At 44.0% G+C, this 71644-nt stretch overlaps 1 protein-coding gene and 1 long non-coding RNA gene across 2 annotated transcripts; one reads left to right on the top strand and one right to left on the bottom strand.

The window, feature by feature from the left end:
• Positions 1–13693: 13693 nt before the first annotated feature.
• Positions 13694–28464, bottom strand: LOC103104356 (uncharacterized). The gene is made up of 2 exons (XM_007495513.3): positions 15696–28464; positions 13694–13877 (listed from the first exon to the last, which is right to left on the bottom strand). The coding sequence occupies exon 1, from the start codon at positions 28447–28449 to the stop codon at positions 15718–15720; it is 12732 nt and encodes a 4243-aa protein (XP_007495575.3). The 5' UTR covers positions 28450–28464; the 3' UTR covers positions 13694–13877; positions 15696–15717.
• On the top strand, positions 28271–33577 carry LOC130455147 (uncharacterized). Its single transcript, XR_008913076.1, has 2 exons — positions 28271–28349; positions 30463–33577. It is a non-coding gene; the product is annotated as an uncharacterized LOC130455147 (long non-coding RNA).
• The last annotated feature ends 38067 nt before the right edge of the window (positions 33578–71644 follow it).

Below are 71644 nucleotides of genomic sequence, written 5' to 3'. Positions count from 1 at the left end.
TGCTTGGGCTGCGTCCCCTAAATTTTGAAAGGATGTCTCATCATTGTCATTTTCTTCAATGAAATTATTGTTTTTATGATTTGTTCTTTAACCAGTTTTGGAGAATCATATTATTTATTTTCCAATTAACTTTTGATTTGCCTCCCCATATATCCTTACTAATTATTATTTTTATTGCATTATGATCTAAAAAGGTTGCATTTATTATTTCTGCTCTTTTGCACTTGTTTGACATGTTTTTATGCCCTTGTACATCTTTGTGAATGTACCATGTGCTGCTGAAAAGGTGTATTCCTTTTTGTCCCTATTTATTTTTCTCCACCTATCTATTAACTCTAATTTTTCTAAGAGCTCATTCACATCTATTACCTCTTTGATATTTATTTTTTGGTTTGATTTATATAGATTTGATAGAAGAAGGTTCAGGTCTCCCACTAGTATAGTTTTACTATCTATTTCCTCCTTCAACTGCACTAGTTTCTCCTTTAGAAATTTGGATGCTATACCATTTGGTGCTTACATGTCGAGTACTGATATTTCTTCATTGTCTATACTGCCTTTTATCAGGTTGTAATTACCTTCCCTATCTCTTTTAATCAGATATATATTTTACTTTGGCTTTGTTAGATATCATGATTGCAACTCCTCCTTCTTTTTATTAGTTGAAGCCCAATAGATTTTGCACCAACCTTTAACCATTACCCTGTTGGTGTCTATCTGCCTCATGTGTGTTTCTTGTAGATGACATATGGTAGGATTTTGGTTTCTAATCCACACTATTTACTTTTATTTATGGGTGAGTTCATCCCATTCACTTCCAAAGTTATGACTACTACCTGTGTATTCCCCAACATTTTGTTATCCTCTCCTAGTTCTGCCCTTTCTTCTTTCACTATATCCTTTTTTTGCTTTTAATCAGTCCCCCTAATCCCCTCCCTTATTATGCTTCTCTTTCTGCACCCTCTCTTTTTGTTCCCTTCTCATTATATATTTTAGGGTCTGTTAAGTTCCCTCCCCCATATCTTTCACTCCCTTTTTGTATTCCCCCTGAACTACTTCCTCCCTGATTTTCCCTTCTCACCTTCCCTATAGGGTAAGATAGAATTTGATACCCCAATGGATCTAGATGCTTTTCCCTCTCAGAACTCATTTCAATGAGAGTAAAGTTTAAGTATCATCTATTAACACTCTCTTCTTCTCCTTCTTATAATAGTATTCTTCCCCTCCCCCTTCCCATGTGCCTCTTTGTGTGATATAGATTATCCTATTTATCTTATTCCTTCAAGTTTCTCTTGGTGTCATCGTCTCCCCCCTTTTTTCTTTTTTTGTATATCATCTTATACCACTTATTACCCCAATCTCTAACTGTGAATGATTCTTCTAATTACTATCTTAGAGAATATAATTTTTGAGAGTTACAAATAACATTTTTCATATATTAATATGAGCAATTTGATCTTATTGAAGTCCTTAAAGAAGAAAATTTAAATAAAAAGACATTTTCCCCCTTTACCCTCTCTTTCTTATATACCTTTTCATGTTTCTCTTGATCTTTGCATTTGGATATCAAACTCTCCACGAAGTTCTGGTCTTTTCTTTACAAATACTTGTAAATCTTCTATTTTGTGGAATGCCCAAACTTTCCCTTGGAAGTATATAGTCCATTTTGATGGGTAGGTGATCCTTGGTTGAAGACCCAATTCTCTTGCATTTCTGAATATTATATTCCAAGCCTTGTGGTTCTCTAGTGTGGAAGCTGCCAGATCTTATGTGATCCTGATTGGTGCTCCTTGATATCTGAATTGTCTCTTTTTTGGTTTCGTGTAAAAATTTTGCCTTAGCTTGGAAGCTCTTAAATTTGGCAGTTAAAATCCTGGGTGTTGTCTTATGAGGACTTAGTGTAGAGGGTATTCTATGAACTCTTTCAATGTCTGTTTTGTCCTCTTGTTCAAGAACATCAGGGCAGTTTTCTTGGATAATTTCTTGTAGTATGATGAGATTTCTATTTATTTCTGGGTTTTTAGGTAGACCAATGAATCTCAACTTGTCTCTCTAGACCTGTTTTCATGGTCCGTCATCTTGTCTGTGAGATATTTCATATTTCCTTCTATTTTGTCAGTCTTTTGACTTTACTTTATTAATTCTTGCTGTTTTGGCAAGATCATTGGTTTCCAGTTGCCCAATTCTAGTCTTTAAGGACTAGTTTTCTACTATAATTTTTTTTCTTCTATAAACTTTTGATTTTCCTTTTTTGGTTTGGTCTATCCTGTTTTTCATGGCTTCCAGCTATTTAATTTTGGTCTCTAATTTATTTATCATTTCATTTGATTTTTGGACTGCTTTCTCCAATTGGGAGTTCCTGTCTTTTAAACTGTTATTTTCTTTTTGAACTCTTTCCTATTTTTCTTGCCAATATTCTTCCATCTTTTTGATAAGCTCTGATTTAAATTCTTCAAGAGCTTGTGGTCAATTTCCTTTATTTTTGGAAGGTTTGGATGCATTTATTTGTAGTCTGGATTTTTCCTCCATAAAAATTATCCAGGGTCAAATTCTCTTTTTTCTTCTTGGTGTTGGGAAGTTGATTTTTTGCCATCACTATGCTGGTTTTTTCTTCCCTTTCCAGTCAGAAGTCTGAGTGAGGAGGGCAGGCTCTCTGTGTATGGAGCTAAGGAGTGAGGTTTTTGCCTGAGGCCACCTCTCAGACTTCTAGTGTTTGCAGCTCTTCTCTGCTCTATCTCCATGCCTGAGGACTGAGCTCTTCCACCTGTTGGAGTCTCATGTCTAGCTGCTCTCAGGGTTAGGCCTTTGGCAGTCTTAGTCAGCTGCCAAGGACCTAGAGGTGCCCCTGGCTCACTCACTGATTGTAGTGCACACTGGCTCCAAATCTAGGGCACTGGCTCTGTAGGTGAGGTGGGGGAGGGTAGATCAGCTCATGTTTTGGTAGAAGCTATTTCACCCCCTTATAGTGTGGAAATGCCTAAATCCCACATACCTTCAATGCTGCACCCTACTGTGGAGTTCCTTTGTTCATATGAATTTGGCTTTTTTGTCCTTTTGAGGTAGTCTATATTCATAGGCGCTGCGTCTAAGTTGCTGCCATGTTTACCTAGAAGTCCCAGCTTTGAATACTAAACAGAGGATTTGATATTTATTTGTAGTGGAAGTAATGAAAAGCCACTGCATTTTGTTGAATGAATGAATGTGTGTGTGTATGTGTGAGAGAGAGAGACAGACAGACAGACAGTCATATCTCTAATTTAGGAAGATTAATTTGATAGTTGAGTGGAGAATGGATTAGAATGAAACATGGAGACCAAGCAGCAGGCATGAAGTGATAAGAGCCTACCCTAGGATAGTGGCAGTGACAGGTCTTGGAAGGGGTGAGAGATGGTAAGGAGTTGAGGATGACATCTAGGCTTTGAGCCTGGGTGATTGGAAGGTTGGTGGTACCTACCCTTGACAGTAATAAAGAAGTTCAGAAGGGGAATGTTTTGGGGAAAAGATAAGAGGCTCATTTTTAGATATTGATTTCCAGATATCTAGAAATTATTCTGTTTCAGAAGTGTATTAGTAGGCTTAGAGATGGGAGATCCTAGATTCAAATCTGGCCTCAGATACTTCCTAGCTATGAGACCCTGAGTAAGTCACTGAATGCCCATTGCCTAGCCCTTACTCTTTTGCCTTGGAACCAATACATAGTATTGCTATAGTATTGATTCCAAGATGGAAGGTAAGGATTAAAAAATAAAGTTTATTGGGCAGTCAGAGAAAAGAGTAGAGATCAGCAGAAGTTAGGACTGAAAATCATTGGCACAGAGGTGATCATTGAAATCATGGGAGCTAATGAGATCACCAAGTGAATTGCAGAGAAGGAGAAGAGAAAGGGGGCCCAGGGCAGAGCCTTATGGAACACCCACCATTAGCAGGTATGATTTGGATAAGGATCCAGTAAAGCATCATGAGGAATATCAGTCAGACACTTTGGAGAAGAACCAATATGTCATGCCATGTCATATCATGGAAACCTGGAGAAAAGAATATAGGAAATGATCTACAGGGTCAGCAGCAAAAGAGAAGTCAAGAAGGATGAGGACTAAAAAGAGGTTCTTAGAGTTAGCAATTAAGAGATCATTGATAACATTGAAGACAGGAACTTTGGTTGTATGATGAGGTCAGAGGCCTGATGATAGAGAGTTTAAAAAAAAGTGAAAAGGAAGCAGAATCATCAATTATACATGGCTTTATTAAAGAGTTCAACTGCTAAAGAGAGGAGAGATAGGCATGAAAGCTAATAGAGGTAAATAGATCAAGTGAGAGATTGAGGATTGGAAAAATATGAGGATAGTTGTGGACAATAAGGGAGCAGCCAGTAGACAAGGGGCGATTAAAGATAAGTGAAAAGAGAGGGATGATGAAATATCTGCTAGAGAATATTGGATGAAAGAGAATCATTGTACATGGAAAGAAGTTTGTCTGTGTAAGGAGAAGGGCCACCTCTTCATGTGAGACAAGTGAATAAAAAGGCAATAGCAGAAGTTATCTGGGTGATGAGAGATGAAGGAAGGAGAAGGGGCTCTCAGCAAACAACCTCAATTTTTTTCCAGGAAAATATAAGGAAAAGTTCTTAAATGCTTTAAAAAGGTATTTAACAAATGTTTATTGATTGTTGAATAGACTACTTCTGTAGAAGGATATGTAAGAAGAAACAAAATCCCTCCAATCAATCCATTTACAATATTCTCTAATTGACTCCTTTCCCATGAAATTAGTTATTTAGATTTAGAGACAGAAGGGACCATGGTGTTCATCTAGTCCAGCTCCCTCATTTTACAAATAAGAACCTTGAGAAGGAGAGGAATGAATAACTGTGATCAAGATCCCAAGGTAATAAGAATAGCAAAGTTAGACAGAATTTGAACTCACATCTTCAGATCCCAAACCTCTCTCCATAAGACCATATGGCTTTGTTCCTCTTTAACTGTAAATGTTTCCTTTAAACCAGAGGACATTTTATATATCTTCATCATATTACCTTGTTCAAAAGAGGCAGACCAGCTTGTCGACAATAGATAATATCTACATTGTAGTAATTTGAATGTTTCCAGGACATGAAATATAGCTAGTTGTGTTCATTGAATTGATGACCAGAAAGATGAAAAAACAACACATACTTATACCTACAACACGTACTTATATTTTATTGGTCATAATATTTCCAACGGCCTCCTTTCAAGGGAATTGCTCTCTAAGTGTCCTCTTGGCACTAGTTCACAGTAAAGTCAATTCAATATGTGTGGAAAGCTTCAACATTGTTTTTAATCCCTGCAGTTGAGCGTGAGGACACTAGACACATTTTTTGAGTTATGGCTCTTAATTTTTAAAGAATTCCTTTATTATGTTCAACCCGACATAAATCTGACCCTTTCGAGTGGAAAGAAATGAATGAGTTTTCATGATGTAACAATGCTATACATTAATATGAACAGGAGCCCTCATCTCTCATCTCTTTTATAACCGCCTATAAAAACTCTTCAGAGTTAGAGAATTTGGGGAACTCCTCCACATTTCACAAGGGTGGGAGAAGGAGCTCCGCCCTGTTTCCTAGAGAGAAGGCTGCTTGGGTCAAGAACAAGAGCTTACTATGGAGAATGAGATCATCTGACCATCACTGTGGCAGTTTGTGTGTGTGTGTGTGTGTGTGTGTGTGTGCACGTGCAAACCTCAACAACATTTCAAAAAGAGGGCGTGTTAGTGGAATGATATACCAGATAGAGCATAACTAAAATTTATGTATAAAATAAGAAGATAGAAATGTACCAAGTGATAGTCTTATCAATAATGCCAGAGAACTTAAATACTTGGTGCTCCCATGCAGGGGCTTCATCCCCAAATCCTTCAATGTGCCTGCACTGCTACTGAAAGCAACCTTACCCAGTTGTGCTTCAGACTTCAGTGAGTCAATCAATAAGCCAGTTAATTAACAAGTCAATGTGCCAGGCATTGGGACAGGAGCAAGGGAAACACAGAAAAAAAAGAGAAAAATAATCAGATGGGAACAAAACAGCAGCCACTCACAAGGAGTGTTTAATGGGGAGGTGACATCCAAAAAATATATATAGAACGTAAATTAGAGATAATCTCAGAGGGCAATCACTAGTACTAAGGGATTGTTTCTTGAGGTTTCATTTAAAATTTTCATTTCAAAGTCCAGAGCTGAAAAAACAAAGGAATTACTCTGGTTAGGCTCAATGGAGTCTGTTTGTTTTCTAAAGATAGGAAGGGCCAGCCATAGCACTGCTAGGTTTGTACCCCAAAGAGATAATAAGGAAAAAGACCTGTACAAGAATATTCATAGCTGAGCTCTTTGTGGTGGCCAAAAATTGGAAAAATGAGGGGATGCCCTTCAACTGGAGAATGGCTGGACAAATTGTGGTATCTGTTGGTGATGGAATACTATTGTGCTCAAAGGAATAGTAAAGTGGAGGAATTCCATGGAGACTGGAACAACCTCCAGGAAGTGATGCAGAGTGAGAGGAGCAGAACCAGGAGAACATTGTACACAGAGACATTGAACACTGTGGTACAATCGAATGTAATGGACTTCTCTATTAGCAGCAATGCAGTGATCCAGAACTATTGGGAGGGACATAGGAGAAAGAACACCATCCACATCCAGAGGAAGAACTGTGGGAGTAGAAACACAGAAGAAAAACAAGTGCTTGATTACATGAGTTGAGGGGGATATGACTGGGGATGTAGACTCTACAGGATCACCCTACTGCAAATGTTAATAATATGGAAATGGGTCTTGATCAATGACACATGTTAAATCCAGTGGAATTGTGTGTCAGATACGGGAAGGGGGTAGGGGGAGGGGAGGGAAAGAACATGACTATTGTAACCTTGGAAAAATATTCAAAATCATCTAATTAGATAAAATAAAAAAAATGAAGATAGGAAGGTCCAGTTGACAAAATCTTGCAGAGAATTAATGCCACAGCTGCACTGCAGCAAAAGAATGAGATGTTAACCAAAGCCAAGGTGACTACCTTCATTTCTTCTAAAACAATCGATATTTTCCTTACATTAGGCGAGTCTGCTCAAAAAGGGAAGACACAGATAAGGAATCAATATTCACAAGTCTAAAACAACCTGCTGTTCAAACATCAAGACCCATCATTGGAGGAAGCCCATCAATTAAATATTGTTCCTTTTCTGAGTCTTCATTACTGGAGATTCTTAACTTGGGCTTCTTGAGTAGATTTCAGAGGGTCTGTGAACTTACGTGGAAAAAAATCTTTTTCACTAACTGCTCACTATTCATTTGAAATCAAAAGTGATTGTACAGCAACCTGGGAAATAGCTTAGCTTGGACAAGGAAATGTAAATTCAGAGTCCCTTGATAACGCTTTGGAATCAAACCTTTAGGACATTCTTGTGCCTCCAAGAGGTTCCATTTTTATAAAATAGAGGAGCGTGGATAGTGAAGGCAGATGTTCAAAGGTTTTATATACATTGTTTTTATGGAAGGAAAAGAAAAAACTTAGGAGGCCTCCTACTACTCATAAGAAATGACCCAACGACCAGATTAACCAATTGTCCAAATAGGTATCACCCTTGAAAGTGGGGAATAAAGTGTATGACTCAATTGAGCATTAAGGGCACTCTGGCAAGGTTTTTGGAAAGATGGGGGCTTTCATCTGTGACTTCAAGGAATCCAGGGCAGTTGGAGCTAAGCTGGCCTTGGTGGAGGGTTCGTTTGAACCTCACCCCAACCCCTCTAGGGGAAGCAGAAGTGAATTTGCCTTGCCACAGGAAGGAACAGGAAAGCAACTAGAGAAAGGGAGCAGATGAGAAAAATCATGTGGAAGCCAAGACAGAACAGGATGGGTGTAGGCGAGAGAAGGGGGCTGCACACACAGTTACGGCCAGTCCTTTCTCACTGGAGTTTTCTTTGGACAGGGACCCAACACCCTAACACAAGGTGCCTAAGGATTCACAGCTATGTAGGGGAAGTAGGATGGGCAAAAAAAAATGTGGAGGAAAACCAGTGACAAACACCTGGGAACATAAGAAACCCAGAAAAGGGAAGAGGCCAGGGACAGAGCCTAAATTCATCCTTAACTGATAGTGAATGAGTGACTGTAAACGCGTGGCACATTCACACAAGCAGCCAGTTCCAACCCTCAAGGGGAATAAGTGGGGAACAACACAGAGATGGTGGTGCTGCCAGGCAGAAGCAATTGGTGCTGAATGTTACTGGCATAATCCAGAATAGGCTGAGAGGGGCCTGGGAGAATACATGGATGACCCCCTTAAAGAAGCACTGGCTGGGTTGATTGGATCACAGAACCAAAACCAGAGACTCATTGTGGCTGCCTAGAGCGGGTAGGAAGGAGAGGATGAAGGGAAAGCTCGACTGGAATCTAGCAGGCAGAGTGGCACTGGTGAGAAGGTGAGGACCCCAGATCCCACAGCCCAAGCTTCAAAAATAAAAGGGTGGCCCCCACCTCACTGTAGTCTTTCATCTGTCGCTCTTCTGACCTTCGGAGCTAAGCACCTGGAAAAGGCTGTCTGTACCAAGTGCCTCCTTTCTCCTTCCTCCTTTCCTGACCCCTTTCCATCTGGCTCCTGAACTCCCTATTCCCAAGGTGCCAGTGCTCTCTTGGGTGCCAGATGGAAGTCCTTTCGCCAGGCAGTCTCTATTCTCCCTGGCTACTCTGCAGCCTTTGAACCTTGATTACTCTCCCCAATAATCTCGTCCCTCCTGCTTTTCCTCCGGACCTGTCAGACAACTCTTACCAGTCACCTTGGCTGCATCTTCATCCAGCTCATGCCCTATAACCCCGAGTGGCCCTCAGGGACCTGTTCTGTTCTGTTCTCTCTCCGTACTGTCTCCCTTGGTGACCCCATCGGCTCTGGAGGTTTTAATGACCATGTCTGTCTATGTTGATGATTCTCACATCTACCTGTTCTTCTCTACTCTCTGCTCACCTCCAATCGCTCATCTCCAACTGCCTTTCATCAGACTGGATCTCCAGCAGACATCTCCAACGCAACAGGTCCAAAACAGAACTCATCTTCTTCCCCCTTCCTACCTTCTCTATTGCTGTTAAGGGCAACATCATCTTCTTGGAACCCTAGGCTTACAACCCACGAGTCAACCCAATGTGTGTCAAGCCTGGCAGTTTCACTTTTCCAACATTTCCCCAAGATGCCCCTGCTCTCCAACTGTGGTGAAGTCCCCCATTACCTCATACCTTATGAAATAGTTGCTGGGGGCAGGGGGGAGTGAGGTTGTCTCTTTGCCTCAAATCTCTCTTCACACAAGTCTATTCTCCATTCAGACACTAAAGTCATTTCCCTACTATGCAGGTCTGATCATGCCACCCCCTTACTCAATAAACTTCAGTGGCTCCCTGTAGCGTCTCCATCTAATACCTCTGTTTTGTGTCCAAAGCCCTTTATAATTTAATCCATTGGTCTCCTAGTCTTCCTTACTTCCTGCCATGTGTTTGACCCTGTGACATGGTCTCCAGGCTGTTCCAGCTCTTGTTTGGGGGCCTTTTCTGTGACTGTCTTCTATTCCTCCTTACTTCCACCTGCTGACTTTTATTTCTCAACAAGAGATTTTGATGCTGACAGGGATTTTGTGAGGCTCAAATTAGATAATGAATATAAAGCATTTTCTAAACTGTAAAATGCTATATAAATGTTTGCTATTGTTATCATCCTCCTCCAGTCAGATGACAGTTCATTCCCTGAGCCTTCTATGACACTCCTTATTTTTTATTTTATTTAATCAAGTAATTTAGAATATTTTCCCACAGTTGCATGATTCATGTTCTTTCCCTCTCCTCCTCCCATAGCCAACAAGGAATTCCACTGGGTTTTACACGTGTCATTGATCAAGACCCATTTCCATATTATTGACATTTGCACTAGGATGATCTATATCCTCAATCATATCCCCATTGACCCATGTGATCAAGGAAATGTCTTTCTTCTGTGCTTCTACTCCCACAGTTCTTTCTCTGAACGGGAATAGTGTTCTTTCTCATAAGTCCCTCTGGATTGTTCTGAGTCATTGCATTGTTGCTAGTAGAGAAGTCCGTTACATTTGATTGTGCCATAATATGTCAGTCTCATGTACAATGTTCTCCTGGCTCTGCTCCTCTCACTACATCACGTCCTGGAGGTTGTTCCAGTCTCCATGGAATTCCTCCACTTTATTATTCCTTTTAGCACAATAGTATTCCATCACCAACATACGCCACAGTTGGTTCAGCCATTCTCCAATGGAAGGGCATCCCCTCATTTTCCAATTTTTGGCCACCACAAAGAGAGCAGCTATGAATATTCTTGTACAAGTCTTTTTCCTTATCATCTCTTTGGTGTACAAACCCAGCAGTGCTATGGCTGGATCAAAGGGTAGACATTCTTTTATCATCCTTTGGGCATAGTTCCAGATTGCCCTCCAGAATGGTTGGATCCATTCACAACTCCCCCCGCAGTGCATTCGTGTCCCGACTTTGCCACATCCCCTCCAGCATTCATTACTTTCCTTTGCTGTATAACACTCCTGAGCTCTTGCAATATTTGGAGAGCAGAGTTCCACAGGAGTGCTGGTTAACGTTCAGCAGAAGCATTCTTAGGGGAGGTGTGGGAGAAAAATGGATGCATTATACTTCTAAGTCGAATCTGCATTACTGTGAGGTTAGATAATAAACCAAATAATGAAGCAAGCCCTAAACAGTGAGGATTACTGATTCCTGAGGTATAAATGCTGATACTGAAGAGGCTATTAGAGCTGGCTCCAGCACATTCATGGTGCTGGAGAAGAACAGGCAAGAATCACAGGAGAGCAAGGACTTGGAGGGGGAGATGGAAGGCGAGCACTGTATAGGAAGGGAAAAGGTAGGATGTATTTATGTCTGGGGCAAGAGATAAGAGTTTATAATGGATCTCACCAGGGGGTGGGGGGTGGCATTTGCAAATGAGAAGATTCCTCTTTTCTAATAAAGGGGAACAAAAGCTGAACAACAGAGTCAGTTCTCATCAATTGAGGAATGGCCAGATTGTCATACACAACAGGTGTAAAGCATCAGGTCTTGACGACAAAAAGGCAGCCTGTCAGTTCTGATGGGCCAGAGCCAATCGTTCTTTGATGTGAGCTATTTAAGTATAGCTCCATCAGGCTCCTGTCTTTGCATGGGCACAGTTTCTCTCACTTTTCTCCTTGAGAGTGAGGCACGCAGCTTTCCTGTCCAATGCACCACACTCACTTTCTCTTCCAGGGGATATAGTTTTTCCCCCCCTCCAAGCCTCCCTTTCTCCTACCTGGAAAAATGGTGACCACCAGTGAAGAGGAAATAAAAATGGTTGCACTTTATGTTCTTCTAGTTCACAATTTTTAGTGACTTGTGATTTTATTTCTAGAGGCATCTTGATTCTGGATTGGCTTCAAACAAGCTCATCATTCTCACTTTAAAAGCCCTTCAAACCTGGCCCCCAATTCTATTTCCAGCCACACTGATCCCATACTGTTCTCCTCAGCCAAATGGACTTTTCACTGTAAAGCACACAGGACACTCAATTCTGACCTTAATACTTTTGCACTGGCTCCCCTCTGCCTCTTCAAATCCTTCTCCTGGCTCAATATTCATTTCTATTGCCAACGTGAATTCTGGAAGCTCCAAGTTTGCCTGTTTCCCTTAGAAACTCACTTTAAGGGAAGTCCCAAAGTGACTTTGTCTTAGACTGAAAAAGGGATCTCCAAGCATCATTAAGTGTCCTGAATAGGAGTAATAGAAATGCCCAAATCCTCAATCACCCTGTTTTGCCTATGAAGTTGCCCCCATTGTATCAGAGATCCATTCCTGGGAAGACCAACACCTGGCAGGAACCATCCTTTTTATACTTTCTACAAGTTAGGCCACTTCCTGATACCCCAGCCTCTAGCTACAGCCTCTTTCCCAAGCTTGTTTATAAACTGTCAGTGTACGGTTCCTGCACTTAATTCCCCAAAAGATATGCAAGTTCCCAAGTTCTCTTGTTCTTTGGAGAATCTTCTATTGTGGTGATCCTCTCAGAGACAGTGTTCCCAGAGTCCCAGAGTTTTGACCCTGGAGTATTTAATGCTTGACTCTGCCGGGCAGTCGATTATTAAAGACTTGTCTCTTTCTTGATTAAAGATTTGGTTTTATGACTACGTTAGTGATTCTGTGTTTTTCCAAGTCACCTCTAGCATGGCTTTCTACCCTGAATCCTTGATTTCTTCCACTTCCTGTGCTTTCCCTCTCAAAACTCTATTTAAACTATGTTGTATTTCTTCTCTACAGATTGTCTCCATTGGAATGTGAAAAAAGATGGTTTCATTTCTATTATTTATCTCTCTAGGGCATCTGGCACACAGTAGGCACTTAGGGATTGCTGTTTGATAATTGTATTTATGCCCCATAGGTAGTAGTATTCCTTCTCGCCAAATGATAGCACTTTCTCCACATTTCCAGTTCCCTCTTAATAATACTCATTGTAAAGAATATCTACCCTTTGACCCAGCCATAGCACTGCTGGGTCTGTACCCCAAAGAGATAATGGACACAAAGACTTGTACAAAAATATTCATAGCTGCACTCTTTGTGGTGGCCCAAAACTGGAAAACGAGGGGATGCCCATCAATTGGGGAATGGCTGAACAAATTGTAGTATATGTTGGTGATGGAATACTATTGTGCTCAAAGGAATAATAAAGTGGAGGAATTCCATGGAGACTGGAACAACCTCCAGGAAGTGATGCAGAGTGAAAGGAGCAGAACCAGGAGAACATTGTACACAGAGACTGACACATTGTGGTATAATCGAACGTAATGGACTTCTCCATTGGTGGTGGTGTAATGTCCCTGAACAACTTGCAGGGATCCAGGAGAAAAAAACACCATTCATAAGCAAAGGATAAACTATGGGAGTGGAAACACCGAGAAAAAGCAACTGCCTGAATACAGCGGTTGAGGGGACATGACAGAGGAGAGACTCTAAATGAACACTCTAATGCAAATACTATCAACAAAGCAATGGGTTCAAATCAAGGAAACATCTAATGCCCAGTGGACTTACGCGTCGGCTATGGGGGGTGGGGGGGAGGAAAAGAAAATGATCTATGTCTTTAACGAATAATGCTTGGAAATGATCAAATAAAATATATTAAAAAAAATAATACTCATTGTATCTTTAGGGTGTTTTTTTGTTTCTTTTTAAGAACACGTTCCAGAGTATCTGAGAGTTCCTCAGGTCCTATATAACTGAAGCTCTGCTCCTAGACCACTTGAACAGACTGTCAACATGGAATCTAGGAATCCCAAACTTGTGGCCTGGTGGGATCTGAAGAACCCCAAGTTTCAGGACTAGCCCATAAGTTGGAAACCCCAAAGCTTGTTCCCTGAGGGTCCCCCACTCAGTCTGAAACTGCTAGACTGGTATTTCCTTCAGGGTGGATTCTCATGGGAAAAGGGAACAAGGATAAGCTTTGGGGTCTCCAACCTATGGGCTAGTCCTGAAACTTGGGGTTCATCAGATCCCACCAGGCCACAAGTTTGGGATTCCTGGATTCCATGTTGACAAGGCCATATCCTCCCATTTTCATTACATCTCCCTGGAAGTTTTATATTCACTTACATTCATACAAAAGGAACACGTTGGGTTCAAAAATATTTATTGAAGTAATCACTGAGAAGATTGACCCACTTCAAATCATGTGGACAGAAGAGGAAAAAGAATCCACATCCTTGAGATTACATCGTCTTTCAATTGCCAGTGAGGAAGAGAGAAAATCTTCTGGAGGTAGCTAACGGGGAGCAGGCACAATGGAGTTGTTAAGACCTTGTGGGGGGAGAAAGGAGAAACTTTAGAATTTGTTTTCTTAAAGCACAACAAAAAAAGAAAAGTCACTTTTTCAACCAGAAACTTCTGGAAAACCTAGTATTTAGATAGCCTATTAAAGGGGGAAATCTTTGCAGTCCATTACAAATAATATCCCATTTAAGCCTCCTGACAACTCTGGAAGGTAAATGCTACTATCACCTCACAAAAAGGGGGAAACTGAGGAAGGCAGAGCTTAGCGGCCGTGCCCAGGGTCACATGATGGGACAGTTGCTGAAGCCTCAGTTTCCTCCTATGGGAAATGGGAAGTGGCTGAGATGCCTCCTGCCCTCCATCAGCTGCAGCTTTCTGGGCTCTCTGGGAGGGACCAGCCGCTGAGCCCCCTCCCAACCACTGGGAGATGGACAAGGAGCGATGAGATCTGGAGATATGAGGAGGCTAGAGGGGCACACCGCACTGGGCTGCTTTTTGGTGGCTCCGTGAGTGTGGCATCACTTCCGAAGGAAGCGCCCTTGTCACCGAGACTCCCCTCCTGCCGCCTTCAGGGAGGCGGGCGCAGAGGAGCTGCCCCGGACGCCGACCCAACGGGGAGCACCTGTGGCCCTCTAGGCTCCCCTCCCACTGACCACCAGAATCAGCTTGGGCTGCTGGGCCTGGAGGACTGCTGCTCACGTGACCATAAGGAGGCCTTCCCCCCGTGACGTCACTCAGGCCTTTCTCCCCCTCCACTGGCTCCTCTGACTTGCTGCATCCTTACCTCGTCATGCATCTGTTCCCTCCCCCTCTCCTGTGCTCTCTTCCCCCTTCCAGAAGCTTGTTGTTCAGCTTTCCCGCTCCTAAGCTGTCCTTTTGCCCAGTTTTCAAAATGAAACAATAATGGGTGGAAACCCAAGCGCCAGACAGAACCGGCTTCAAATTCAACCTCAGACACCAGGCAACTTGCTTCGCCTGTCTGCCTCAGTTTCCTCAGCTTTAAAATGGGGCTAAGAGCACCTACTTTTCCTCAGGTTGTTGTGAGGATAGAACGTGGTAGTATTTGGGGGGCTCTGCACACAGTCAAGTGCAATATAGCTATTAACTCTAAATATTCACGTTTTATGACAGTGGGCTGTATTGTAGGGATTGCTCTGCTCTAGCGCACCTCTCTGGGGATACCCCAGAGGGCGGGGGCGGGGCTGTTCCCCTCCCCCTCTCCAGAGCCTGAGGACGTTCCTCACCTCCCCCTGCCCCCTGGCTGGTGTGGCAGGCACTCCATCTCTAAATGATTTGCCATCACTGTTCTATCATCTTTCTACGTCTAAAGTTTTTGCCCAGAAAAATCTTCTTGGTCAAATTTCTCTACTAAAGCAGATACGTGCGGAGTAACATTATGGGGAGACGGGGAGAAGACTAGGTCTGAGATTTCCTTTTGCTAAGGAAACTATCAAAGCAGTCTGGGCCCTGCCCTTCCAACAGCTTTAGAGGAAGGAAACTATCCGTAAAGCAAGTGCGTGTCAGAGTTGGATCTTGAACCCAGGGCTACTCTCTCCACTAAGCCGTGCTCCTCACTGCACCTTGAGATTTGCAAACACATTTTACCTAGTTCATCTCATTTTATTCTCACATCACACCGTTTATTTGCCTTCATCTGATACGTGAACGTATACCCAAATGTATTAAGTGACTGCCTGTGCTCACACAACTCGTGCAGAGGCAGGATTTGTACCCAGGCCTCCCCTGATTATAGTTAGCCCCTTGCCACCCCCTACACCAGTGGGTCCCTTTGTGTTTGCTGGGCAAACTTCAGAGGCGTCATACTAACTCACTGTACCGTATTACCTTATTTCTTTAGCTGGTGATGTTATTCTATACTGCCTTCAGAGTCATCTTCCTCTAGGTTGGTGACATTGATTTCAGTTGTGGCATCTTCTCTAGGGTCTGTGGGGCTTCCTGCATTGGGATTTCCAGGGAAGGAATCTGTGCCATTGGTCACAGATTCAGCTGGCCCACCGACTAGTAGAGTGAAGAAGGCTTTCATAGTGTTCTTATCTTCCCAAGTATTCTTGGCTTCTGATCCAACAGAAACAGAGTGATCTCTGGATTTAGAAGCACCAAGAACAAGGGCAATGGCATTCAATTCATCTTCAGGATTTCCCTCGATCCAAAGCTCATTATTATCATCAACACTATCTTCTGCGGGGTTAGTAACTCCTATGGTGATGTCTTCCTCCTCAGAGTTAGTCAAGTCAGCCACACTGAGTGTGTCTATCTCTTCCAAGATGTCATCATTTTGTATAAAGCCATTTACGTTAGCCATGACATTGGGGTCATCTTCCTCTGAAAGGATGCTTCCGTCAAACTCAATAATTTTCTCTCCTTCAAGGCCATCCACAATAAAATCAGAGACTTCCTTTGTTGAGTCTATGGCATCCTCATCTTCATCCTCATCATTCATCTCAAAAGCATTGTGGGAACTGGTGCGAATGCCCTCCGATACGTCGGGGATGTCTTCCTGTTCAGTGAGAGGAATGCCATCAGCAGAGAGCTTAGCGGGGCTAGTCGTGGTGGTGATCCCTTCTGCCGCATGGGTAGACGTTTCAATACCATATAGCCCGTTGACAAAGTCCGATGTAGGTATTTCCTTCAGAAGAGTGAGTTTGTCTGCCATAGAGCTGATGAAGTAGCCGAAAGTGGTCATGAGGTTGACAGCAGTGGTAATGAAATCACTCTCTGAACTTGAGTCTTCCGTTGTTGTAACATGGCCTGCTTCGGAAGTAATAGCTATTCGTATTTTAGGGGTCGTGTTATTGGCTGTGGAGGAAATGGTTGTGTCTGTCGTGTTTCTAGCAATGTCTGTTGTGGGAGTTGGGGAATAGACTTTCGGAGGTGAAAAATCTTCAGCTCCCAGCGCAGCAACACTCGTCACAGGGAGCTTTTTGGCAAGGGAAGGGCTTCCAGGTGAAGGAGCAATGATTTCGAACGACATCTCAGTGTTGCTGTCCTCTTGAGTGATAGATGGGTCACGTTCAGCATCTGTGGAATCAGCACTGGGGACAGTAGACTCTCTGGAAGCATCCAATGGGTGATCATGAAGGTGACTTGTCGTTTTAGTCATTGACTCTTCCAGGAGGCCAAAATGATCCATGGGAGCAGAATGATTGGTCACTGCATTTAAAAAATGGGATTTTGTCATTTGCAGATCAGCCAAAGAGCTGTCTTTTGCCAGGAGGGAATCTTGAGCTTTTACAGTAGTGATTTCATCTCCAAGAATGGTGATTGTGTTCATAGACAGTGTGGTATCCTTAGCAGTCCCCTTTCCAGGGATGGGAAAGCCATCTCCAGATCTGTTGCTTAAAGAAGTAAGCGTCGGCACTTTGGCCATCATTGGGCCAGTCTGCTCCATAGAAGGCATGTCACCTGGTAAATCTGAGTAAAACTGAGTTTTAGAGGCTTGATTTCCAAAGGAAATTATGTCTGCTCCAGGAACAGAAAAGGAGGTTGTAATGGGTAGGCTCTTCTGTGGACTGGCTGGCTGAGAAATCAATTTGGATAGGTCAGCAGTGATTTTACTTCCCTCAGAGGTAGAATCGGTGTCTTCTGTCTTGGGAAAAATAGAGTAGTCCTGAGAGGCTAATTTGTTGCCCTCTAGGATATTGCTACTTGTTATATAGGGTGGAAAATCGATGGTATATAGAGGATTTTCTTCTTCCTGAAGAACACTGTCCCCTTCTGTCGTGGCATCCTCTTCATCTCTTTGAAATACTACTTCTTGCTCATCAGATGCAATCTCCCCTAAAGGATTATCAGTGTCATAGCTAGTGGCTCTAATCATGAAGTCATTGTCTTCCCTCAAATTAATGGTAGCAGCTGCAGAGATAGCTCTCTTAAGAGCTGGGTACTTTTCACCAGAGGAGGCTGACTCAGTGGCTGGGGCTGCTTTTACTGCAGCAAGCACATCAGGGGCAGTATAGGCAGGGTTCCTGGACAAGAGAATAGAGTCAGCGGGAGGAAGTATAGATTCCAGCTGGAAGGCCTGAAGTTCATTTTGAGCATGTTTGACATTCCATTCTGGGGTAGGAACTTCAAGAACAGCTAGAAGCTTTTTAGAAACAGCAGGCCCTGATGCCTCTAACACAGTTCTATTGGCATCATCCAGTGAGATTTCCTCCAAAGGGAGATTTTCGTGGGTCCTACCAGCAATGGCATCTGTTAGTAAAGTGGGATCACCTAGGGACACAGGAGCGGTGGAGGCATCTTCAGATGTAATGTGTCCCGTGTAAAGGGTAGAGGCTGAAAACATAGATGTAGTGGTTTCTTTTTCAGATATGATGGCGTCCAATATATCTGCGTTTGTGACTGGATCGATGACTTCAATTTTATAGGAAATGTCCGCCCCTTTAGGGTTAATGAAGGAGGATGTCAGAGTAACATCATTTTCCAAATTGGCCTTTTCTGCCGCCCCATTTTCCTCCTTTTCTTCTGATGTGGCATTAGTTGCAGTGATTATAGAGTCTGCTCTGGGCCCAACAGTATTATAAGTAGACAATCCGGTGTCTCTTGGGATGGATGTTTCCTGGTTTTCAGGGGAGGCGATATTCTCCGACAGCCTAGTGCTCTCAGTCCTGAGGCTGCTTGGATCGGTTGTGGCGAAGGTGGAATCCCAATCGGAAGCAATGTATTTATCACCCTTGAGGGTGTCTGCTGTTGTCTCTGAGTGAGGCATGTTAGACTCAAAGGAAGTCATCTTAACTCCAGCCCTGCTACCCTTTTCAACAGTTGGGACTTCCTGAGTTGTTTTAGTTCCATTAGTGATGACATCATTCATAGTGATGGTCTCCATAGGAACTTGGACTTTGTCAACTAGAAGATTCTTAGCATAAAATTCATCCTCGGCATTTTTCTCCTTGAAGGTAATGGGATTACTGCAAGCTATGGGTTCAAGTCCATTTTTGTCCTTCAGGCAAGAATTCACAACTCTGTTAAGGTCAGATACATTTGCTTCAAGAATATAATTCTCCTCAGAATTAGATTTATCCCTTCCTCTGAGGCCGGTATCGTTTGAAAGGTTTTCTTCTGCCTGAATTACATTGTCTTCCGACACTATAGGACTGGCCTTGTTAGTAAAGCGGGTTATTTCATGTTCACCGTTTGTGTCGTCCTCTATAGAAGTTTCCTTTTGTTCAACTGCTGTCTCTGTTGCCTCTGAGGGTATAACTAAGTCATCCAGCACGGCCTCATTTCTTCCCTGTAGAGAAGCTGTGGCACTGTTGGCCTTGGCATCAAGAGTCAAGCTGGGATTTTCGTGAGTCAGTAAGGGCTTGTTGCCTAGGGACATGGTGACATCTGCTCTAGGAATGGGAGAATCACCATCTTGAACAGGAAGGGCACCAGTGGAAGTGATGTCCTCTGCAGCAGCCGTGTTTGCTGCGGTGACCACATCAGTTACCATTTCCATGTTTGTATCCATGGGCATCCTGTCAGCTTCAGGGGACATGAGCAGAGCTGAGGGAAGACTGCCAGCCTGGGAAGTGGATGTTCCCTTTCTATCAGGTTTGAAGTTATTTTTGACATATTGAGCTTCAGCTACCGTGACCTTGGGGTTTCTTTCTGGAGTAAACACATCAGTTGCGATATTCTTCATGTCAAAAACATCTTTATTTTTGATGGGGGCAGGTTCCCCAGCAGAGCCAAAGTTGTCCATTGTGAAAACCCTACTCTCTTCCATAGGGAACCCAGTGTTTGGGTCTAGAACCATTGCAAAATCAGTTCTTTTCTCACTTGGGTTAGATGTCTCTAGCAAAAAGGTGGTGGCATCATCTACAACTTTATTGACTTGCTCCACAGTGGTCGTTTTTTGAAAATCTGAAGACATTTTCTTACTTCCAGGGCTGGAATAAGCCATTGTCCCAGGAGCCACAGATTTCAATATGGCGGTATGAATCTCAGAGTCAGGTGGTTCATACTCAAGAGTAATGGTTTGGCTGCTTTCTGTGGAGTTTGTTTGTGTAGGATTGGCAGGAATTATTTTAGATGAGAAGTACAGACTGTCAGCCTTGTTGTAGGATGCATAAGTCCCCAGTTCAGATGGCACATTTGTGACTATAGGCATTTTTATAATGGGGCTTGCAGGGGCAATGGTGTAACCCTCAGTGACATAGGCAGAGGCATTGTTGTCCTGGACAAGGGTCATCAGATCCTTATTGGACGTATTTTCTTCTGCCAGAGAGACAACATCTCCCTCTGCTGAGCTATCTTTCTCTACAAAGAGAATTTCATTATACTCCTTAGAGGCAGATTCCTCTTTGGCAAGCTGATAACTAGAAGGATTGGTCCCATAGATGTATGGGAATTGTCTGGCAGAAGAGTGGGTAGAAATGGCAGGCCCTGATGCCTCTAACAAAGTTCTATTGGCATCATCCAATAAGGTTTTCTTCAAAGGGAGAGTTTCTTCGGTACTACCAACAATGGAATCAGAGTTAAGGATTAAAGGAACATCTGTTAGCAAAGCGGTATCACCTATGGACGCAAGAGTGGAATCTGCCCCGGAAACAGGGGAGTCATTTTCAGGGTTAATGTATCTAGCATGAAGATCAGTGGTCTTGGATACAGTTGGTGTGCTTCTCTTTGTAGGCAGAAAGTCCCTTGTAGCTGTCACTCTAATTGAAGGTTCAGTGTTTGCACCCTCATTGGAGCCAGCAGCTTCAAGAGTGGTGAAGAAAGTGACAGGAGCAGGAGCTGCTTCTTGCATCTTGTTTCTCTCAGTCCCAGAAACTTCACTGAAATCTTCTCCACGGGAAATTTGGACATCAAAAGAGTCTCTCTCTTTTAAGGCAAAAGTTTCTTTTCTGGTAGAAGCCAATACAGGGTCCCTGCTGGTTGCCATGAGGGTCTTGGCTCTCTTTGGAGCGTTGTGATCATCCTCCAGGGCATTTCTTTTCCTCTCTGGGTAAGAAATATCAGGAAGAAGGAAGGCAGTATCAGAGTCAGCCAGACCATCCTTTTCTAAAATCACAGTTTCTTCAAACTCAGAAGCAGCTGTTTCAGGTAGAGAGTTTGTTCCCTCAGCCCAGGAATATCCCTGTTGAGCCAGAAATCCATTTGGTTGAGGTGCAAAGTTTGAGTCTTCTTCAGAATCAATCAGATAATCTTGAGGTGCAAGATTGTCACTTTGGAGGATGGCATCACGTGAGAGAGAGGGGTTAATATCCACTACCTCTAGGGTGCTTTCATCACCTTCCACCCTGGGATGATGAGTTAGTTTAGGTTCAAATCTTGTGTCTTCCTCTCTAAGCAGTTCATATTTGGGCCCAAAGGCCTGAACTCTAGTGTCAGTATTTGGAAAGGTGATGGTGACTGCTTCAGTGGAGGCGGTTGGGCTATTGGGGTTGTTGGTAGAAGATGGATTTGCAGCTGTTATCTTCCTCCTTTTGGGGGGTATTCTAATGACATCACCTACTGAGGCCTCTTTTGCATGGTGAACTGTGTGAAGTTTATCTGATATCAGGGGGGGTAGATGAATATTTGATGGTTGACTACCATATCTTGTGGGCAGAGAAGGGTTCCCTTCAGAAATGGCCTGGTTGTCTCCGGCTTCAGTATATTCAGTGTTAAGAGAAAAGGCCCTGGCTGCATCGGGGACAGTGCCTACTCTTGTCCAGTCTGTGAGAATTTCTGTACCATCTTCCACAGAGGAAATGCTCTCAGCTGCTGGAATTCTGGTGGAAGTCACTGAAAGCATGTTGTTTTGGGGGTTGGCTATTTCCGTAACTGCTGTTCCATGCTCTTCTGCTTGGCTTTTGATACTAGTAGCAATGGCTGTGTTGGAGGCTCCTAACGTATGAGCCATAGATCTTGTGGCACCCTTGGAAGAGGCAGGTGTTTCATGCCTGGGCGTGGTGCTGATGACCCTGGGACTATCCATGGTAAAAGGGTCTGTGCCTCCCCAGGGAAGGACATAGCCAGTGTCGGGGTCATGATTCTTTATGTCTTCCGAGTCCCTGCTGACAGGTAGGAAGGGTCCCTCTTCAGCGTCTCCGCGTTTTGCCCTCACATAAGCCATTTCTCTGTCACCAGGGATTGCTTTCATCAGGGTTCTGGTGGTCCCGGTTTTAGAATTCGCCTTGTCAGTTGGGTTCTTAGGGTCGTTCGAGTCAATGTCAGCCCCTTCTCTCTTGAGGGCGGTGGCAGCACTCTCTCTCTCCACTGCCATTTTTATATCAGCAGGAATAAGAAGAGAATTTGTGGCACTCGTCTGAGTTCTAGTGACGTGATTGCCTGACACAAAGGCATTACCATATGGAGGGTTTCCTTCAGTTGGAATCGCAGTCTCTTCCTCTGCTATCCTGGCTACACCTGGGTGAGAAGACTCTTCTGTAGGCATGGTTTCATGGACTACCCGTTCAGAGTTGTCTCTTGGGCCATAGATGCTAGCTGGAACCTCTTTCACAGGCATAGAGATAGCAGACACTGTCGCAGGCGGAGAATGTTCAGAATTGGTGGGAGAGAACCCAAAAGTTGGGGAATCAGCTATAAAAAATATAGACTCTGGTGAGCGGGCCCAGTGGTTCTTCTGATATTCAAAGATCTGCCCTCTGGGGTCAGCAGTTTCATTTATGGTCTCAGCGTTTTCCACCGCAAGTTCCGATGCCTCAGATGCTACTAACATTGAAACTTCAGGCAGGGAGTCTTCTGTAAAGATGGCTGGGACATCTGGCAATGGAGAGAGAGTTTCAGATACCAGGAGAGGGGTATCTCCTGTGGACAGAGCAGTGTCTCCTCCATGAATGATAAAATCACCTTCAGCATTACTGTCTTTATCAGGGAAGATGGTGCCATCAACCACAGAGGATGTGGCTTTGGTGTCTTGTGTGATGGCACCTGTTGCCATGGGCTCAGTTGGGACTTTTTCTCTCTCATAGGGAAGGCCATCGATGACAGAGTTGGCAAAGGGAGTCATAGGATCTGTCCCAAACTGAGAGGGTGTCAGTTCAGGCCCAGCACTTCTGGCTTCATCTACTTGAGTTCTGGGCTCAACTGCTGTAGTTGCAGCAGCTGCTTGCAGTTCGGCAGAATTGGAAATAGCTGCTGTGTCTTCGTTCTTAGCTCGGAGCAACTTGTCTTTCCTGTCGGAGTCAGTGCTATTAATAACGTATGGCTTTGTATCTGTCATATTGAGCAGAGCATCTGGAACAGAAGAGTAACTTTTCACTCTTCGATTAGGAATTTCTGGAAGGAAGTGCACATCATTGGCAGCTTTAGCTACCATTTCTAGAGATGGAGTAAAACTTGGAGTTCCAGAAAAGACAGAATGCTCCGTGGTTCTAGGATTCACTTTCTTCCAGTTGGCAGGATCTTCTGGGAGATTTGTTTTGTCAGCTTCAGTGCCAGAATCATGTTCTCCAACAAAAATGGTTTGGTGGTTTTCACTAATGCCTGCATCACTTGGAATAGTAATAATCCTAGATGGAGAATTGGTAGCATGAGCTTCAAATCCACTTGGACTATATGTGAGTGCAGTCATGTCTGCAAGGGACAGGGTGTCATCTCCTTTGGGGGCCATCCAGGAACCTTCAGAAACAGAGCCATGGTCCTTAAGGATACTGTTGTCACGGAGTGACGTCATCCAGTCTACATCCTTTGTCACAGATATTGGCGATAGAGTAACATCATCTGCCTCTGCTATTGTGTGCTCTTTTATAGGAAGAAAGTCTTTTGATACAGTTGTCTTATCTTTCTCTACAGAAGGTTCCATCTTATACTCATTGACATCACCTATGTTTCTGATATCAGTTTTAGAGGTGGTAGTAGCAGATGTAGGGAGATTTCCGTCCAAGAGTGTGGTTGTGTCATCAGATAAAAGATTAGAGGTGCCATTCTCCACTGTGCTATCTCCTGGCATCATAATATTAGCTGGACTGGGGGCACCATGGCTGACTTGAAACTTACCCAAGGCAGAGTCAGCTGGTAGAAGGGTTTGTGCTTCAGCAGTGTGCCATTCGGGAGTAATAAGAGGACTATTAACCGGCACGATACTGATTGTCTCTGGCCATGCTGATTTTATAAGAAAAGGACCTTGAGCTTTCCCAGGCACAGAATGATACTTAAGGATCCTTGGTGCATTAGTGGTCATCAGTATGTCCTTGTCTCCCATGGAAGGAGAAGTGTTGAAACTTAAGCTGGCAGGGCCATCTTTGGGCTTGATGTTCTCAGTTGAAAGAATGGGCATCTCAGCCTCCATGGGAATGTCTACTTTTATAAATGGCACAGCAGATGTTTTAATCGAGCTTGGTATAAACTCGGTGGCATCATCAATGAAACCAACAGGGACAGGGTCAGTGGCAGAAGTCACTGGGTGAGTGCCCTTCTGTGAATTGGTTATTTCCCCCACAGTGCTAGTGTCTTCATCTTCTTGAGATTTAAAATGAGCTGCTTGGGTTGTAAGGTAAAGTTTATTATTAGAAAAGGATGGAGTACCCCTTGTAACCGAAATTGCTTCATCTTCAAGGCTGGTGGGATTTATAGCAGAGTCAATGCTATTGGGTATTAAGGGTAGTACATATACTGGGGAGAAGGAAGAGACAAAATTAGGACCAGTATCCTTGAAGACACTTCTTTTTCCCCCTAGATAAGAAATTTCAGGTTGAAAGGAAGTAGTATCAGCAACATCTACATTATCTTGTCCAAGAGTAATAATTTCTTTTAAAACAGGAGCAATTGTTTCAGGTAAAGATGTGGCATCATGTACAGAATAACCTACATGATCCTCAACTGCATTTAGGTTAGGTGGGTTTGCAAAGATGTCTGGGATGGGGCTGCTGCCATCTGCTTTAGGAAAAATGGGGTAATCCCGAGCAACCAAATCGTCAGAGACATCACTTGAAAGAGAACTACGTAAAATTGTGTCATCATTAGTGATGTACTCTTTTCCCTGGGGAAGATTAGCTCTCTCATTTTTAGTAGCTCTGTTTATATAGGGAACCACCTCATGTTTAAAGGTTTCACCATTTTTAGAATTTTCAGATTCCTTTCTAGTGTTATCGGTAACCGTGGCATGGTTTTTTCTAGAAGCAAGTGGAGCAGCTATTCTTTTGTTTGGCTCAAAGATAGGGTTTTTTTCATCATTCGTAAATTCAGACACATCCACCTGAGTGGAGCGGTCTTTATTCACAATGAAAGTTGTGTCAGGTTCATCATTGATGGGCTCAATTATTGACATGGTGGGAGCAACTGGAAAAGGAACAGTTTCTAATGGAAGCACATTGGGATCATTTTCAGTGCCTTGCCATTCTTGGATAGCAGCACCTTTGATCATTGCTGAGTTTTTAGCTGGAGGCTCTGAGAGTTGGCCAGTGCCATGAGGGAGGGGGTCTTCTTTTTCATGCAACATCTGAGATTTAGCAGAAAAAGCTTCAGGCTTAAGGATCAGAGAATTAGCTGTTAATAACATGGGCTGAGCAATGTCTTTATCCCCCACAGTATCACTGATGTAATTCATTGCAAGAGTTAGACCCTCAGTCTCTTTGGGAGGAGCATTCTCTGCCCGTAAAATATCAGGCTTTATGACTGAGTTCATTGCAACATCCGTAATCATAGACAAAGACTTTTGGGGCCAGAAGGGGGTGCTGATGACAGCAGCATTAATATTGTCATCAAGGTGGATAGTTTCCTGTTTTGAGGCTGGATCAAAACTTGTGTTTTCGAGAAGAGTAGAATCCTCTCGTCTAAGTCCTGACATGGAATTTAAAGTTGCCATTTTTTGGTCCTTGAAGATTATTTCCTCAGTTCCATCAGTGGTGACACCAGCCACGTTTCTAATAGCCATTGGCTTCAAGTCCATCATGCTGGATGTTAAAGGTACATTGAGATCACTAGCAGCCATTTCATACAGCAAAGGTGTGGGATCCACCTTAGTATCTAAATCCTGAGTTAAAGATGAATGCGAGCCCTCAGTGGTTGTAGCTATGCCTCCTAAAGGGGAAAAGGTGGTGCCATACTGTTTTGGGAAAACATAAAAGCCCCCGGGGTCAGAATGATCGGAATTAAGGGCCTCCGTATTGGATCCAAAGCTGAAAGTGTTTGGGATGACTTTTGGTCCAATGGCCTTTCCAGAACCGTGGTAGTACTCTTCATTTGGCTTCAAATTGTTCTCAGGAGCTGCGTCTTCTGTTGAGGCTTCCGTCTGATGGCGGGTTCTGCCACTGCCCGTGGATCTTGATGTCATCTCGGTGGAGGTGGGATTGTCTCTGAACAGGACTACAGGGCTCTTAATTTCGGATCCAGGTGTTTCTTTCACAAAGGGAACGCTGTCATCACTGACTGTCGAATATGCTTTTCCTGAAGGCGTAACAGACACGTCAGACATGGAGGGTGAAATCTGAGCTGTGGAGGTAGCTACATCAGGATCAGACTGAGTTGGGTTTGGTGCATGTTTTGTCCTGTCGACTAGGGGCTCAGCACTGTTGACTTGAGCCATAAAAGAGTTAGCTTTTGCAGCTATACGGTCATTGTCGTCCAAAACAAGGGTTATTAGCTTGGTATCATTTGGGATGTTTTCTTCTGCCAGAGTAATTTTGTCAGCCTTCATTACTGGGCCTGCTTTGGTCACACCATCGTCAGGGGCAGGGTCTCTCTCTGCAAAAGTCTTCCGCATCTTCAGGAGAGCATCGTCTGTGGGTTCAGTGTCTCCTGTAGGGGTAATGGTAGAACTTCTGGGGGTAACTCTACCAGAAGGGATCCATTGTCCTTTACCTATCGTGGCGTCATCTTCCATGGTGCTAATAGCATGAGATCCTTTCATGTTAGCTTCTTCTGCGGACGTAGCAATGGGATTGTTTAATGGAGGGTCTGCAGTGCCCACCCTGGAGACCAGGACATCTGGTGTGAGCACATTTGTCAAGCTTGGAGTTCTCATTGCAGGGATGATGGTTTGTATTTCAGGAAGAATGCTATCATTCTCAAAAGCTGTGTCATCTCCCCAACGTTGGACCTTGTGGACCATGACATTTTCCTCAGGAGCCTGGACATTTCCCCTCAGAACTGTACGGGCAACTCCTGTTGCAATAGCTTTCTTTTCAGGAAAAATTATTTCAGACTTAGACTTAGTGGGAATAGTTTGCTGAATGGGGGGCCCAGAATCCTTTGGAGGTCCGAGACCATTTCTTTCAGAAGTAACCCTATCTCCCGTGGACAGGACATTTTCAGCTGCTTTGGCAAAAGCTAAATGCTCCGTATGGCTCGCGACAGGGATACTGAATTTTCTTACAGGCATTCTAGAAAAAAATGTCATAGCATCATCGCCTATGGGGTAAGTGGCAGCATCTTCCGCGTCGGCACTCCTTGTTAGAACAGCAACATCTCCAGGGATTTCCCTCAGTGTAGAGAAAGGAATGGCATCCTGCATAGGCATGGCAACGTCACTGACACCAATCGGGGCTTCAGTCCCGGGGAGCATTCCTTCGGCAAAGATCCCGGTGTCCTCCTCGGCTGTACCATCTGCCCTTGGGACCGCAGGCTCATCTGCAGCTACGAGATAGGCTTCCTCCCACTCGGGGCCATCAAGCACAATAACATCGCCTTCCTCCAGGAGTTCCAGGGCCTGCATGAAAGCTGTGCCGTCTTCCTCCAGGAGGTCTGCGCCGTCCATTACTATCTCAGCTTCTCCCTCGCCGGAAGCAGGGCTGGCTAAAACCATGCTGGCTCCGTCTCTTTCTTCCTCGGAAGGGCCAGTGTCCGGGAAGTCGCTGCCATCTGCCAGAGCAGAGTCTTCGGACGAGTCATTCTCCGGGTCCTCGGGGTCTGGGAAATCAGCGGCAACCCGCTGGGCCGCGGCACCGGCTTTCTCCTCCCAGGGAGCAGCATCGGCCGCTGCCCTGCTCCCTCCTGCACCAGCGACCTCGGTTCCCCCGAGTACGGCGAAGTCGCCTGCGCCCTCTTCGTGGCGCTTCGGTCCAGGAGCTTCGTTGTCGGCATTCCCTGGAAAGGAGCCAGGCGTGCCGGGACCAGGCTCCGTAACCGACTCTGCAGGGTCTGGGATGGATGGGGGATGGCCCCGTGGAGGCGGGTGTCCGGGCCTCCGGGAGGCGTCTGTGCCGCCCCTGGCTAGGAGATCTTGGCCCCTGGACGGAGGGCTCGGGCCCCGGGCGTCTTTGTCAGGAGGCTCGTGACCGGATGCCGAGGGAAGAGCTAGTGGCCTTATGGTAGCTTCGGCAGCACCGCTTGGGGCAGCGGCTTGCTCCTGGTTCCTTTCAGCTGCGGCGGGCCTCGGCCGCCCTGAGAGAATCCGGAAGGATGAGGAAGAGTTTTCAGCACCCGGCACGAACCAAGACCGGCTGGGTCCTTCCGGCGCAGGCAGGGAGCGGCCAGTTGTTCTGGAGGTTGGAAAGGGGAGACCCATTGCCCGAGAGTCCGCCGGAGAGCCGAATGCCGCCCTGGAGCGTGGCCCCGAGTCGCTCGCATAGGAAGCTCGGGCAGAGGGCTGTCTTCTGCCGGAGACCGGTAAGGAGGAGCGAGTTCTGAGTAACCGAAAAAGCCTGGGGCTTACCCTGGACACGGGCAGGGAGCTTCCCACCCGGCCGTCCTCCCGGGGCTGGGCCATCCCCGACACAAGTGAGGAAGCGTTTTGTGGGCCCTCAGTCCGGGGAGAGTCGTGAGAGCTTCCCTCGCCGGGGCCAGATGGCCCTCCTGGAGACAAAGAGCCCCTAGAGGCAACCCAGAGAGGGAAGCTGTGGGTTGGCCCCGCAGAAAACCGAGCCCGTCTCCTCGCCCCCTTGAAGGGGCGCCAGTCGCGGGCTGCCGCCCCAGCGACCGAAGAGCTCCCATGGCTGGCCTGGCTACGTGAAGTCAGCTTGGCTGGTGAAGGCGACGCAGGCGAGTCGGAAGGCAGAAACTCCCCTGGCTCGCGGGCCGTGTCCTCACTTACGCTGCACTGTAGGGAGGGAAGGGGAGTGCTTTCGTGATGGGCCCCCGAGAAGCCCCCGAGCAACCTGGCGGCAGCCACAGAGGCCAGGCTCGCTCTTGTAGCGTGGCAGAGTGCGCCCCGAAAGCCTCCACGCGAAATGTCAGTGAGAAAGCCGGGGGAAAGCGGACCCGGCAACACTGAATTCATAGCAAAGGTGTGGATCTCAAATCTGGATCCGGCTGGTGTCCGCACACGCACACACGTGCACACGCACAATGCACACATGCACACACGCATGCACACGCACGACGCACACATGCACACACATGCACACGCAGAATGCACACGTGCACGCACATACACAACACACGCACGCAACACACGCACACACGCGCACACGCACAATGCACACACGTGCACACGCACGCACACGCACGCACAATGCACACACATGCATGCACATGCACAACGCACACATACACACATGCACACGCAGAATGCACACGCAACACATGCACACACGTGCATACATGCACACACATACACAACACATGTGCATGCGCACACACAATGCACACGCACACACGCACGCACACACATTCACAAAGGCTTTTTTTGGTGAATTGCACAATTCTCTTGGAACCTCTCACTTGCAAACCAAATAAACAGTGAAGGTGCCCTCCCCTCTCCTTTTTGTGCTCCTTTGCCATAAAGCTCGGTGATATTTAGTCTCATGCCAGAGATCCACTTAAAGGAAGCTAAAGGCCAGAAGAGAGCAGCCCAGGCTCACAGGGATACCCTCTAGTGTGGAGTTGTGCACACACGTTGGCCTGGAGATTCTGCTCCCTGATCTCTGCCCCGCGAGATCACGGTTAAACTGTCCCCCCACACATCCAAACGTTCATAGCAGAATTGTGTGTGCTAGCAAGAGTTGCCCGGGAATGGCCCAGCCAATTGCGGTGCCCGGATGTTCTGGGAGTGCGTACGGGGGCCAACACAGAGACGCAGAAAGACTTGGGAAGGAAGTGGAGCCCCAAACACGTACATCAGCAATGACTACTGTCCGGTGACGACTACATTCTAAATGGGGAGAAACCCAGCCCGAGACAGCCAGGGGTGAGCACTGCAAAATTACAAGTGTAAGCTTGGCCCCAAAGAAGAAATCTGAGAAGATGGGGCCCCTCCACTCTTGCCGCTGTGCAGGGACCACCGTATATTTTCAGACCTTCTTGATGCATTGCTCAAATTTACGGAAGTTTCCCCTTTCTTACTTTCTTCCTATTATTCGATTTTCTCCTGATTCTCTGGGAGGGACTAGGAGGAGACACACTGGGAGAAATGTTGGTGATGTAAAAATGAAAGCTCGGTACAGTTTGTCTTTTTTTTTTCTTAATGAGCATTTTCTTTAGCAAAATTTGCCTTTGGGAGAGAAGTCTGAGTTGGTAATCTAATTCTTTTTGTTGCTGTTTTTCTGAATTGAAACAGTACAAGTTCCTGAGAGCCACCTTCATTCCCCCTTTGTTAACAACTTAAGAAAAGTGCTATTTAAAAGCTCTGAAACTTACCAAGAAACAGTCAGCAAAGGCTAAAATAGCCGTGGTCAGGACTTGAACCCGCATCTTGGGCCTGCTACTAAAGATGCAAGAGAGCCCCATTGTTATGAAAAGAAAATAAATGAGTAACCTTGTATTATGTTCCTTTCTGTTTCAGCCTTATGGTCTCAAAAAGTATCCTAAGAATGATCTGGAGGTATAATGACCCTGAATGAAAACATTCATGTAAAGGCAAAAGAACTCCCCAGTGCTTCGCAGTCCCCCAGCAAGAAGGAACAGCAACACTACTAGCAGGCACAATTTAGTCAGTCCTAGCAGATTGGGCCCGATTGTTCCAGAAATCAGACTTAAAGCCTCTGAGGCTATCCATGGGCCCCTCTCATTTTACAGATGAGGAACCTGGGGCCCGGAAAAGTCACGAGGCCTACACCAATGTGGTACAGAGGATTATACAGGATAATAAGTGGCAGTGGGGAGAAACTTTGCTGGGAGGACTAAAGTCTCCAGCTGCTCTCCCCTTTGGGCCACATGGGATAGAGAGCACTAAGCTTGGACTCAGACAGACATTTTCCTGAATTCAAATCGGCCTCAGACAGTAGCTGGGTGACCCTGGACCAGTCACTTAACTTGGCCTCCGTTTCCTCCTCTGTAAAATTACCTGGAGAAGGAAATGGCAAATCCCATCAGCATCTTTGCCTAGAGAACCCTAACTGGAGCCCCGCCTGGAAAGGCTGAATAAGCACAGCAAGTGCCTCCTCAGCCGTAGTTGTGGTCTGTGACAGAGCACAAACTTCAGGCTGAGGTGGCCCGGAGAGCAGATCTCCTACAGCCTAAGTAAGCCCCACAAGGCTTCCCGGAAAGGGGGGAGCGAAGCATTGCAAGAAAGCATGTCTGTACCGGGCAGGGGCTCTTCCGCGGACGGACACCGCTGCGCCGCTCTTCAGTCAGCCTCTCTGGTCGCTGGCTGGGAGGTGCGAGGATGGAATCGGGCTGGGCACGGCGGAATCTAATAAAGAAACTCCGACTCCCCGTTCTCCCCCCTCCTTTCCTCCCATTGGGACACACAGAGAGACTCTTCACGTGGACCTGGAGAGGAATGCGGGCTGCCCGGTGCATCACCGCCACCCGTTATCTTATCTGGGGCTTGGAAGCCGCGCCAATCCTGTTGAAGGCTTAGGACGCCCGCCAGACTCTCCCGCCTCCCGTCTGACCTGGGGGAACAAAGGGCTTTCCAAGTCAGCCATTGCCGCCCCGCCCGCACCGCAATGTTTCTCAGGCCCACATCCGGGCAAAAGCGGCGGCTTTCTCTCCCCCGCACTAATTGTTGTCCTTCGGGCACGACCCAAGAAGCATCCCGACCCGTGGACACCCCCCATCCCGTAGAAGCGGCTACCGGTGCCCGGCTCTGGGGCTCTGGCTCCACAAAGAGCCTCGCGTGATTCACGCAGACACGCGCGCAGCACACGCGCAGAGAGGGCCAGCCCGGGAACCCGAAAGACCTGGGCTTGGGCCGCCGCTGGCCGCGTGGTCCGTGGCGCCCTCCAAGACTTCCAGCGCGGAGCGGCCAACTCCGCAGGGCTCCTGATGCGCTTGTGGGTACAGATCGCACTCGCGCACGCATACACAGAACAGACGCCTTCCTCACACGTTGTACACGCGCAGAAGGCCCGGCGCGTGGGCCACTTGCCCCCAGCCCAGTGTGCTGACTCGATGGGCCGCTTTCTGTGTGGAGTCTTCGGGCCTTGCTCTAGCCCTTTTGTGGGATTTAACAAAATCTGCAACCCGCGAAAGGAAACGTCCACTTTTTAAGCCGTGTCTCCTCTTGGGAATGTTGGTGACGCGCCCGTCCGAATCTGCAGTTGAATGGGGGGCTTCTGGGGGAGTTTCCCAGGTGCCTCGGGTAGGCACCGGCCCCCAGTGGCCCGGGCTCTTGCCTGGGAAGGTTGGTCTTTCAGAGAAAGAGGACATGGGAACAGGTGCCAACTCCCACAGAAGGCCGTCTAGAGAACTCAGTCCAGGCAGCCAGAATTCTGGTGCTAAAAACGTGTCCTTGTATGAGAGTCGCCTTCGCCAAGAGAGGGGCGCCCGTAGTTGAGCAATTAAGTTGTCACTGCAGTAGTCAGAATGCCATTTCCATGACATTAAATATCACTCTTCAACAGAATTGAAGTAGTTGTTGGAAAACAGTAGATACGTAAGCGTTAGGCCGTCCCTTGGACCAGAGGCGAGCCTTTCATGCCCAGGAAGCCGCCGTGCCCAGACTCAGAATCCCGCCTGACGCCAGTTCAGCTTTGGGAGGTTGAGGAAAGCCAAGAGTTTTCTGCAAATGGTTTCCAAACGTGAACTACAATCAGAGCTTTACCGTGTGGCTTGGTGACATTCATGGGGGGGGGGGGGGTGAGAGTGTAACAAAGTCCTGATTCACCCAACATTGAAGGAGAATACCTAGCACGATTATTTTGAGGGCATCCTCCCCCCCCCCCCCCCCCCAGAATAACCTTACAAATGAATACATCTTGCTGGAATCCCTCCCCTGGGATTTGTGGGCAGGCTATAGAAGGAATGATCAATGCGGTTTCATTTAGCAAAAGATTCAATACATCATTGAAGTACGACGATTGCTTTTAGCTTACTATTCGTGTCTTCATGGAAAGTACTTCTGCAAAAAGTGGCACCTCCTCTACAATGTTTACATTTTAGTGGGGGAGCGATGAGGCACAGATACAAACAGATACAGTACAAACAAGGCTAGTCAGAATACGGGAAGCTGGTGAGGAACGCTGAGGACTAGAACGAGGTGAAGCTCTGTCGGATTCGTTTTGCCATCCGGCTTAGAGAGAGATGAAAGAAGAGAGAGGGTCATTTCTCTACATTAATAGATTACAAATAATGGGATGGGAGAAGGTGGAGGTGCTCTATTCTTACTATTTTGCTTCTGTTTTCTATGATAATGAGAATGTTCTTTGGACTGAGGATGGCAGAACACAAATGACTAATAGGGAATTAATATCCAAGAAAGGTATAGAGAGTGCCTAGACCCCCTCTATGAGTTTATGCCACTTGGTTCTCATTAGTTGCACTTGTTTTAATTAATAGAATTTATCCATATGTGTCCCAGCCCTTATTCTCTCTCCCTACACCACAGAAGGTATTATCCAGAAGACAGAGATATTTGTACAAATTATGTCTTTCATGTTTCCATTGAATAGTTTCTCTCTGGTAGTAATATTCACAATTTATTCTTTAAGTATTAAATCTGTAGCGGTCCAAGATGTTCTCTTCATTCTATTAATTTCATTGTTCATTATCCTATATTTCTCTTTTCAATTTTTTTGAAAAAAAATTAGCCTGAGGGAATTCCAGGGACAGAGTCAAGATGGAGGAGTCAACCAGAGCAGCTCCTTGTCATCATGAGAATCCTCTCTGATCACGATTAGAATATCTACAAATACATAGAGAGGCATGAAAAATCATTATAGAGAGGGGAGGACAAGGGTGATGAAGGCAAGGCTTAAAATTTACTCTCATCGAAAAGGGCTCAGAGAGAGAAAAACAAGTTTACTCAGTGGGGTATAGAATTTTATCTCACCCCACAGAGAAGTAGAAAGGGAAAAGGACAAGAGAAGCGGTGAGTGAATTGGAGGGAGGAGGAAGTGGTGGGATGACAAAAAAACAAAATACTGGTGAGGAGGAACAGAGAGAAAGGGAATAGAGCAGGATTTACAGGGGATAATAAGATGGAGGGCAACACAATAGTTAGTAATCAGAACGATGAATGGGAATGGGATGAACTCACTCATAAAATGGAAGTGGATAGCATAAAAAACCAGGATTAAAAACCAGAATCCTACTATATGTTGTTTACAAGAAACACGTTTGAGTCAGAGTGACACATACAGATTCAAGGTAAAAGGCTGGAGCAGAATATATTATGCATTATCAAAAGTAAAAAAAAAAAAAGCAGAAGTAGCAATTATGACACCAGACAAAACCAAAGTAGAAATTGATCTGATTAAAAGAGATGAGGTAGGAAATTACATTTTGTTAAAGGGTACTACAAACAATGAAGTGGTATCAATACTAAACATTTATGCACCAAATGACATAGCATCTAGATTTCTAAAGTAGAAATTAAAGGAGCTTAAGGAGGAAACAGATAGTAAGACCTTACTAGTGGGGGATTCCAACCTTCCCCTTTCAGAACCAAATAAATTGAACCAAAAAATAAATAAGAAAGAAGTAAGGAAAGTAAATGAAATATTAGAAACATTAGAGTTAATAAATATCTGGAGAAAACTGAACAAGTATAAAAAGGAATATACCTTCTCAACAGTACATGGTACATATACTAAGATCGACAATGTACTAGAGCACAGAAATATTGCAAACAAATGCAGAAAAGCAGAAATAATAAATGCAACTTTTTCAGATCATAATGCCTTAAAAAATTGTCAAGGGTCCATGGAAAGGCAATTTTAAAATTAATTGGAAACTGATCTAATTCTTCAAAACTGTTGGGTCAAAAAAGAAATCATAGAAATAATAATAGACTTCATTAAAGAGAATGACAATGATAAGACGACATATAAAAATCTATGCGATACAGCCAAAATAGTATTCAGGGGAAAATTTATATCTCTGAGTGCCTATATCAACAAAATAGAGAGGGAGGAGATGAATGAATTGGACTTACAACTTAAAAAAATTAGAAAAAGGACAAATTAAAAATCCCCAGGTAAAAACTAAATTGGAAATCCTGAACATTAAAGGAGAAATTAATAAAAGTAAAAGTAAAAGAACTATTGAACTAATAAATAAGACTAGGAACTGGTACTTTGAAAAAACAAATAAAATAGATAAAGTACTGCTTAATCTAATAAAAAAGAGAATCAAATTAACAGTATCAAAGATGAAAAGGGTGATCTTACTTCTAATGAAGAAGAAATAAAGATATTTTGCCCAATTATGTGGCAATAAATATGACAATCTAGGTAAAATGGGTGAATATTTACAAAAATATAAATTGCCTACATTAACAAAAGAAAAATAGAATACTCAAACAATCCCATCTCAGAAAAAGAAATTAAATAAGCCATCAATGAACTTCTTTAAAAAAATCCCCAGGGCCACATGGATTCACAAGTGAATTATATCAAACATTTAAAGAACAACTAATCTCAATACCATACAAATTATTTGACAAAATAACCAAAAAAGGAGTTCTACTGAATTCCTTTTATGACACAAATATGGTACTGATTCCAAAGCCAGGCAGACCAAAAACAGAGAAAGAAAACTACAGACCAATCTCCTTAATGAACATAGATGCAAAAATCTTAAATAAAACACCAGCAAAAAGACTCCAGCAAGTCATCACAAGGATTATTCACTATGATCAGGTAGGATTCATACCAGGAATGCAAGGATGGTTCAATATCAGGAAAATCATCCACATAATTGATTATATCAATAATCAAACCAACAGAAATCACATGATTATCTCAATAAATACAGAAAATGCCTTTGACAAAATACAACACTCATTCCTATTGAAAACACTAGAAAGTATAGAAATAGAAGGACCCTTCCTCAAAATAATAAACAGTATCATATATATTTTAACTCATCAGCAAGTATCATCCGCAATGGAGACAAGTTAGAAGCCTTCTCAACAAGATCAGGAGTGAAACAAGGATGCCCATTATCACCTCTATTATTTAATATTGTACTAGAAACACTAGTAATGGCAATTAGAGAAGAAAAAGAAATTGAAGGGATTAAAGTAGACTGAAGAAACTGAACTATCACTCTTTGCAGATGATATGATGGTCTACTTAAGTAATCCTAGAAAATCAAGTAAAAATGCTAGTGGAAATAATTAACAACTTTAGTAAAGTTGCAGGGTACAAGATAAACCCACATAAATCATCAGCATTTCTATATATTTCTAACTCAAGCAGCAGGAGTTAGAAAGAGAAACTCCATTTAAAATCACTGCAGACAATATAAAATATTTAGGAAATCTATCTGCCAAGGCAAACACAGGAATTATATGAATACAAATATAAAACACTTCACATAATTAAAACTGGATCTAAATAACTGGAAAAACATTAATTGTTCACAAGATGAGCTAATATTATAAAAATGACAATTCTACTTGAATTGATGTACTTATTGAGGGCTATATCAAACTATTGAAAAACTTTTTTATAGAAGTAGAAAAAATTATAAAGTTCTTCTGGAAGAACAAAAAAATTAAGAATTTCAAGGAAAATAATGAAAAAAATGTGAAGGATGGGGGCCTAGCAGTACCAGATCTTAAACTATACTATAAAGCAGTGATTATCAAAACAATCCTGTCCTGGCCAAGAGACAGAAGGGTAGATCAGTGGAATAAACTAGGGGTCAATGACCTCAGAAAGTGAGTGCTTGATAAACCCAAAGATCCCAGCTTTGGGGACAAGAACTCACTATTTGACAAAAATTGTTGGGAAAATTGGAAAACAGTATGGGAGACATTAGGTTTAGATCAGCATCTCACACCCTATACCAAAATAAATTCAAAATGGGTGACTTACTTAAATATAAAGAAGGAAACTATATGTAAATTAGGTGACCTCCAGGAATTGATACAGAGGAAAAGAAGCAGAACCAGAAGAACGTTGTATGCAGAGACAGATACACTATGACACAATCAAAAGTAAAGAACTTCTCTACTAGCAGCAATGTAGTAATCCAGGACAAGTCAGAGGGACTTATGAGAAAGAACACTATCCATATCCAGAGAAAGAACTGTGGGAGCAGAAACACAGAAGGAAACATATGATTTATCACATGGTTCGATGGGGGTATTATTGGGGGTTTGATGTTAAAAGATTGCTCTACTGCAAATATGACTAACATGGGAATAGATTTTGAATACATGTAAAACCCAGTGGAATTGCTTGTCATCTTAGGGAGGGGGAAAGAAAGAGGGATGGGAAAAATCATGAATCATGCAACCGTAGAAAAATATTCTAAATAAATAAATTAATTTAAAAAGATTAGCCTGCTCATCACTTCTTACCACATAGTCCTATTCCATTACAATCATTCATCACAATTTTTTTAGCTATTCCCCAATTGATGAGCATTCCGTCAATTTCTAATTCTTTGTCACCACAAAGCAAGTTGTCATAAATATTTTGGAACATGTGAATTCTTTGCTTTTTCCCTGATCTTCTTGGGAAAGACCCAACAATGATATTAAAGTATAAATTTCGGAGTGTAATTCCAATCATTCTCCCAAAATGACTGAATCAGGTCACCGCTTCACCAACAGTATATTAGTTTCCCCATATTTCCATGTCAGCACCAACATTTGCCCTTTTGTCATTTTAGTGAGTCTGATAGATTTGAGATATCTCAGAATTGTTTTTGTTTGCTTTTCTTTATTCAGCAGTGACTTGAGTCTTTTCTTTTTTAGATTCCTACATATGACTTTCATTTTTTCATCTGAAAATTATCTATTTAATCTTTTGGTCATTTATTAATTGGGGGATGGTTCTTATAAATTTGACAGAGAACTCTATATATTTTAGAAATGAGATGTATATTTGAGAGGCCATCCATAGATTTTCTCTCCAATTTTCTGTTTTCTAATATTGGCAGCTTTTGTTTTGTTTGTACAAAATTTTTTCAATGTAATGTATTCAAAACGATCCATTTTACATTTTGCAATGCTGTCCATTTCTTGTTGACTCATAAATTCCTCTCCTTTCCATAAATCTGATCCCTGTTCTTCTAATTTACTTTTGAGATCTCTTTTTATGTCTGGATTACGTATCCATTTTGATCTTAGTGAATGGTGTAGGATACTGGTTTATATCTAGTGTCTGCCAAACTAACTTCTAGTTCTTATTGTTATAAAGCTGTGATTTCTTATCCCCAAAACATGGGTCTATACTAGAAAGTCACTATAATCTTGTATTGCTGCTTGTTGTTTATCTGTTCTGTTCCACTGATATGTGTTTCTATTTCTTAGCCAAATACCAGATATTTTTGATAATTAAATTGCTTTATAATACAATTTATACCTGTTAAGTTATTCTTGGTTATAAGTTTTTAATCTCTTGCCTTTTTAAAAATTATATTCCAAAAATGTCCTCATACATAAGAGAAGTTTCTAGCTCTTCTGTCATCTTTACTGTGATTCCTGGATATATGAATTCTTTTTTTCTGGATGCTTACAGCATTTTTTTTGGTCTCATGTAGAAACTCTGGATTTGGGCTGTGATGTTCCTGAGAATTTTATATTGTGGTTTCTCCCAGGAAGTGATTGGGTCAGGCTTTTTCCTCTTTATTTGGACTTTGCAGTTTTCTTTTATTATTTTTTATTGAAATATAGCATCTAGACTTTTAAAAAGTTGTATTCAGGGGGTCCAATGATTTTTAAATGATCTCTTCTTAATCTGTTTTCTAGGTCAATTATAGTTGATATTAGAGAATTGCTTTTGTCCTAGTATATTTAGATATCTCATCTAGTCATTAATTTTTGGTTGGTTGATTCTAATTTTCAGTTCCTTGGTGAAGTTTTACTACTTTCTATTCTAACCTATTTATTGTCCTTGTAATTCTTTGCTCCAGGGCTTTTATTTCTTGCTTAATTTCTACTATGTATTCATGTAGTTAGTTCTTGTAGAGAATGCCCTTTTTCAGTTTCTGCTTGAAGTTCTTATGGTGTTTTTCTCTCCCAAGTTGGATCTTGGGGCATCTTTGGATCTAGAATAATTCTTTATAGTGGTAGAATTTTCTTTTGTTTATTCTTAATCTTTTTCTTTAGTTCTAGTTCCCAGACTGAGCTTTTTGCCAGGAAAATATGTTATTTCCTGTTACTCTTTTAGATGGAGTTGTTGACCATGCTTGATCTTGAATGCATTACCTGAGTTCCTACACTGATCTCTACCTGTGGCATTAGGACCTCTTGGGTCTCTGAGGTTCATAGCCCTGGGTCTTCAGAGCCCTCTATGAAATTTAAGGATAGAGAACTAGATGCCTCAGAGTTCTGGAATTTCCTGATCTGAGTATTACCACATTGGCATTGGTCTCTGCCACTCCTGTTATCTTCTCTTTTTTTGAAAATTTTATTTAATTAGTCAATTTAAAATATTTTTCCTTGGTTATAAGAGTCACGGTCTTTCCCTCCCCTCCATCAACCCCTCCCGAAGCCTATGTGTAATTCCACTGGGTTTTACATGTGTCCTTGATCAAAAACTATTTCCATGTTGTTGATGTTTGCACTGGGGTGATCATTTAGAGGCTACATCCCCAATAATATCCCAATCGACCCAGGTGATTAAGCAGTTGTTTTTCTTCTGTGTATCTACTGTTTCAGTCTCGGTGTACGATGTTCTCCTGGTTCTGCTCCTCTCTCTCTGCATCACTTCCTGGAGGTTGTTCCAGTCTCCATGGAATTCCTCCACTTTATTATTCCTTTGAGCACAATAGTATTCCATCACCAACATACACCACAATTTGCTCAGCCATTCCCCAATTGATGGGCATCCCCTCATTTTCCAGTTTTTGGCCACCACAAAGAGCGCAGCTATGAATATTCTTGTACAAGTCTTTTTCCTTATGATCGCTTTGGGGTACAAACCCAGCAGTGCTATGGCTGGATCAGAGGGCAGACAGTCTCTTATCACCCTTTGGGCATAGTTCCAAATTGCATTCCATAATGGTTGGATCAATTCACCACTTCCCCCCCCCCCCCCCCCCCCCGCAGTGCATTCGTGTACCGACTTTGCCACATCCCCTCCAGCATTCATTACTTTCCTTTGCTGTCATATTAACCAATCTATTAGGTGTGAGGTGGTATCTCTATGGCGACACAGCAAGGCACTGTGGAGTGCTCAGGGCGTGTTGGAGCACAAAAGACAACACGGCCATCCAATGCAGCTGAGGAAGTCTCCAGGTGTAACGACTTTTCGTGCCACTGGACCCAGGCTTCCAACGCCAAGAGAGTGGGACTGTCTCTGTGCACACTCATCTATCATAGATGAAAACGCACAAAGACAATCGTCATCCTCGGTTACCGAGAGACTACTACTACTACTATGGATTCCTTTATTGATGTTGCCTTTTTCTAGTCTTTTGATAGATTTTCCTCAACTTACAACTTCCTCAACTACAAAAGTAGGGTTTTTTTTTTATTCTAAATCTATTCATCTTTCCCCCCTTCTTTAGGGGGGAAGAAACTGTACCAGGTAATCATATTTTAAAAAAATAATCTGTTTTATTTTAGTTTGTATTGAGAACTCTGAGTTCTGGTCTATATTCATTCCCAATTTCTTTTTTTATGCATGCCATTTCTCTTTGGAACCATCCTGGGATTTTTTTTGTGTGTGTTCTGTGCTCTCAGTCATTCACAGGATTTCATATTTCATTAGGCATTGGATCACTTTCCTTTGTTTTGTAATGTTTCTTAGGAGACTTTTGTAATCTTTTTAAGGCTTACTTCCTCCTTCCCTCCAGTTTTAGGATTCTTTCTGTTGGTTTCTTTGTTTCTACTCCAGGATTTTGTAGATATCTTTTTCAAAATCTTGAAATTTTTGTTGTTTCAACCTTTTCTGCTTAAATTCTCCCATCACTCACTTTCTCACTTCTTTGTGGTGATTGTACACCTGAGATGGAGTGGGGAAAGCTGAGTTGGCTTTATTTCACATTGATTATTTATATTTCAACAGCCCAGATCCCTAAGTAGCATCTGGGGAGACAGCTTTGACCTTGACTCAATTTTAGCCCCCATTTTCTTTAGCTCTAGAGATTACATATGCTGGTCCCTGCCCTAGTTCCTCCCCCATAGGTCTTTTCTTCTCTAGTTAGGCTGAAATATCTGTCTCTTTTCCTTTTGGGGATAGAAGGAGCCTTGTAGTATGTGCAAATCAGAATGTCTGAAGTCATCGGGGTCTTAATATATGGTCTGACCCCAAGAAGGAGGCTGAACACATTCATCTTCCTCTTCTTCCTCACATGGGTGGGAAGAATCTTTGTTTCCTGTAAAAGGGGGCTTGTATGTGCCTGAAGAGTCAGTGTAGAGAAATATGGAAATAAGTATTGCATGAAAGTACTAGTACAACCTATTTAGACCACCTTGGAGATGGAGGAGTAGAGAAGGAGAGAGGGAAAAAATTTGAACCCTAAAATGTCAGAAGACAATTGGTGAAAATTGTTTCTACATGTAACTAAAAAAAGTCAATGTGCTAGTGCAGGAGGGAATAGGATAGTCACCCAGCACAAGGCGATGGTTTAGTTTGGACATCCCTGCCACGCATGTGTAACAGTAATGAAGGAAGGTTAATGAATGAAAGGATTAATGTTCTCCACTGTGAATCCATAAGGATTTTATCTTGTTGATGTTTTCTGCAATTCCTCTACATTTGTTGGTTAATGTCTTTTTTTTTTTTAATTCTGAGAATAATAGGATCTGGAGAAAAGGTACAATCAACCATTTTGTTAGACCCTTCACATAACCAGGTTGTTGTTGTATTATTTTTCCATGCTTTTCTTCCCTTAATGTAATCATTGCATAATCTTCTGTGATTTTGGCTATGGCTCTTTGGCAGTTGATCTTTCTTCCTGACTATTTGCAGGATATTTTCTTTGACCAAAATATCTGGAGTTTGGTTACCACATTTGTCGGTATGCTAAATTTTAGATTATTGTCAGGCAATAACCTATGGATTTCCCCTATTTTAATTTTGCCTTCTGGTTCTAATAGTTCTAGCCTATTTTCTTTTCCGATTTCTTGTGGAGAAAAGAGAAAAACCTAGTAAAATTCCACAGAGGTCAAAGGTTGCTGAGGAGCAATCTACCAGGAGGGAGTATGATGGTACCAGCAGAATGCCTAGATTAACTGAACTTCATTGGCATGGCTTAATTGTGTGCCCCTTCATGTGGATGAACTTGCCACATGTGCATTTCTTTGAGTTCACCAGTGTGAGTGCCCTAGGGGTAGTTCTTAGGGGGCTCTTCTCTTCTCTCCCTGTGGGAAGAATCAGGATCCCCAAAGATCCTGACAGGTCACACCACTGGAATAAATCTGACAACATATAATTATATAGGAATAAATGTGAACTCTTTCACTTGAGCTAAAAAAAGATCAATTTTACAAGTACAGGATGGGTGTGGATGATGGATTAAACTGGTTCACTTAGTCATATAATTGAAGGGTCACCTGATTCAAGAAGGGGACTTAATTAACCAGCATTAGAGTCAGGATTTCAACCCAGGTCTTTTAACTCTAAGACAACTACTTATTAGTCTATCTGTTTAAATGCTTTTATCTTCTCTTTAGATTGTAAGCTCCCAAGTCCTTATCTTTCCATCTCACTCAGTTTCTATGAATGTTTTGTTTAACAAATGTTTGATGCCAGATTGAATTGCTTTTTCCATAGCTGCATCTGTTTTTCTCCCTCTTCCTCTTTCTTCTCTCCTCCTCCTCTCCCTTTCTTTCTCTGTCTCTCTCCATTTCTCTCCCCCACACTCTCTCCCTTTTCTCCTCTTTGTTCCCTTTTTGTCTCTGACCCTCTTATTGTTCCCATCTCTCTCTTTTTCCTTCATTGTCTCTATCTCTCATTTTAGGGTTCTAGTAAAGGACCTCAAAACTCAAATTATTTTTTTAATCAATGCTCTTGCCCCCCCCCCCCCAAGTATATCATCACTATCATTTATTTCAGTAATGTGTGGTGTCAGGAGATTCACAGAGGTATGTACATATTTTATTTCAATCATTAGGAAAGGTACAGTAAACTCACAGAGCAAACATGTTGTGGCTTTCACATAGATTTATTGGATGAAAGTTGTTGAAATGAAGATAGATGTGCTCAAGAGAATTTTTAACAGAAGAGAAGACCCCAGATCTTTACAATGATTTTTGCCTCTGAATTGGCAGTGATTTGTTCTTGGAGATACTTGATAGGTAGAATGTTCATGTTTGGGAGGTCCTAGAAAAATCAGAGAAATCAAATGTAAGTCCAAAGATCAACATGTACTTTCAATAATGATTTTCTTAGTTTCCATATGAGACTAATTCCATTTTATTTTACCCCAAACACTGGCCATTCTTTGGACAGTGCCCTATCTCTTGATATATATATATATATATATATATATATATATATATCAGAGGTGAATAATTCTATTTTGGCAGAGGGGGGAAGACTGAATAGGTATTAGACCTACGGATTCATTGTTATAGGAAAACTTGAATGAAAAAACAATTCTTTCTACTAAGGCAAGGCAGCTAACTAATGCTATAGATTTAGTGCTGGACCTGGAATAAGGAAAACCAAAATTTAAATTCAGCCTAAAGATACTTACTTTGGGCAAATAACTTAATAGCTGTTTGCCTCAGTTTCCTCATCTATAAAATGGGGAGAATAATAATGCCTACCTTTCAGGGTTATTTTGAGGAAATAGTAAGAGATTTGCAAACCTTAAAGTACAAACTGTATTTGAAAGAAGGTGTCTAAATTCCCTTAAATTTCTTTCAAGTTTTTGAATAATTTCACTGTACTTTGCTTTCCATAAAGTTGTTGCATCCCCCTCTCCCCTCCAAAATGCTAGCTAGTACTATTAACAAGGAGGCTGGGTAGAGCACCAGGCCTGGAATCAGAAGACTTCTTCCTGAGTTCAGATCCGTCCTTAGACACTTATTAATGGTGTGACCCTTGGGCAAGTCACTGTTTCCCTCAGTTTCCATACCTGTAAAATGAAGTGGAGAAGGAAATGGCAAACTGCTCAAGTACCTTTGCCAAGAATACCTTAAATAGGGTCATGAAAAGTGAGACCCAGCTGAAAAATGACTGACCAACAACATTATTACCAAGCCTGAACCTTCTCTTCCACTTACCATCTTAAAGAGGTGACTGGAGTCCTGGATGGATAAGTCACTTAATATAACCACTATATCTGTTAGAGGTATAGCTTTAGCCCGACTCTCTCTCTGCCAGCTTTCTGTTATAGTGTATCTCCTCTATTTAATTAGAGTTGACTAGCATATCTAAACTGAGGGCATTTTTCCCTTCTTAGAGAATGATGAATATGTCTAAGAGTGTTTGGCTTTGGTTATAAAAATCTGAGTTTGAATTTTATCCCTGATGCTCATAAACCGTGTGCCCATGGGCTCCTTTCCCATCTGCAAAGAAGTGGTAATGATATTTGTGGCATTTACCTCAAAGGAGTCTCATGAGACTCAAATAATATATGATTAAAATACTTTGAAAACTTTAAATCATTATATAAATATTGGTTATTATTTATCTTTTCTCAATTGGCCTATTGCAGTTTTAAATTTTCATTAAATTAATTAATTAAGAATATTTTCCCATGGTTACATGATTCATGTTCTTTCCCTCCCCCCCTCCTGGAGCCAAGGAGAAATTTCACTGAGTTTTACATGTGTCATTGATCAAGACCTATTTCCATATTATTACTATTTGCAATAAAGTGATCATTTAGAATCTATATCCCCAGTCATATCCCCATCGAACCATTTGCATCAGTTCCTGGAGGTCCTTCCAGTTCACATGGAATCCCTCCAGTTTATTATTCCTTTGAGCACAATAGTATTCCATTACCAACAGATACCACAATTTGTTCAGCCATTCCCCAATTGAAGGGCATCCCCTCATTTCCCAATGTTTGGCCACCACAAAGAGTGCAGCTATGAACGTTCTTGTACAAGTCTTTTTCCTTATTATCTCATTGGGGTACAAACCCAGCAGTGCTATGGCTGGAACAAAGGGCAGGCAGTCATTTCAAGTCCTTTGGGCATAGTTCCAAATTGCCCTCCAGAGTGGTTAGATCAATTCACAACTCCACCAGCAATGCATTAATGTCCCAATTTTGTCACATCCCCTCCAATATTTATTATTTTCCTTTGCTGTCATATTGATTAATCTTCTAGATGTGAGGTGATACCTCAGAGCTATTTTGATTTGCATTTCTCTAATTATGAAGAGATTTAGAACACTTTTTCATGTGCTTAGTAATAGTTTTGATTTCTTTAACTGAAAATTGCCTATTCATGTCCCTTCCCATTTATCAATTGGTGAATACCTTGATTTTTTGTATAATTGATTTAGCTCCTTATAGATTTGAGAAATTAGACTTTTGTCAGAGGTTTCTGTTATAAAGATTTTCCCCCAATTGGTTGCTCCCCTCCTAATTTTGGTTGTATTGGTTTTGTTGGTACAAAATCTTTTTAATTTGATGTAATCAAATTATTCATTTTACTTTTTGTAATGTTCTCTATCTCTTGCTTGGTCTTAAATTCTTTCCTTTCCCACAGATCTGACAGGTATACTATTCTATGTTCACCTAATTTACTTATAATTTCCTTCTTTATATTTAAGTCATTTACCCATTCTGAATTCATCTTGGTATAGGCTGTGAGATGTTGATCTAAGCCCAATCTCTCCCACACTGTTTTCCAATTTTCCCAGCAGTTTTTATCAAATTAGTGAGGTTTTGTCCCAAAAGCTGGGGTCTTTGGGTTTATCATACACTATCTTGCTGAGGACATTTACTCCAAGTCTATTCCATTGGTCCTCCCTTCTGTTTCTTAGCCAGTATTAAATTGTTTTGATGACCACTGCTTTGTGCTATAGTTTAAGATCTGATTTTTCATTATTTCCCTAGCTATCTTTGATCTTTTGTTCTTCCAAATAAACTTTGTTATGATTTTTTTCTAATTAGTAAAAAAAGTTTCTTGGTAGTTCAATGGGTATGGCACTAAATAAGTAAATAAGTCTGGGTAGGATTGTCATTCTTATTATGTTAGCTCATCCTACCCATGAGCAATTAATGTTTTTCCAATTTTTTAGATCTAGTTTTAATTGTGTGGAAAGTAGTTGTGTTCATATAATTCCTATATTTGTCTTGGCAAACAGATTCCTAAGTATTTTACATTGTCTCGGGTGATTTTAAATGTAATTTCTCTTTCTAACTCTTGCTGCTGAATTGTGTTGAAAATATATAGAAATGCTGATGATTTATGTGGTTGTATTTTGTATCCTGTAACTTTGCTAAAGTTGTTGATTATTTTCACTAGCTTTTTAGTTGATTACCTTCTCTATCTCTTTTAATCAGATCTCTCTTTACTTTGGCTTTGTCAGATATCATGATTGTGACTTCTGCCTTCTTTTTCTCAGTTGATGCTTTTTTTTTACCTTTTACCATTACCTTGTGTGTGTCTACCTGCTTCATGTGTGTTTCTTGTAGACAAACATATGGTAGAATTCTTCTTTCACTATTCCCTTCTACACCAGTGTTTTGCTTTTCATTAGTCCCCCTTTTCCCTACCCTTATTTTACTTTCTTCCTCTCTCCTTCTTTCTTATACTTCTCTTATTTTTCTTTAATGTCACTTAATTGTTCCCTCCCCACACCTTTCCCTACTTTTAAATACTTCCTGCCCCACTCTCCACTTCATTATTCTCTCTCAACTTCCCTTTAGGGTAAGATAAAATTAGATACTCCAATAGATCTGGCTGCTCTTCCCTCTCAGAACTGATTCCAGTGAGAGTAAGGTTTAAGTATTACCTATTACCACCCTCTTCCTCTTGTTATTATAATAGTATTTTTCCCCTACCCCTGACTATGCACCTCTTTATGTGGTATAATATATCCTATTTTTCTTCTTCAAGTTTCTCTTAGTACCATCCTTTATTCCCCTCCCCCTTTCTTCATATCATCTTAAACAACTAGGTACCCCAACCTCTGCCTATGAGTAATTCTTCTATCTACCATGAAAATGATAACAATTTAAAGAATTACAGATATCATTTTTCCACATAAAAATATAATCAATTTATACATACTAAAGCCCTTAAAGTATTTTCTCCTCTGATTTACATTTTTATGGATCTCTTGAATTTTAAATATGGACATCAAATTTTCCATGTAGTTCTGTTCTTTAGGAATGCTTGGAAATGTTCTGTTTTTTTTTAGGTGCTCATACTTTCTCCTGAAATTATATAGTCAGTTTTGATGAATAGATGACTCTTGGTTGTAGACTCAATTCTATTGCCTTCCTGAATATCATATTCAAAGCCTTGTGGTCCTTTATTGCCTCCTTTCAGGCTGCTTGCAATATTTTCTCCTTGAATTGGAAGCTCTTGAATTTGGCTATTACATTTGTGGGGGCTGTCTTTTGAGGATTTAGTATAGGGGGTGACCTATGGACTCTCTCAATGCCTATTTTACCCTCTTGTTCAAGAATATCAGGGCAGTTTTCTTGGATAATTTCTTATAATACGATGTCAAGGCTTTTATTTTTTCCCCCAGACTTTCACGTAGACTAATAATTCTCAAAATATCTCTCCTGGATCTGTTTTCTAGGTCAGTTGTCTTCTCAATGAGATATTTCCTGTTTTTTTCTATTTTGTCATTCTTTTGATTTTGCTTTATTAATTCTTGCTGTCTTGTGAGATCATTAGTGTCTATTTGCCCAATTCTAGTCTTTAAAGAGTGATTTTCAACTATGATCTTTTGATTTTCCTTTTCAGTCGTTTGGTCTATTCTGCTTTTCATGGCTTCTAGCAAGTCGATTCTGGTCTCCAATTTGCTTATTATTTCATTTAATTTCTCTGCCTCTTTTTCCATGTGAAAAATCATGTCTTTTAAGTTATTTTCTTTTTGGATTACTTTCATTTTTTCCTCACTTTTCTTCCCATTTTTTCTATCTTTCTTATTTAGTCCTTGAACTCCTTTTTAAGTCCCTCAAGATATTGTGACCAATTTTCATTTTTTAAAAAAAGTTTGGATGTGTTTGCTCATTTGTCACTGTCTGTTGTTGCTTCTGTATTTTGTTTTTTTTTTCTCCATAGAAATTATCCAGGATCAAAAGATTTTTTTTTTGTTGTTGTTGCAACGTATTTCTTTTGCTACTTATGGATTATGGTTCCTGCATGTTGGTGGACATTGCTTTCTTAGCTTCTGTCTTACTGGGCTTTGCATTGGGTGTATCTTCCAGGCAGTTATTTGTGTAGGGCACTTTAAAGAAGTTTGCCCTGAGGCTATTTTTCCAGTCCCAGCTGCCTGCCTGTGGTCAGCCTTGTTTCTGTCCAAGCTCCTTGCTCTGTTGCTCAGGCTCTGTGCTCTTCAGCCTTTCTGCCAAGGTCTTGCTTTGCCCTCAGGAGTAAGTCTGTGGTGGGCTCAGTCAGCCCCAGAGAATTTACAGATTGCCTGGCCCTTAGCCCTCCCTCTTACTCTGGCATGGTAGGTGGTGGTGGGGAGGGGTGATTGGCTCATGCTTTGATAAGTGTAGTTTTGCATCCTTATAATGTGAAAATCTCCAAGCACTGCCTACATTTAAGGCTGCACCCCATGGGAGTTCCCCTTACTCGTCTGATTTTGATTTTTGTCCTTTTGAGATATTTTGTAGTGATCAGTCGGAAGGAGATTCCAAAAGTTCCTGCAACTCTGAGGCCATTTTAGCCCCTGCCCCTGGTTATTGTTTCTTAAGTTACCACCTTCCCTGTATTTTGCCATGGTCATCGATGTTACCAACACATTCTCTCCTTTAGCTCCTCACATTCATTCTGACAGCAAAATAAATATGGAAAGATATATGTGTGGTCTCTTGCTATGAAAAGAAGACTTGTTGATTCTGTATTTATAATTCTATTGAACATGTTTATATATGACAAAAATATAAAGTATTTTGTACTCTGTTCCAAAACTAATCTTAGGAATTTGGGTTTATAATAGAGTCACAAATGAATTCCATCAATTCTTCCTTTGAAATATGTTAAGACTTGTCTCTTTACCTTTTTTCCACAGTTATAATCTAAGATATAAATCTAACTCTTCTTATTAACTCTTGGTTTGACCCCTATCAGTTTTATAAAATAAATCTGTCTTTTAAAATATTTATTTATAAAAATAAATCTGCCTTTTTTTTGAGGGGGGGACCTGTGATTTTACTGGGTTTAAGTGTGGAGAGTCCCTAAATCCCTGCAAAGTAGCCATTTCTGTAGCTGTACTACTTACCTCTGAGGGTCATAGAGCCAGTATGTGTTAGAAACAAGATTTGATCATCAGTCTTTCTGATTCCAAGGATGATTCTATCTCTGCTATTCCTTTCATATCACAAATAGCAAAGAAGATGATCCCCTTCCTTCCTTCCTTTTATATTCTGGTCTTTCAACCAAATAAAACTGCTTAATGTTTTTATCCAGATTCCTTGTTCAGTTCCAAGTTGGACTGTTGGAATTTTTTTCTTTGGTTTCAATAGCACTTCCTTATAAGAACTCCTTATAAAAATAATCCTCTCAATTGACAGTTGGCTATTTGATTAATTTAAATATATAGAATCATAGATTAAAAACTAGAAAAGATCTTAAAAGCCACCTAATTTACCTCTCTCGTTTTACAAACGAGAAATGGAAGTCTGAATGAATGATTGGTGTCATAGAGCTAGAGAATATTTGAGGTAGGTGTGGAACCAGGTCTTCTTGACTCAATGATCAGAAATTGGGAGCTGGAAAGAACCTCAAAGGAGAACTAATCCAATCACTTTGTTTTATAGGTGAGAAAACTGAGGCCAAGGGAGGTTACGGGATTACTTCTCAAGGTGATGGTAGAATGAAATAAGGAGTTTCTTTTTAAAGAACCTCATACTGGTTTCAGGCAGTAGGAAGGAACTAATAGATGATAAGGAAAGACTTAAGATTAGAGAGAGAAGGAAGATAATTGACAGTGATATCGGCTAGAGGGAGATCAATCCTAAAAGTAGAGGGGTTGATGATTTTCTTGATAAAGACGATCTTGTTAGAAAACAAATGATTTTTAATGTGTTCAAACCAATTTTGATGACTGTCTATTTCAAGTGTTATTTAAATGTTTATTGGAAGTAAAGTCCCTTTGATTCAGTACTAGAGGGCCTACTTTCAAATTTTGGCTCTGCTTTTTACTACCTGTGTGATCTTGGGCAAATCACTCACCTTCTCTAGCCCTCAGATTCTTCATCTATACAACAAGGGGTTTGAACTTAGGTGGTCCCTTCCAGCATGGAATCCAAACCATTATTCAATATTATGAAATTCTAAGTTGACATAATTGCTAAGAATCTCAAATTTCAGGATTTTTAGAAGATTGTTGTTTTTTTTCTCTTTACTAGTGTCAGTACTCTAATTTGCCTTTTTTTCATGAACCCACTGAAATATTCTTTCATGCTGTTTTTAAGGTTTTATCTCATAAAGTGGGAGTGGTATTCACTACAAACCTGGTAGTCATTGCTGCTGTTGAGACTGGAGCAGGGCTGGTACTACTCTCTTCAGTGGTGGGACTTTCAGTGGTAACATCTAGGGAGGTGGCCTCTGTGCCTGAAGTTGTGCCCTCTGTAGTGGCAGCATCCTCAGCAGAAATTGTGGTGCCCACTGCTCTGCTGGTGACCTCAGAAGCTATAGTTGTAGAGTCTGATGATGGGCTAACAGCACTTGTGGTCTCAGTTGGAGTGGTAGCAGCAGCTTCTGGAGTGGCTGTGGCTCCTGTGGCAGAAGTGGTCATAGCAGCAGGAGAGGAGGTAGACTCTTCTAGGGTGGTCATTTCAGGACTTGTTGTAAGGAGAGTGGTATCCTCTCCAGCTGGTTCAGTAGTGTCCACAACCCCAGCAGTTGTTGCTTCAAGGGATTCTGCATTGGTATTATCAGTGGTCAGTGTACTATCTTCTGTGGTAGAGGTTGAAGCTATTTGGGTTGTGGCAGCAGCAGCAGATGTTGTGGCCTGAGTGTCTGAAGATGTGGCAGGAGAGGCAGTGGTGGTGCCTGGAACAGTGGTGGTACCTTCTGTAGTGTCAGTGGAGATAGCTCCTAGAGCAGTGGTGGTAGCTCCTGTTGTGGCCCTTGAATCTGTGGTGGTAGATTCTGTAGTAGCAGTGGTGGCTCCTGGAGAAGTGGTGGTGGCTCCTGTAGTGTCAGTGGTGTTGGCCCCTGGAGCAGTGGTGGTAGCTCCTAAAGTGGCAGTGGTGGTAACCTCTGGAGCAGTGGTGGTAGCTCCTAAAGTGGCAGTGGTGGTAACCTCTGGAGCAGTGGTGGTGGTTCCTGTAGTGACAGTAGTGGTGGCTTCTGTAGCTCCAGTGGTAGAGTCATCTGCTGGGTTTGAGCCATCAGTAGGTGAGGTGGTAACTTCAGGCCCTGGTGAAGTTATTTCATCTGTTGCAAGGAAAGTGGTATCCTCTCCAGCTGGTTCAGTAGTGTCCACAATCCTAGCAGTTGTTGCTTCAAGGGATTCTGCATTGGTATTATCATCAGTGGTCAGTGTACTGTCTTCTGTGGTAGAGGTTGAAGCTATTTGGGTTGTGGCAGTAGCAGCAGATGTTGTGGCCTGAGTGTTTGAAGATGTGGCAGGAGAGGCAGTGGTGGTGCCTGGAACAGTTGTGGTACCTTCTGTAGGGGCAGTGGTGGTGGTCCCTGGAACAGTAGTGGTGGTTCCTGTAGTGGCAGTGGTGGTGGCCCCTGGAGCAGTGGTGGTGGCTGCTGTAGTGGCAATGGTGGTAGCTCCTGTAGTGGCAGTGGTGGTGGTCCCTGGATCAGTGGTGGTGGCTTCTGTAGTGGCAGTGGTAGTGGTCCCTGGAGTAGTGGTGATGGCTGCTGTAGTGACAATGGTGGTGGCCCCTGGAGCAGTGGTGGTGGCCCCTGAAGCAGAGGTGGTAGCTCCTAAAGTGGCAGTGGTGGTAACCTCTGGAGCAGTGGTGGTAGATTCTGTAGTAGCAGTGGTAGCTCCTGAAGCAGTGGTGGTGGCTCCTGTAGTGGCAGTGGTGGTGGCCCCTGGAGCAGTGGTGGTGGCTCCTGTAGTGGCAGCGGTAGTGGTCCCTGGAGCAGTGGTAGTGACTGCTGTAGTGGCAGTGGTAGTGGTCCCTGGAGCAGTGGTGGTGGCTGCTGTAGTGGCAGTGATGGTGGTCCCTGGAGCAGTGGTGGTAGATTCTGTAGTAGCAGTGGTGGCTCCTGGAGAAGTGGTGGCGGCTCCTGTAGGGGAAGTGGTGGTGGCTGTTGTAGTGGCAGTGGTGGTGGTCCCTGGAGCAGTGGTGGCACCTGCTGTGGTGGCAGTGGTGGTGGCTGTTGTAGTAGCAGTGGTGGTGGTCCCTGGAGCAGTGGTGGTGGCTGTTGTAGTGGCAGTGGTGGTGGTCCCTGGAGTAGTGGTGGTAGCTCCTGTCATGGCAGTGGTAGTGGTCCCTGGAGCAGTGGTGGTGGCTCCTGTAGTGGCAGTGATGGTGGTCTCTGGAGCAGTGGTGGTGGTTCCTGTAGTGACAATGGTGGTAGCTTCTACAGCTCCAGTGGAAGAGTCATCTGCTGGGTTTGAGCCATCAGTAGGTGAGGTGGTAACTTCAGGCCCTGGTGAAGTTATTTCATCTGTTGCAAGGAAAGTGGTATCCTCTCCAGCTGGTTCAGTAGTGTCCACAACCCTAGCAGTTGTTGCTTCAAGGGATTCTGCATTGGTATTATCATCAGTGGTCAGTGTACTGTCCTCTGTGGTAGAGGTTGAAGCTATTTGGGTTGTGGCAGCAGCAGCAAGTGTTGTGGCCTGAGTGTCTGAAGATGTGGCAGGAGAGGCAGTGGTGGTGCTTGAAACAGTGGTGGTACCTTTTGTAGTGGCAGTGGTGGTGGTCCCTGGAGCAGTAGTGGTAGATTCTGTAGTAGCAGTGGTGGCTCCTGGAGAAGTGGTGGCGGCTCCTGTAGGGGAAGTGGTGGTGGCTGCTGTAGTGGCAGTGGTGGTGGTCCCTGGAGCAGTGGTGGCACCTGCTGTGGTGGCAGTGGTGGTGGCTGTTGTAGTGGCAGTGGTGGTGGTCCCTGGAGCAGTGGTGGTGGCTGTTGTAGTGGCAGTGGTGGTGGTCCCTGGAGTAGTGGTGGTAGCTCCTGTCATGGCAGTGGTAGTGGTCCCTGGAGCAGTGGTGGTGGCTCCTGTAGTGGCAGTGATGGTGGTCTCTGGAGCAGTGGTGGTGGTTCCTGTAGTGACAATGGTGGTAGCTTCTACAGCTCCAGTGGAAGAGTCATCTGCTGGGTTTGAGCCATCAGTAGGTGAGGTGGTAACTTCAGGCCCTGGTGAAGTTATTTCATCTGTTGCAAGGAAAGTGGTATCCTCTCCAGCTGGTTCAGTAGTGTCCATATCCACAGCAGTTGTTGCTTCAAGGGATTCTGCATTGGTATTATCATCAGTGGTCAGTGTACTGTCCTCTGTGGTAGAGGTTGAAGCTATTGGGGTTGTGGCAGCAGGAGATGTGGCTTGAGTGGCTGAAGTTGTCGCAACAGAGCCAGTGGTGGCCCCTGCAGTGGTAGTGGCAGCCTGTGGAGATATGGTGGTGGCTCCTGTGATCATAGTGGTGGTTCCCTTAGCAGTGGTAGTGGTCTCTGGAGAGGTGGTAGTAGCCCCTGGAATAGTAATGGTGGTCCCCAGAGTAGTAGTGGTGGCCCCTGCAGCAACAGTAGTGGATCCTAGAGCAGAGATGGTGGTTCCCCTAGTGGTTGTAGAAGCTCCTATAGCCCCAGTGGTGGATTTATCTGTTGGGTCTAAGGAATCCGGCCCAGGGGTTGAGTTGTCAACAGTTGAACTGGTGACTTCAGTCTCTGGTGAGGATGATCCATCTGTTGTAGGGAGGGCAGAACTGTCCATAGCTAATTCAGTAGTGGCCTCATACTCTGCAATTGAAGCTTCAGATGTTATGCCTTCAGTGCCTGAAGATGTGGCAGTGGCAGTGATGGTGACTCCTACAGATGTAGTGGTGGCCTTGGCAGTGGCTCCTACAGCAGTGGTTGTCCCTGAGGTAGTGCTGGTGGTTCTCACAGCTGGGGTGGCCCCTATAGTGGTGTTAGTGGTTCCTGTAGTAGTAGTTTCCAAAGTGGGGGAAGTAGACTTATCCATTGTGGATGAAGTTGTGAGCTTAGGTGTTCTGTTAGCAGCACCTGGGGCTGTGACTTCTGGTGAAGTTGGTTCCTCAGTTTCAGCTGGAGTGCTATCATCTGAACTATAATCGGTAGTGACTTCATCCACTTGGGTAGTCTCTTCTGGTTCAAGAATTATGGGAGTGCCCTGTGATGTCACAGCGTTCCCTGAAGTGTTGGTAGCAGCTATTGTTTTTACAGTGGTCCCTGTAGTAGAGAGTGAAGTCACAGTGCCAGCCATTGTGGTTTTTACAGTAGGAGCCAGGGGAGTAGCAGAGGTAGCTGTGGAACTCGAACTTGTAACAGCTGCTCCAGAAACTGTGTTGCCTGACGGAATGGTCCTTTTTCCGGCTAAAGGAGTAGTAGCTTCAGTAATTGTAGGGGTGAACAAATCTGTTTGGGCATCAGGTAAGGCAGCAGGTTCTTCTGTAATTGGAGTAGAAGAAGTTGGTATTGTTTGAGGTTTAGGTTTCTTCTTATGGCATGGTGGTCGTTGGCCACCTGGATGTTTATGAGGTGGATGTGGATGGCCTGGGTGTGGATGAACATGGGGTATTGAATGTGATCCTGAATGGCAAGTTTTTTTAGAATGAGGATGGGATACATGTGATGGAACCTTAGGAGACTTTGGCTTGGAACATGGACGACGTTTGGGTGTGCCCTTGGGTCTCTTTGTTGGTTTCTTGACAGGCTGAGGACGTTTGGGTGTGCCCTTGGGTCTCTTCGTTGGTTTCTTGGCAGGTTGATGACGGTTGGGGGTGCCCTTGGGTCTCTTCGTTGGTTTCTTGGCAGATTGAGGACGGTTGGGGGTGCCCTTGGGTCTCTTTGTTGGTTTCTTGACAGGCTGAGGACGTTTGGGTGTGCCCTTGGGTCTCTTCGTTGGTTTCTTGGCAGGTTGAGGATGGTTGGGGGTGCCCTTGGGTCTCTTCGTTGTTCTCTTGGCAGGCTGAGGACGGTTGGGGGTGCCCTTGGGTCTCTTCGTTGTTCTCTTGGCAGGCTGAGGACGGTTGGGGGTGCCCTTGGGTCTCTTCGTTGTTCTCTTGGCAGGCTGAGGACGTTTGGGGGTGCCCTTGGGTCTCTTCGTTGTTCTCTTGGCAGGCTGAGGACGGTTGGGGGTGCCCTTGGGTCTCTTCGTTGTTTTCTTGGCAGGCTGAGGACGTTTGGGTGTGCCCTTGGGTCTCTTTGTTGTTTTCTTGGCAGGCTGAGGATGGTTTGGGGTGCCCTTGGGTCTCTTCGTTGTTTTCTTGGCAGGCTGAGGACGGTTGGGGGTGCCTTTGGGTCTCTTCGTTGTTCTCTTGGCAGGCTGAGGTTGGTTGGGGGTGCTCTTGGGTCTCTTCGTTGGTTTCTTGGCAGGCTGAGGACGTTTGGGGGTGCCCTTGGGTCTCTTCGTTGTTTTCTTGGCAGGCTGAGGACGGTTGGGGGTGCCCTTGGGTCTCTTCGTTGTTTTCTTGGCAGGCTGAGGACGGTTGGGGGTGCCCTTGGGTCTCTTCGTTGTTTTCTTGGCAGGCTGAGGACGTTTGGGGGTGCCCTTGGGTCTTTTCGTTGTTCTCTTGGCAGGCTGAGGACGGTTGGGGGTGCCCTTGGGTCTCTTCGTTGTTCTCTTGGCAGGCTGAGGTCGGTTGGGGGTGTTCTTGGGTCTCTTCGTTGTTTTCTTGGCAGGCTGAGGACGGTTGGGGGTGCCCTTGGGCCTCTTCGTTGTTCTCTTGGCAGGCTGAGGTCGGTTGGGGGTGCCCTTGGGTCTCTTCGTTGGTTTCTTGGCAGGCTGAGGACGGTTGGGGGTGCTCTTGGGTCTCTTCGTTGTTCTCTTGGCAGGCTGAGGACGGTTGGGGGTGCCCTTGGGTCTCTTCGTTGTTCTCTTGGCAGGCTGAGGACGGTTGGGGGTGCCCTTGGGTCTCTTCGTTGTTCTCTTGGCAGGCTGAGGTCGGTTGGGGGTGCCCTTGGGTCTCTTCGTTGTTTTCTTGGCAGGCTGAGGTCGGTTGGGGGTGCCCTTGGGTCTCTTCGTTGGTTTCTTGGCAGGCTGAGGTCGGTTGGGGGTGCCCTTGGGTCTCTTCGTTGTTTTCTTGGCAGGCTGAGGACGGTTGGGGGTGTCCTTGGGTCTCTTCGTTGGTTTCTTGGCAGGCTGAGGACGGTTGGGGGTGCCTTTGGGTCTCTTCGTTGTTTTCTTGGCAGGTTGAGGACGGTTGGGGGTGTCCTTGGGTCTCTTCATTGGTTTCTTGGCAGGCTGAGGACGGTTGGGGGTGCCTTTGGGTCTCTTCGTTGTTTTCTTGGCAGGTTGAGAATGCTTTTCAATCAGTTTGGGGTGAGTTCTTGATGCTGTTTTTGGTTTCTTCACAGATTTGGACACTGCCTTCAAAGGAGGACTCTGTTTCAGTGCTGGAGATGACTTGGGAACTACCTGATTAGATAGGGCTGTCCTTGATGAAGCTCGGGCAGGAGCAGAAGACTTTCTTACCACTTTCTGGGAGGGTGGGAGCCAGGTTTTTGGAGCCTGAGAACGTGAAGATGTGGCCTTTTGAGGAAATCGAGCCACAGATGAGACAGATGGGGGGGACTGAAATTTCCTTGATGGGGAATGAGCAGATGATGGTCTGTTTCTCAAACTTTGAATTGGATAACTTTGGACATGTTGATTATTGGATGTTTTCTGTGTTGGCTGACGTTGGCTTTGCCGACTTTCACTTAACTATAAAAGAAAAATAAAAGATATTCATTCACTCATTCCTCAAACATTTCTAAATTGTCTACTCCACACTAGACTTGTATTAGGTACTAAGGAGAATAACAGGATAAAAATGAAATACTCTGCCATCAAGAAATTTACATTCTACTGGGGGCAAGGAAGCAAGCTGGGGAGATCTCGTGAACACAGAGAGACAAATACAAAATAAGAACATGGTAAATACACTTTCTAGTTTTTTAATTTGCATGCCCAATTCATTGACCTCAGCCCTCTCTAGTTTGTTAACATATGAACTCAAGGATATAAATTTCCCCCTGAGTACTGCTTTCGCTGCATCCCATAGGTTTTGAAAGGATGTCTAATCATTGTCATTTTCCTCAATGAAATTATTGTTTCTATGATTTGTTCTTTAATCGATTTTGGAGAATTGTATTGTTTAATTTCCAATTAATTTTTGATTTCCTCTCCATGTACCCTTACTAATTATTATTTTCATTGCATTGTGAACTGAGAAGGTTGCATTTATTATTTCTGCTCTTTTGAACTTATTTGCAATGTTTTTATGCCCTAATACATGGTCAATTTTTGTGAATGTACCATGTGCTGGTGAAAAGAAGGTGTATTCCTTTTTGTCCCTATTTCTTTTCCTCCATATATCTACTAACTCTAATTTTTCTAAGATTTCATTCACTTCTCTTACCTCTTTCTTATTTATTTTTTGGTTTGATTTATCTAGTTCTCATAGAGGAAGGTTCAGGTCTCCCACTAGTATACTTTTTCTATCTATTGCATCCTTGAGCTCCATTAGTTTCTCCTTTAGAAATATGGATGCTATGCTATTTGGTGCACACATGTTGAGTACTGATATTTCCTCATTGTCTATACTGCCTTTTATCAGGATATGATTACCTTCCCTATCTCTTTTAAGTAGATTTATTTTTACTTTGGCTTTGTCAGATATCATGATTGTGACTCCTGCCTTCTTTTTATCAGTTGAAGCCCAATAGATTTGGCTCCATCCTCTTACTTTGACCTTTCTCATGTGTTTTTCTTATATACAGCATATGGTAGGGTTTTGGATTCTAATTCACTCTGCTATTTGCTTGCATTTTATGGGTGAGTTCATTTCATTCACATTCAGAGTTATGATTACCAGCTGGGTATTTCCCAGTATTTTGATTTCCACTCCTAGACCTGCCTTTTCTTCTTTCACTATTTTCTTCCACACCAACGTTTTGTTTTTTTAATCAGTTCCCCTAATTCCCACCCTTATTTACTCCCTTTCTACCCCTCCTTCTTATTTCCCCCCCTTATTTTCTTTACAGTCCTTTCAAACTACCCCCCACCCTCTCGCTCCCTTGTACTGCTTCCCTCCCCACCACTCCGTTTGTTACCCTTCTACTTCTCTATAGGGCGCAAAGCAATTCTCTGCCCTAATGGATTGGATTGTTCTTCCCTCTTTGGGTCAATTTCAATGCATGTATGAGTTGAGTATTTCCTATCTCCAACCTCTTTACCCTTCCAGTATACTGATGTTTTCCTCACTCCCGCCATGAGCTTCTTTGTGACAGAACATGGTAAATACAAAGTAATTTCAGGGAGAGATATTAGTAGAAATAGGAACTGGTAGAGAATCAGGAAAGGTGGCAGTGGGCTAAAGATTCTTTGAGATGGAAGTAAGGATTCCATTCAAGGCCATGGGGAATGTTATGAAAAGATACAGGAGTTGGATTTGGACAGCAAAGAGACAAGTTTGGTTGTGCCATTTATTAAGGAGTGTGGAACATAGTAACCTTATTGTTCACTTTTCATTCCCAACAGGACCAGTGTCAGCACGGATGAAGTCTTAATTTGGGTGTAAAATGGATTTTAGTGAGGCAGAATTGCACAAAGTCCTCAACTTCATTCTCTCTTCTAGAGTCAGTGAAGTCCAGTGGCAAGACAAAAGTCAGTATGACTGGCAATGGGCCAGGATAAAATGGATGACCTGGGTGTCTTGGATGTCTGATCAAGCTCTAAGCACTGCTTCTGTGGCTTCTGGAACAAACTGTTCTCATTCACTGATTCCACAAGGGGAAGTCTTCAAAGGCTCCCCAACTCACCGGTGGGTCTAAGGCCTCATTTGATTTTAGCACATGTGCAGAAAGGGTTTTACTGGGGTGTATCTGCTGGGTATGCTGCAGATACACCTTCTTGGAGCCACAGGTAAGAGCTGGAGAGCAGGTAGACACCAAAAGAGGATGAGTGGCCCTGACAAGTTCTCATACTAAAGGTGCTGGTCCTTCCTGAACCTGCAAGAAGTCTAAAAAGGGGATTGGGGCTCTACTGCAAAACAGTGAAGAGTAGTTTGTATTTATCCCAAAGGCGGAGGCATAATGGAAGATATTCTTACACATTTTGTTCCAAAGGCAGTGGGATACCTTCCTATGTAGAGGAACGGCACAGTCAAACCTGACCTTTAGGAACATCGAGTGATACTTTGGAGTAGTTGGTCACAAGCGCTGGAGCATTTAATATTTGGTTACGGATTTGGGAAAGGTCTTGTTAGGTTTATGGAAGCCTCCCCTTGGTCAACAGCGGTCCAATATGAGTTTGAAAGAAGAGGTATCCAGTTAAATGGACATGGGAAAATGGGTCATTAGGACAGGAGACTTGTCTTCTCTTGTCTCCAAGCGGAGGGGAAACATCTCTATAGGTGTACAGCTAATTGAAGGACAACTTTAACAGTGCTGGGTATCACCTGATATCAATCCTTCCTTCTGCTTATCCTTATCTACCTCCAAAGCCTCCAAAAACCAGCCCTGGGACACTGCCCGAGAGCCCTCTTTCAGGACAATGTGGCATATTGTTCACTCTGTAGAGCAGTGGTCTTCAAACACTTTTGAGCACACACCCTGTTGACCAAACAGTTTGAGCCCCAACTGCTTCTATGTACGTATTTACCTATTTATAAATCATATGGATGAACAAAGCACTTCTTAAACATTCATTATGTGCAAAGTACCCATCTAGGTATGTATGTTGCTAGTAATTGTGTACATTATACAAATATATGCAACATAAATACAATGAGGTAAAAATAACATTTCATCCTAGAGCTAGGAGAGAGCCTTTGTGATAGACTGAGGAGGAAAGTAACATGGTCAGGTGTGTGTATTGGGAAAACCCTAAGCGGAGGATGGGTTTAGAGAGAGACTCCAGAAAGGCAGGGAGACTGACGGCGTCAAGTGAGAAGCTGGGACGGCTTGAATTATGGTGCAACGTGTGAATACGGAAGTGCACAGTTTTGAGGATTGTTGTAGGGGTAGAAATGCCTTGGCAAGTCGATATATTCTTAGGGAAAGGGAGAGTGAGACAGTAAAGGTCTGAAGCTGCAGTGCCTGGAAGGATGGATGGTGGTGCTTTCCACAGAAAAAGGGAAATATGACAGAGGGGACGGTCCTTGTTGTTGTTGTTGTCTTTGGACGGGCGCAGGGGAGAAAGGGAAGATAATGTAATGAAGTCTTTGAGGTGGAGGGCAAGAAATTTAGCTTCTCCAAAACACTGAAACTTACTGGGAAACAGGGAGTAAAGGCCAAGATGAGTGCAATCAGGATTGGAGTCTTCATCCTGCCTTGCTGGGCCCTGTAAATGAGAGGCAAAGTTCTCTGTTAATTAATGCTGTGACAAGGAATAATTAACTGATCAATGGCTTTTAGGTCTAAAATGGCCCTTTCAAAGTAATCCTAAGAATCCACCTACAAGGTGATTTCCCGGGCACAGTGCAGGAATTTAAAAATGGACTCTTGTAGATGAAAAAGAATCATCTTGTGCCCCGACACACTAGCTTGACTATTTCCCAACATAAAACAATGACGGTTGTCATTTGATTTGAAGATGAAGCTGTATATTTCAGGGGTTGCAGGCAGCAGTCAGGAAAGCTCGAGGCCATGTGGTAAACCCTTTGGCACGTTGGTCTAAAGTGCCCCTTGGGGGATAGCGTGCCCAGGAACGGCGATGGCGCACGCTGTTATCTGGGACAAGCCTGAAACGCTTATGGCGGGTGCTCTCTGCCCCCCCCCCCCGAAAGAACTGGTGTCTTCCACGTCGAAGTACTCGTCCTTCGTGGGGGGGCCAAGGGTCACATATGCGTTTGCACTCACACCGCTGACTCGTCTGGGGGCGTGTTTGCGTGACGATAAGAACAAGATACAAAAGGGCCCCTTGCACTCAGCCAGAGGTCTCTGATACACCCTGTGATACACCTACACAAAGCCCTTAGCCTTTCAGTGTTCTCAGGACCTGCCCAAGACCCTCGGGTTCAGGGGTGGCCAAGGATGGACGGACAGACAGAGAGGCTCCAGCACTGAGGAAGCTGCAGGTTCGGCCCCACTGCTGTGCCCCCTCGAAGAGGAAGAGGAACCGAAGCTGCAGCTGCGCTCCCCTAGGACAGCCTTGGAGTTCCTGGGCTGCCCTCCTGCTCGCGTGTTCATGTGGCACAGCACACACACGAACTGGCCAAGTCATCTCGATTGTATGAGCGCGATTCTTCATCATCTTATTTTGCTCCAATCTTCCGAGCAATTGTGTTCAAACAAGCGCCTCCCCGGCTCCTCTTTAGCCTCTGCCTTTTGTTACTGGTCCACGCTCCCTGACCCCTCACCCAATACACAGCGTGATAGGTGCCACCACCTGAAGTCCTTATGGAAACGGGCTCCCATGGGGCTCTGGGCTTCGAACCCAAGACTACATTCCACCACCCCCGGGTGAGGGAAGAGGGAGGCCACAGGCAGCCTCTCTCCATCATCCTATATCCTGCTTGGCTGTGAAGATCATCCAACCGTTCCATTGCACTCTAATACCACCCGGATTTCACTCTAAATTTGGATGGCGTTCTTCAGCAGCAAAAGTGAGAAACATGAGAATGGGCCTAGCCCTAAATGTAGCAGCCCAGTTAGTGCACTCTCTCTGTCTCTGTCTCTGTCTCTGTCTCTCTCTGTCTCTCTCTGTCTCTGTCTCTGTCTGTCTCTCTCTGTCTCTGTCTCTGTCTCTGTCTCTCTCTCTCTCCCTCTCTCTCTCTCTCTCTCTCTCTCTCTCTCTCTCTCTCTCTCTCTCTCTCTCTCTCTGTCTCTCTCGCTCTCTGTCTCTCTGTCTGTCTCTCTGTCTCTGTCTCTCTCTCTCTCACCCTTCCTGTCTCTCTCTCCCTCTCTCCCTTTCTTTCTCCTTCCCTCTCCCCCTCCTTCTCTCTTTTATTCTCCCTCCCTCTCTTCCTCCTTCTTTTTCTCCCTCTTTCTCTCCCTCTCTTTCACTCCTTCTCTCCCTCTTTCCCTCTCTCCTTCTCTCTCTCCCTCTCTCTCCTTGTCTCCTCCACTCTCCATCTCTCCCTCCCTTCCTCTCCCTCTCTCCCTCTCCCTCTCTCTCTTTTTCTCTCCTACCCTCCTTTCCCTCTCTCTTTCACCCTTTCTCAGTCCCTCTTTCCCTCTCTCTCCTTCTCTCCCAACCTTTCTCTCTTTCCTTCTTCCCTCTCTTTCACCCTCTCTCTTTTCCTCTTTCTCTCCTCTCTCTCTTCCTCTCTCCTTGGGTTCCTCCTCCCTCCCTCTCTCTATCTCTCTTTTTCTTTCCCACCCTCTCTCTCCCCCTTTCTTCCTCCCCCTCTCTCCCTCCATCTCTCTCCTTTCATATACATAATTATGGATACACATATCCATATATTTAGATATCTGTATGTCCATACCTTTGTATATGTGCATGCATCCAAAAGAATAATTACTATAACAAATGTTTCAGTTTGATGATCTGGAGAGGGGACTCTCCTGCTCGCTACCACTTCGTCCTCTGTCCTTGTGAAATATTTGATCTTTTACGGGTGATCTAGCATCAGTATTTCAAATGCTGAAAGCCTAGATGGGGAAGGGGGACCTTAGAGGTCAGTGATTCCAGCCCCACCATCATCGAAGTGAGAAAGTGAAGCCCTGGAAGTTAACGGGCAGTACCCCTGACCATCCAGCTGTGAGACTTGGGGAGGTACACGTCCAAGGGGAAAGGGGAATGATAGAAGGGTGTGGTGAGAGAGGGGACTGTCAGGGTTTCTAATCAGAAAAGTGCTATTGAACACTGGTAGGTAGTGATGGTAGGTGTGTGTGTGTGGCCATGGCAGAGCGAAGGAGGGGAGTGGTTGTGGCATTTGAACAGGACCCGCCATTGGGACTTGGGGTCCTTGAGGGATTGTCTATATCAACATTAAAGCCCCCTAGTAATTGGCAGGTGGAGGGGAGAACAGGAAGTTGGGGGGCTGAAATCTTAAAAACAAGGTATGTGTGTTCCTTCTAAAATCTTTCATATCAGTTCACTTTCAAAATATGAAAACAGATTTTTATGATATGTTCAAAAACATCTTACCAAGAAAGAGCTTTAGTGGGTTTGAACTTCATTAGTCAAAAATATAAAAGTGTTAACACTTTCCAGTGCCAGAACTGATGAACATCAGGGTACATGAAAATCTAGACACCAAGTTTCAAGAACAGCAACACAACCCTTTGCTTAATTGTTTGCTAAGATTTAAAAATGGATCCGTCGTAAATAGTCGTCACAGCCAGTGATGCATTTCCTGCATTTGGCATGGTCCATCTCGGACAAGGATGCTTTCAGCTATGATGGTTGTGAAAACCAAGTGGAGAAGTAAGTTGAGCTCAGCACCAGGCCTTCAAAGCATGGCACTCAAAGTGTTAAACTAAAATTAAAAAAAAGAGCAAACGTGTATACAGTGCCTACTATGCGCCAGTCATTGTGCGAAGCACTTTACAAATATTCTCACATCAAGCCTGGGGAGTCGGTGCTATTATTATTCCCATTGTACGGAGAAAGAGACTGAACAAATGGCTTGTGTGATGGTTCATGATTGTACAGCCAGTTTGCGGCTGGATTTAAACTCAAGTCTTCCTTCTAGGCCCACCGTGCTCTCCATTGGTCCCGCCTAGCTTCACCCCCCAAGGAAAGGAAAGCCTATTCAATCCTATGACTCCCAACTAAAATACTCTTGGGACTACTATGTTAGTGGTGCCAGAGAAGATGTTTGTCCCGCTCAAGGAAAATGTTATTTTCAAAAGATGTCATTTTTATTTACCCCTTTAAAGTGTCCTTTTTGGCACGTTTTAGATTGTGCATACTTAGAGTGGTCCTATAAATGCTTTGTTCAGCCATTTCAGCTGTGCTTGCCCCTTCAGGACCCCTCTTGGGGTTTTCTGAGCATAGACACTAGGGAGGTTTGCCACGTCCTTGGCCAGCTAGAAATAGTCTATCAATAAGCAAATGTACACATCTCGAGAGAGTTTGGAGTCTGCTGCCCCGCCGCATGGACTGGTGGTTCCGGACTAAATACACCCAGTGTAAAGTCCTCGGCAACCCCCCCCCGGCCCCCCCACGCTGTCGTACACCCCTCCGCGTGCTTTTGGATCCACTCGTCTTGACATGGCGCTGCTTCCCCCACTTAACACTCTACTCTCCGCCCCCAGGTCCATGCAAAGCCCCTCGGCAGCCGCCCAGCCGCCCTTTTCTCCCCCCCCAGAGTGGCCGTCACGTCCCCGGCCCCACCCTGTCTGCCCCCAGCTCTTCCTAGCATCCTCCCAAAAACATGACCTTCTCTTTGTTAGTGTCTATACTCGTCCCAAATGGAACGGAAGCTCCCCAACGGCAGAGACGGCGGCATGCGTTGCTGGCCTGCGTCTCCGGGTCCAGCCCGCAAGACGCCCTTGGCGCGTTTTAATGACCGCTTGACATCATTTGTGAGCCGAGTCAGGGCCGGACGCTTGACTCTCCTCCCCCAGCCCCGCCTGCACACGCTCAGGCTACTCACTTCATCTGCACACTACGGTCTGGGGCAATAAAAATGCCCCAAAGGAGCAGCTGAAGCCTTCCTACTATGTCCTGGCACATAAGGCCCCCCAGAGCCCTGAGGCCGACGCTCTTGCCTCGACTTAGCTGACTGTCCCAGACCAGTAGCGCCAGCCTAGGCCGCGCGCTCGAACCGAAGAAGGCGGAGGAGGATGAAGTCAGGGGAGATAAGAAGGCGAGGAGGATGAAGTCAAGGGAGATAAGAAGGCGAGGAGGATGAAGTCAAGGGAGATAAGAAGGCGAGGAGGATGAAGTCAAGGGAGATAGGAAGGCGAGGAGGATGAAGTCAAGGGAGATAAGAAGGCGAGGAGGATGAAGTCAAGGGAGATAAGAAGGCGAGGAGGATGAAGTCAAGGGAGATAAGAAGGAGAGGATGATGAAGTCAAGGGAGATAAGAAGGCGAGGAGGATGAAGTCAAGGGAGATAAGAAGGCGAGGAGGATGAAGTCAAGGGAGATAAGAAGGCGAGGAGGATGAAGTCAAGGGAGATAAGAAGGCGAGGAGGATGAAGTCAAGGGAGATAAGAAGGCGAGGAGGATGAAGTCAAGGGAGATAGGAAGGCGAGGAGGATGAAGTCAAGGGAGATAGGAAGGCGAGGAGGATGAAGTCAAGGGAGATAAGAAGGCGAGGAGGATGAAGTCAAGGGAGATAAGAAGGCGAGGAGGATGAAGTCAAGGGAGATAAGAAGGCGAGGAGGATGAAGTCAAGGGAGATAAGAAGGCGAGGAGGATGAAGTCAAGGGAGATAAGAAGGTGAGGAGGATGAAGTCAAGGGAGATAAGAAGGTGAGGAGGATGAAGTCAAGGGAGATAAGAAGGCGAGGAGGATGAAGTCAAGGGAGATAAGAAGGCGAGGAGGATGAAGTCAAGGGAGATAAGAAGGTGAGGAGGATGAAGTCAAGGGAGATAGGAAGGCGAGGAGGATGAAGTCAGGGGAGATAAGAAGGCGAGGAGGATGAAGTCAAGGGAGATAAGAAGGAGAGGATGATGAAGTCAAGGAAGATAAGAAGGTAAGGAGGATGAAGTCAAGGGAGATAAGAAGGCGAGGAGGATGAAGTCAAGGGAGATAAGAAGTCGAGGAGGAGGAGGATGATGAAGTCAAGGGAGATAAGGAGAGGATGATGAAGTCAAGGGAGATAAGAAGGCGAGGAGGATGAAGTCAAGGGAGATAAGAAGGTGAGGAGGATGAAGTCAAGGGAGATAAGAAGGCGAGGATGATGAAGTCAAGGGAGATAAGAAGGCGAGGAGGATGAAGTCAAGGGAGATAAGAAGGCGAGGAGGATGAAGTCAAGGGAGATAAGAAGGCGAGGAGGATGAAGTCAAGGGAGATAGGAAGGCGAGGAGGATGAAGTCAAGGGAGATAAGAAGGCGAGGAGGATGAAGTCAAGGGAGATAAGAAGGAGAGGATGATGAAGTCAAGGAAGATAAGAAGGTAAGGAGGATGAAGTCAAGGGAGATAAGAAGGAGAGGATGATGAAGTCAAGGAAGATAAGAAGGTAAGGAGGATGAAGTCAAGGGAGATAAGAAGTCGAGGAGGATGATGAAGTCAAGGGAGATAAGAAGGCGAGGAGGATGAAGTCAAGGGAGATAGGAAGGTGAGGATGATGAAGTCAAGGAAGATAAGAAGGTGAGGAGGATGAAGTCAAGGGAGATAGGAAGGTGAGGAGGATGAAGTCAAGGGAGACGATGCAAGAGTGGCCCCGAAGCCCGTGGGCTCACCCAAGTCCGTACCTTGAGAGGGGTCCCTTCCCTTGGGTCCTGCGCCGACGTTACTTCTTGACTCAGTTACTTGTTAGTTCCCAAAGAAAATGAAGAGCCACACTGATTCTACATTGGTCTAATAAAGCAACCAGGCTTTGTGTATGTCCCTCCTCCTTTGGGCCTAGTGGGGGGAGAAAGGAAGAGCTCCACCAAGAAGGAATTGCTCCAGGTTAATCCTGAAACAAAGATTGAACAGACGCGCCCGTGAAATAAGCCGTTGGCCTTTGAACATTCCATGCTCTGGAACACTGGCATATTATCATATCTTTTCCTTGGAAAGCACAGAGAGAATCATTTAAAAGCTGAATGGTAGTTTTCAGAAACTTAACTCTTCAAAGCCTGGGATACCGTTTTTCCCTACGTTTTCTAAAGAAAAACAACTCGACTCCACACCCAAGATTCATGGACTATTCTATGCATTATCAAATATTCTTAAGCTCTTGGGACCTTGATGAATGCCTTATTTTCTTCTTCTTTTTTTGCATGGTTCAATTCCTTGTTCCATAGTTTGGGTTTTTCTCATCGGGAGGGAAACAGTCCCTGCTGTGGAGATTTCTTGCCTAAATTAAAGCAACAACAACAAACTCCTATCCTGATGGAGGGGGGAAGCTTTCTTCTGGCTGCAGAAACCAATGCCAACTCTATAAGAATGAAGGAATATGGGAAAGTGCGGATGTCCAGGTTTTTGTGAGCGTTGTTCTTTCTAGGGGTCTTCCCCATTTCAGTTACGTGATTGAGAAAATGGGTGATAGTGATAGTGTGTTGTGCTCATTATATTCCAAGTGAGCTGCGTAAAAATGTGACTTCATGTGGCGTAGCGGCCTCGTTGGACTACATGACAGGAGAGAGCGACAGTGGGGTCGTAAGGATAGCCGGACAGCCTTGACGTGGGTCGGGAAGATCTGAGTTAGAATCCTACCTCCCCCTCCTCATAGCCACCGGCCAACCTCCCCGGCTCCCAGACAACTTTCTAGGGCTCTCTGTTCCAGATACGTGCCCCAAAGGCGACCGTTTCTTACATTATTCATCCGGTTCATGCGGTCTGTTATTCTTTCAATCCAACATCCGTAACAGGCATTCCCAACTTCAGAAATGTGGGCTCGAGCCCCAGTGATGCCACGTGCCAAGAGGCTTCCTTCCAGAGCCCCACATGGACACCCAGGCCCTCACAAGGGCCTGGGGTGATAATCAGTATCAAAATAAGTGCTGTGCCAGTCACAGAACAATCCATAATGCCATCTTTTCATGAGGATTGAGATAAGCCCTTGAAAGCCAAAAATGTGACACACTGGAACCGTGGTGAAATGTGACACGCATGCAAACCGCAAGCATGCCGATTTGGGCCGCGAGCTCGGCAGCGCCGTCCCCCCTCCTTTTCCCATTTGCTCTAAAAATGCCAAGACCACTGCGATTCCTGCCTTTTTTAGATTTCCACTTTTACAAAATTAATGTGTTTGTTCCCTTAGAATTCCCAGGTCCGTCCCCCCCTCCACGCCCTCCCTGCGTCAGAGAAGGCATCGTTTGACAAAAAGAGAAATGCACCCCTAAAACTGTATCTTGCTTGTTTCCGTTTATTGGTTCTTCCTCTGCAGGCGGGCACGTGCCCACCTTTCTGTTGCTATGTAGGACGTGCTTAGGTTTTTCTCTTCAGGGCCTTGAAACTTCTGACTTGGAGTCATGAATCCCCGAGCAATTGTAGAGAGGAAAGAAAGGAAGGATGGCTGCACCGCCTTTGCTGGGGTTCTTTTGGCCATAGGTGGTTCTTGCCCTGGCATTCTTGTACCGTATACCTTTTGGTTTATCATCCCGTCCAACTCCCCCGTTGTACAAGGAAGGAAAGCGAGGGTCTGAGAGGCCACGAGGTACATGTTTGTGTATGTGTATGTGGATTGTGCACCTGAGTTCCTGCAGGACATACATTACACATAGTCCACGCACAAATACCAGCTTGATCCATGGACAGGCCTATAGTTAGCATTACCGAGTTGATATATGTGCAGATTCATCTCTAGGCATATGCATGCACATATACATACGTGCACACACGTGTGTGTTGTGGTAGAGGCACAGAGAGAAGACTTGTAAGCCAAGATGCAAGAAACAAGCTGGGAACCTGCCTGTCAGTCAAGAGGAAGGTTCCACACCGAGTGTTCCCAGGAGTGGCAGTTGGGGGTTTCTGGACAGAGAGGAGAAGAAGGAAAAACTTTGACCAAAAAAAAGATTGACCAACAGTTGGAGGAAAAGCCAGGCTGAAGGAGAGATTTTGAACTTTGTTTCTCTCTGGGGTTAAGCTGAGAGACCTTGCTGGTTTTGTGAAGAAGAAAGAAGATTTTGAACAGCCGTTGTCCTCCATCTCCCTAAATGTCTTAGAGTCACAGCTTGTGACTGGACCACTTCCTCAAACCTTCAAATTCTTCCTCATTTTAGATTAGGGACACCCTCATCCCTCTCGCCTCAGTTTCCCATCCTGTTGTCCCAATAAACCCCCTGACTTGAAAAGGAAAAGAGAATCTTTATAGTTCACTCAGGGGGGAGGGAAGAAGCCAAAGGCTTCAAGAAGAACTGGGAGGAGAGTGTTGGAGAAGGGAGGGAGTGAAGGGGGGAGGAGGTTAGAAAGATATACTGCTCCATCAGCCATCAGTAGGGATCCGTAGGCAAACCCCAGAGCATTCCCCAGAGCAGTTCTCCTGTGTAGCAGCATCTCTGTGTAGCAGCACCCTGTGTGGCAGCATCCCTGTCCTCGCATCCCTCAGCATTTCTCATTCCTACCTCCATTACAACCAAGCAGTTTCAGGTTCCCCTCTAGCAGCTCTGTCTAGGCACAGCCAGACAGAGCATAGTCATTTACAGCAACAAGAAACAGTTTCCTCAGTTTATTTTTTCTCTATTTCAATGTATATAGATGTCCATCTAGGGAAAGGCCTGGACCTGTGATTTCAGAGATAAGGAAATTCTCCCTCAATTCTCTGCCCAGGATTACATGGTTCATGAGTCAGAAATGATGATGGGATAACATTAGGACAGGTGTTGGTTTGGGCTATAATTGGACCAAGGATGATCATTTATTTTTAAGAATTTCCTCCATTTTCCATTTTTAAAAATTTCAGCAGTACCGGGTGATTCTGTATACTATAGCATACAATATGCTACTGTAATTTCATTGAAAATATGTAATGTCGTAACAAAAATCACTCTGCATTTGAAAATCCCAAGTAGGACATCGCATTTCGTAGCAGGCAGTGTAAACAACGGGCGGGAGGCTAGAGAGAGAAATATGGAATTTGAAGGTATCCTAGGGGTCGTGTACTTGAACTCCATTTTATAAGTGAATGGACTTGTCCAAGATCACACAGCCAGCTGGATTTTCTGCACTCACATAGATGTATTTGTATGTGTGCCTATGGCTGTGTAAATGCTCGGACATTTCTTTCTCGTCTGACTAAGAGGCTGCTTCAAGGCTGTAGGATCTGAATGAGGTTATCCAATGTTTCGTCTTAATTTGGTAGTTTTTTTCTCGTAGTATGAAAAATATGATTATTGGGGGGTCACAGCTGCACATTTACTCTGGGGAGCATGACAGTAAAGCTAGGCAGGGGTTTATAACGAAGACCTCAGGACGTGCTTTTTATAAACTATTTTGAATCTGAGAAGCAGCATGAGTGGGCCTCAGAGTCAGCTAGCTGGGCCAAGCGGGCCACTCTTCGGAGCTGACCCTTCACAGGGCTGGGCTCTTGGAGCCACCAGCTCCCTCGAGCGGCCCAACTTCTGATGGTTCCTGCAGGGTGGTGAAGCTCGCAAGCTTCTTCTCCAGTCTCTCCTGTCCTTATCCTTAGTGTGCTTAGATCAAGAAAGAACAACAGACACACATGCTAGGGATCAACTCACCCGATGCCAAGCAGCTCCAAATAGATACGTGACCTTAGACATGAAGTGGCACCACAAGCCAATGAAGAGTTATGGGTAAGAGAAGGATCCATGACCAAATGAGGGGATCACAGAAAATGAAAATTGATAATTTTTATTTTAGAAAATCTTTACACAAGCAAAACCAATTCTGTGAAAATTAGAATGGAAACAAGGTGACATAGAAAAAAAATTCTTTGTTGCACGTCTTCCTGAAAACAAACTTATTTCCAAAGACGGAGGGACACCCAGATGGCTCAGTGGATTGAGAGCCAATGATTTTATTTTTTTTAAACCCTTACCTACTGTAAATTCTGTGTATTCCAAGGCAGAAGAGCAATAAGGGCTGAATGATGGGAGTTAAGTGACTTGCTCAGGATCACACAATTAGGAAGGATCTGAGGCCACATTTGAATCTGGAACCTCCTATCTGTAGCAGTAGGGTTGCAAAGCATGATTGGCAGGTCCTCAAGACAGAGAATCTTCAGAGCTGGCAAGGGAAGGTTCCAAAACTGTTGGAGACAAGAGTTTGCCCCAACTGGAGTTTGAGCTGACTGGGAAACCCGATGGTGGCAGATCTTGTCTCTCTCTCGGACTCCATTGGACCTTGGACAATGAGACCTTCAAGTAAAAATGGGCAGGAGTTTTCCCCAGTACTCTTAGGTGGACTAAGGGAAGATTGTGGAAGACTTCAGCCATTCTCTGGACCTCTGAGGACCTTCAACTGGATACCAGCATCTACCTGCTAAGGACTCTATATATGTGAGAGTTTTTGTTGGACTGGCCTTTAGGATTGTGGTGTAGGAAGATAGGCTTACTACCTATGGGGTTATAAACTAGGAACCCTTTTCCTCCTTCCTCCCTTTCCCCTCTATTAAAATAAAATAAATTTATTTATATGTATTCCCTCTGTGTTTCTTCCCTAAAACCCTTCCAATCTAATTGTAACATTTCAGGTGGCTGAGCCACGTAGGCTGTAAAACCTAGATCTTATGTTGTTGTTTTTTTTAGTTAGATAGGATTGAATAGGGAAAGACAGTTAGTTGGAACATTCTAAAGTCACTCAATGGAGTGGTATATTCCACTGAGTAGGGCCAGTGGAATTCTGAGACTCTGGGCAAACTAGTAGGGATATTTAAACTTTAAAGAGCTATTGCCACATGTTCTAGGCAGCCATCTTAGGCAGCCATATGTGAAATTTTTTTT

The sequence above is a fragment of the Monodelphis domestica genome, chromosome 6 (genome assembly GCF_027887165.1).
Source record: "Monodelphis domestica isolate mMonDom1 chromosome 6, mMonDom1.pri, whole genome shotgun sequence".
NCBI lineage: Eukaryota > Metazoa > Chordata > Mammalia > Didelphimorphia > Didelphidae > Monodelphis > Monodelphis domestica.
This window is presented reverse-complemented; position numbering and strand designations above follow the sequence as displayed.

Excerpts from the sequence above, each read along its gene's own strand:
- LOC103104356 (XM_007495513.3), bottom strand. The coding sequence starts at position 28,449 with ATGGCCCAGCCCCGGGAGGACGGCCGGGTGGGAAGCTCCCTGCCCGTG.